The 72,089-nt window shown below is 38.2% G+C and overlaps 1 pseudogene; it reads left to right on the plus strand.

Annotated features, from left to right (window-relative positions):
- Positions 1–32,845: 32,845 nt before the first annotated feature.
- On the plus strand, positions 32,846–34,019 carry LOC138079000 (26S proteasome regulatory subunit 10B pseudogene; annotated as a pseudogene).
- The last annotated feature ends 38,070 nt before the right edge of the window (positions 34,020–72,089 follow it).

The following is a 72,089-nucleotide window of genomic DNA, read 5'->3' on the forward strand; positions in this document are numbered from 1 at the left end:
TCTCTATAGGGGCTACACATGTATTGAATTATTTTCTGTTTGAAAAGTTTTATAATTAGACATTCAAAAGGGAGGGAGTGGAGGAGGAGAAATTGCACTTAGATAGGATAATCCTGGAATGTTCTGTCTACCTCAAATTAAGCACATATTAAATCCAAGATCTCTAGGTGATTAAACAAAAATTTTTTTTTGGGGGGGTTTATAGATAAACTGATGGAACTTTGTACCCTCTTTAAGCTTGCTTGTCAGTGGGTAGGCTATATGCTTATTGCCTTAGGACCATGCTCCTGCATTTTGCCAGCACCTGGATCCATATACCTATAGCTCCCAACCTTATTCTTGGCCAAGCCCCTGCTTCAGTTCCTGCATCGGTCCAGGCCCACAGTCAGCTTTACAACCATTTGCTGATGACCCCAGATTGCTTGACATTAACATTGTCTCCAACTTTTAGGGTTTCTGAGCTGGATCAGTCTACTTAGTTACTAGCTTTATGTTACCTGGGTTGATGGTCAGCTAGTTCTCAGCATGGCTCTTATATCCACAGTCTTAGGCAGTTTGGTCAACACTTTCCCAGACTTTTTGTGAGCAGTTCCACTCACAGCCTTTTCTGCAGCTTTCTCGAATTTGCTTAATCCTTAAAGGCAGCTCTTTGGTGAGCACTGGATATTAGTGACCACAGTTTTAGAAAGACTGGGAATGGAAACAAAGACTTGAAAATTATCAATATATAGCCAATGGAAAATGTAATGGGAATGAATGAAGTTATCCAAGAAGAGAGCCTAGAAATGCAAAAGGAGAAAACAAAGACTGAACTCTGGAATTACTCAAAATGTATGACCCAAGGCAGTAGGAGAGGATTTAGTGAAGAAAACAAACCAAGTCAAGTGAAAAGAAAGAACCTGGAGGGAATGCTACCTTAGAAGCCAAGAAATAGAAAGTTCTAAGAAAGACAGAGTGGTAAAAATGGTCATTGGTTTAGGGAAGTAAATTAGAATAATGGCATTGGAGCTGAAAATTAAGATGTTATTGGCTATTTCAGCAAGAGAAGAATAGATAGGACAGTAGAAGCCAGATTGACACGAATCAAGGATGACGTGAGGAAGTGGAAGTGAGAATAGACCATACCACTGATGCTCTAATGTGCATCGGGATCATTTGGATGGTGTGCTGAAACTGCTAAAAAAAGGAGATGTCAGGCTCTCACTCAGAAGTTTAATTTAGTCTTAGCAAGGGCTAAGAAATTTGCCATTTTAAAAACTTCCCAGTTTTAATAAAGACTGGACTGTAGTTTTAGAAACTGGCAATGAAACAGAAGGATTATATGGGGAAGAAGTCTAAATGCTAGTGAGGGTGACGAATACCTTATAATTTTAAACTTGCTTCCCCCACCCCGAAAACTTTCCTCCAGGGAAATTATGTGTTGTCCAGCCAAGATAAAGAACAGCCAGCTTAACAGTTATGCTTTTCATGGTAAATTATTTAATTGATTTTTGGTTTGAATCAATTTGGGCACCATGACCTAATATATCCTAGGGCCTGATGGCCCTTGGATAAACTGAATGTTGGGTTTTTAAGCCTTCAAAAAACATTTATTGTTTGATTTTTAGCTCTGCAGTCCCTAGAAACCAAGTACTTGAGGATTAAAAAAATTCTGAATTTTTTCCCGACCATCATTTTTTCAGCCTCTATTCTTGTTTGCCAAGAACAAAGATTACTAGTGATAACCTTCCAGGCAATCTTTGCAAGAAAAGCCTTTTACTGTTTTCAATCTTTCCAAAAAACCTTTTATTATTTTCAGAGTTCTTGAGAGCTTGCTGTTTTCAAACCCTTGCCATCTGAACTCTACCCTTCCTATTCTGCTTCAATTTTACCATTTAAGGTTACTCAGTGATGTCAAAATCTACATTAATATTTTTTGTTTTTAATTTTTCACTATTCTAAAGCATTAGAGATTGTTAATGTCACATTTTTATTTATTTATTTTTTCTTTTTTTAATATTTGGAGCCTTTTATTTAAAAAAATAATGATTTTTAAAAATCGAACAATTATTGTTTTACAATGCTATGTTGGTTTCTGCCATACAAAAAAAAAAATCAGTCATAAATAACTATATGTGTCCCCTCCTTCTGAAACCTCCCTCCCCAGCCCCCAACCTTTTTTTTTTTTTAATTTTTATTTTTACTTTATTTTACTTTACAGTACTGTATTGGTTTTGCCATACATTGACATGAATCCACCACGGGTGTACATGCATTCCCAAACATGAACCTCCCTCCCACCTCCCTCCCCACAACATCTCTCTGGGTCATCCCCGTGCACCAGCCCCAAGCATCCTGTATCCTGCATCGGACATAGACTGGCGATTCGTTTCTTACATGATAGTATACATGTTTCAAAATTAACCTATTCTTTGGATATTTCTTATTCTCCATATTGCAGCCTAATTGTGGATGGCCACAAAATATCTGATTTCCAACTTTCATGTAGTAGTCTCATCTACTCCTAAAAATACAAATGTAAATTATGTGCCATTTATTTATAAAATTCTAATTTTCAGTCCTGCCTTTCTATTTTAGTTACTGTCTTTCTCACTGCTTTTCAGGCTTTTTAACTTGATTGGCCTGACCACGGCCATGTGTCTTAAATGTAGTGGTCAATGCTGAAATAAACATTTACATCCTTTTAATTCTTTTCCAGATGTTTTGCTGTCAGTGCAACTGATTTCTATACATTCATTTTGTGTCTTGCAACTTTACTAAATTTGTTTTAATTCTGACTATTTTTTGGGTGGAGTTATTAGGATTTTTTTTTGTATGTAAGATCACATCATTTGCAAACAGAGACAATTTTACTTCTTCGCTTCCATGTTGAATGCATTTTCCTTGCCTAATTGCTCTGACTAGGACTACTATGTTGAATATGAGTCGTGAGAGCGGGCATCTTGTCCTGCTCCTGATCTTAGAGGAAAAGCTTTCAGTCTTTCACCGCTGAGTATGATGTTAACTGTAGGCTTGCCATGTGTGCCTGTGTGCTGTTATGTCCGACTCTTTGCGTCCCCATGGACTGCAGCCTGCCAGGCTCCTCTATCCGTGGGACTTCTCAGGCAAGAATACTGGAGTGGGCTGCCATTTCCTTCTCCAGAGGATCTTCCTGTCCCAGGGATTGAACCCTTGTCTCCTGCATTGGCAGACGATGCTTTACCACTGCACCACTTGGGAAGCCCAGGCTTGTCATATATGACCTTTATTATGTTGAAGTACATTCTTTTTATATCTACTTTGTGGAGAGTTTTTATCAGGAAAGAATGTTAAACTTTGTCAAATGCTTTTTCTGCATATATTGAGATGAGTATATGATTTTACTTTTTCATTCTATTAATGTGGTATATCACATTTATTGATTTATGTTAAACTGTCCTTGCATTGTAGAGATAAATCCTACTTGATCATGGTATATGACTTAACGTGTTGCTAAATTTTGTTTGCTATACTTTGTTGAGAGATTTTGTATCTATTCTCGTCAAGTATGTTGGCTTTTAGTTTTCTTTTCTTGTAGTACCTTTATCTGCTTTTGTTATCAGGGTAATGCTGGCCTTAAATGAAGTTCCTGCTCTTCAGTTTTTTGAAGGAGTTTGAGAAGGATTGGTATAAGTTCTTTACTTGTTTGGTAGAATTTACCAGTGAAACTATGCAGTTCTGGGCTCTTCTTTGTTAGGAGGTTTTCGGTTACTGATTTGATCTCCTCACTTGTTATTGGTTTGTTCAGATTTTCTGTTTCTTCATAATTCACTTTAAGTAAGTTGCATGTTTCTAGGAGTTCATCCATTTCTTCTGGGTTGTCCAATTTATTGGAGTAACAACTATTTGTAGTAGTCATGATCTTTTGTATTTCTGTGGTTTCTTTTGTAACGTGACTTTCATTGCTGATTTTATTTCAATCTTGTCTCTTTTCTTAGTCTAGCTAAAGTTTTGGCAATTTTGTTTATCTTTTTAGAAAATAAGCTCTGAATTTTGTTGATCATGTCTATTTTTTCTGGTCTTTATTTCATTAATTTTGTTCTCATCTTTCTTATCTCCTTCCTTCTGATAACCCCAAGCTCAGTGTGTTTTTCTTATTCTAGTTCCTGAAAAAGAAGTAAGGAAAATAATTTATAATATCATTAAAAATGATACAATATTTGGAAATAAATATAATCAAGGAGATGAAAGGTTTGTACACTAAAAGGGATAATATTTTGATGAAAGAAATTGAAGAAGACACAAATAAATGGAAAGATACCCATGTTCATGAATCAGAAGAATTGATATTGCTAGAGTGCTCATACTATCCAAAGCCATCTATAGATTCAATGCAATCTTCATTGAATTTCCAATGACAGTTTTCATAATAATTAAAAAAAACAGAGACCCTGAATAGCCAAGGCAATTTTGAAAAAGCTGAAGGCATCACAGTTCTTGATTTCAAACTATATTACAAAGCTATGGTAATCAAAATATTATGGCACTTAGATGAATACTCAGTGGGAATAAAGGATAGACTCTTCAATAAATGGTGTTGGCAAAACTGGATGATCATATATAAAAGAATGAAAGAGAAAATAATTTATTACATCATTCACAGAAATTAGCTCAAATGAATTAAAAACTAAAATGTAAGACCTGAGAAGTGGGAATGTAAAACTGGTGTATCCACTATGGAAACTAGTATGGAAGTTTCTTAAAAAATGAAAAATAGAACTACTATGTGCTGTTCTTAGTCGCTCAGTCATGTCCAACTCTTTGCAACCCCATGGACTGCAGTCCACCAGTCTCCTATGTCCATGGGATTCTCTAGGGAAGAATACTAGAGTGGGTTGCCCTGCCCTCCTCCAGGGGATTTTCCCAACCCAGGGATCAAACCAGGGTCTCCTGCATTGCAGGCCGATTCTTTACCAGCTGAGCTAATAGGGAAGCCTAAAAAACTACTAGGTGATCTAGCAGTTCCACTCCTGCATATTTATTCAAAGTAAAATCCCTATCCCAAAGAGACATCTGCACTCTCATATTCATTGCAGCATTATTTATAATAATAAGGCATTAGGACAATCTTAAGTTCATTCACTGTTGGATGAATGGATAAAGAAAGTGTGATCAGTATATATAATGGAATATTATTCAACCACAAAAAGAAGGAAATTCTGTTATTTGTGACAACATGGGTGGACCTTGAAGATACAGAAAATTACTGTAAAGTCTCACTTATATGTGGAATCTAAATAAATGAGACTCACAGATACAGAGTAGAATGGTGGTTACCAGAGGCTGAGGGTGTGGGAGAAATGAGATACTTGTCAAAGAAAATAAACTTTCAGGTATAAGTTGGATAAATTTTGGGAGTCTAATGAACAGCACTGTAGCTATAGTCAGTAATACCATATTATATATTTGAAAGTTACTTAGAGAGTATATCTTAAATGTTTTCACAATAAAAGCAAAATGATAATTATATGAGATAATGAAAATGGTCACTAACCCTATGTGACATTTATTTTATAATATATACATATTCAGATCTTTACCCTGCACCTTCAACTTTATGTAAATTACATCTTATTAATTCTGAAGAAAAAATTCCACCTCCCAAACCACTTCCTTTTATTGGATTCCTTATTTATTTATTTATTTTTAGTGATTCCACCATGCTTTCAGAAGAAAGTTACTCCTTTGATTTTATATGCAGTTAGTTGCTGACATCTATCATTTATTCCTTTTTGATGTATTTAGAATCAGTCTCACTGTCTAGTCACACTACCATCAGATTTAATTTGGATATGTTTTATAGGTTTCAGTTCAGTTCAGTTCAGTTGCTCAGTAGTGTCTGACTCTTTGTGACCCCATGAACTGCAGTATGCCAGGCCTCCCTGTCCATGTAGGTTTATCGGGGTGTAATTACATATTATAAAATTCACTCTTTTTGAGTGTATATTTTAATAAATTTTGGCAAATGTATATAGTTGTGTAATCACTGCTACAATCAAGACATAGAACATTTGCCTCATCCAAAAATGTGGCAATCAGCATGTACAGTCAATTCCTTTGCCACCCTCCTGATCTCTAGCCCTTGGCAACTGCTGATCTGTTTTTCTGTCCTTCTGATTTTACCTTTTTTATAAAGTCACATGAATTAGTTCATTCAGTATGTAAAATTTTTAGTGAGGTTACACTTAGAATGCTTTTGAGATTAATTTATGTTGCATGTATTAGTATAATTCTTTCCTTTTTTATTGCTGAATAATATTCCACATATGGTTGCCCTGCAGTTTGTTTATTGACTAGTTGATGGATACTTGGAAATTTCAGTTTTTTAGCTATAATGAAAACACCTCTTGCAAATATTTGCATGAAAATCTTTGTTTGGATATATGTTGTCATTGTGATGATACTTCGGTCATTTCCAGCATATAGTTTCTTAAGTTCATGGTGCATGCATGTATGTGTGCTAAGTTGCTTCAGTCATGTCCAACTCTTTGTGACCATTTGGACTCAGTTCAGTTCAGTTGCTCAGTCGTGTCTGACACTCTGCAACCCCATGGACCCTTTCAGGCTCCCCAGTCCATCGCCAACTCCTGGAGTCTACTCAAACTCATGTACATTGAGTCAGTGATGCCATCTACCATCTCATCCTCTGTCGTCCCTTCTCCTGCCTTCAATCTTTCCCAGCATCAGGGTCTTTTCCAATGAGTCAGCTCTTTGCAGCATGTGGCCAAAGTATTGGAGTTTCAGCTTCAGCATCAGTCCTTCCAATGAATATTCAGGACTGATTTCCTTTAGGTGGGACTGGTTGGATCTCCTTGCAGTCCAAGGGACTCTCAAGAGTCTTCTTCAACACCACAGTTCAAAAGCATCAATTCTTTGGCTTTCACTTTCATCAGTTCTTTATAGTTCAACTTTCACATCCATACATGACTACTGGAAAAACCATAGCTCTGACTAGACGGAGCTTTGTTGGCAAAGTAACGTCTCTGCCTTTTAATATGCTGTCTAGGTTGGTCATAACTTTTCGTTCAAGGAGCAAGCATCTTTTAATTTCATGGCTGCAGTCACCATCTACAGTGATTTTTGAGCTCCCCCAAATAAAGTTAGCCACTGTTTCCACTGTGTCCCCATCTATTTTCTATGAAGTGATGGGATTGGATGCCATGATCTTAGTTTTCTGAATGTTGAGCTTTAAGCTAACTTTTTCACTCTCCTCTTTCACTTTCATCAAGAGGCTCTTTAGTTCTTCTTCGCTTTCTGCCATAAGGGTGGTGTCATCCATATATCTGAGATTACTGATATTTCTCCCGGCAATCTTGATTCCACCTTGTGCTTCTTCCAGCCCAGTGTTTCTCATGATGTACTCTGCATAGAAGTTTAAATAAGCACGGTGACAATATACAGCCTTGATATACTCCTTTTCCTATTTGGAACCAGTCTGTTGATCCATGTTCTGTTCTAATTGTTGCCTCCTGACTTGCATACAGATTTGTCAGGAGGCAGGTCAGGTGGTCTGGTATTCCCATCTGTTTCAGAATTTTCCAGTTTGTTGTGATCCACACAGTCAAAGGCTTTGGCATAGTCAATAAAGCAGAAATAGATATTTTTCTGGAACTCTCTTGCTTTTTCAGTGATCCAGTGGATGTTGGCAATTTGATCTCTGACTCCGCTGCCTTTTCTAAATCCAGCTTGAACATCTGGAGGTTCACGATTCATGTATTGTTGAAGCCTGCTTGTAGAATTTTGAGCATTACTTTGATAGCGTGTGAGATGAGTGCAACTGTGCCATAATTTGGGCATTCTTTGGCATTACCTTTCTTAGGGATTGGAATGAAAACTGACCTTTTCCAGTCCTGTGGCCACTGCTGAGTTTTCCAAATTTGCTTGCATATTGAATGCAGCACTTTCACAGCATCATCTTTTAGGATTTGAAATAGCTCAACTGGAATTCCATCACCTCTACTAGCTTTGTTTATAGTGATGCTTCCTAAGGCCCACTTGACTTCACATTCCATGATGTCTGGCTGTAGGTGAGTGATTGCACCATCATGATTATATGGGACGTGATGATCTTTTTTGTATAGTTCTTCTATATATTCTTGCCGCCTCTTAATATCTTCTGCTTCTGTTAGGTCCATACCGTTTCTTTATTGAGCCCATCTTTGCATGAAGTTTTCCCTTGGTATCTCTGATTTTCTTGAAGAGATATCTAGTCTTTCTCATTCTATTATTTTCCTTAATTTCTTTGTATTGATTACTGAGGAAGACTTTCTTATCTCTCCTTGCTATTCTTTGGAATTCTGCATTCAAATGGGTATATCTTTCTTTTTCTCCTTTGCCTTTCATTTCTCTTCTTTTCACAGCTGTTGGTAAGGCCTCCTCAGACAGCCATTTTGCCTTTTTGCATTTCTTTTTCTTGGGGGTGGTCTTGATCCCTGTCTCCTATACATTGTCACGAACCTCCATCCATAGTTCTTTAGGCACTCTATCGGATCTAACACCTTGAATCTATTTGTCACTTCCACTGTATAATCATAAGGGATTTGATTTGGGTCATACATGAATAGTCTAGTGGTTTTCCCTACTTTCTTCAATTTAAGTCTGAATTTGGCAGTACGGATTTCATGATCTGAGCAACAGTCAGGTCCTGGTCTTGTTTTTGCTGACTGTATAGAGCTTCTCCATCTTTGGCTGCAAAGAGTATAATCAATCTGATTTTGGTATTGACCATCCAGTGATGTCCATGTGTAATGTCTTCTTTTGTGTTGTTGGAAGAGGGTGTTTGCTATGACCAGTATGTTCTCTTGGCAAAACTCTATTAGCCTTTGCCCTGCTTCATTCTGTACTCCAAGGCCAAATTTGCCTGTTATTCCAGGTATGTTTTGACTTCCTACTTTTGCATTCCAGTCCCCTATAATGAAAAGACATTTTGTGTGTGTGTGTGTGTGTGTAGTTCTAGAAGGTCTTATAGGTCTTCATAGAACCGTTCAACTTCTTCAGCATTACTTGTCAGGGCATAGACTTGGATTACTGTGATATTGAATGGTTTGCCTTGGAAACAAACATAGATCATGCTGTTGTTTTTGAGAGTGCATCCAAGTACTGCATTTCAGACTCTTTTGTTTACTATGGACTATAGCGTACCAACAGAAAAAGAGTAATAGCTATGACAGTGCTTTGTACTTACACCAAAACTTTTAGTGGTTTTCCATTACATTAGATTAGACAAAACTTATTCATTAGATAACATTATTAGAAAAACATCAAACCACCTGTTTTAGCATTAAAGACTTCCATAGCTGATCTCAATCCACGTTTTCAGGTATATTACTTACTTTATGGTCATCTGTGCTTCTGGATTATTTATCATTCCCAGCATGAGCTAAAATTTAATACTTTCTCTGCTTCCACCATTAATTTAAATAGAATTTAGCTAAGTAAACATTCATTGATTACCTACTATGTATAAGTTGAAATGTTTTGTAGATACTAGTATTCCTTGCTGGTCACATCTTTTTGGTTCTTGAGTTTCTGAGAGCAAATGGTGAGAATTCAGGTATTGAATGATACTGGTTCCATATTAAATGTTTATTTGTGTATTTTAAGGAAAGCTTTTTATTTTGTATTGGGGTATAGCAGATTAACAATATTGTGATAGTTTCAGGCGAACAGCAAAGGGATTCAGCCATACATATACATGTATCCATTCTTTACTAAGTTCCCCTCCCATCTAGGCTGCCGCATTACGTTTAGCAGAGTTTCATATGTTTTACAGTAGGACTTGTTGGTTATAAGAGACCAAGATTGGAATGTAGAGGATTAGCATATGTGGATTTGGTCAGTAATTCCTGTCTCCATGATGGCAACAAAAAGCCTACATGTGATATGGATGAGTGCAAAGTCATATGTTATATGACTTCAATCATATTTTATACATCATATGTTATACAGTAGGACTTGTTGGTTATCCAGTTAAAATATAACAGTGTGTACATGTCAATCCCAAACTTCCTAACTGTCCCTTTCCCCCATTCTTCCCCCCTTGCTGCCGGCAACCGTACGTTTGTTCTCTAAGTCTGTGAGTTTCTTTCTGTTTTGTAAGTAAGTTCATTTTTATCATTTCTTTTTAGATTCTGCATAAAAGGAATGTCATTTCCTTCTCTGTCTAACTTCACTCAGTTTGACAATCTCTAGGTCCATCTATTTGAGTATTTTTGAGTTCAGATAGTGGCAGGAGAATCTCTAGCCCACGACCAGTCTCTTGTATACAATGGATGTTTAGTAACTGCTTGTTGAATTAAATATTATTTATGTTAGCACTATGAGCTTTGAAGTAAATTTCAGGTGAGTAGCGTGAGTTTATTTTTAGACACACTGAGATAGGGGCCTCATGAAAACGCGGGATAGTAACTAAAGAGAGCTCTCATTTAAAGACATCGCTTGAAGCAGCAGTTACAAAGATGTGGTAGTTGATGCCAAGGGAGTAAGGTCCGTGAGGGAAAAAGTGAAGGAAGAGGAAAGACAGAGCTGAGAAAGCTTTAGGGAATGCAGGCATTTCATGCCTGTTTGCTGGAGGGGGGCAGAGATAATTAAAGAATGAGTGAAACAGAAGCAGTGGAGTAGATAAGTATACGCAGGAAATGGGCAAGGTGGTGGAGAAGGGAGGGCCTGTGAAAGGCTTGAACATTTATTGAATGACTATTAAATGTCCGATAAGGATTAATTGGCAATTTACATAACTTGCCTCATTTAGCCATAATAGTATTTCTCATGAAATAGGACTATTCTCCTTTTATAGGTGAGCAAGATTACACCCAGACAATTTAGTAGGTTTTCTCATGCTGATATGGCTGGGAAATGCTATAGCTGGGTTAAATATTAAGCACAGTGAGGGCCTGGTGTTTCATGTCTATTTTTATCATTGATCCCCCAGAACCTAGTTTAGTCCCTGGCACAGACTGTGCATTCTGTAAACACTTATTGATTGCATTAAATCAAATTTAGGTTCATTTGACTTCAAGGCCCATGGTCTTTGCACAGTACCTTGTTGAATGATCACAGAAACCGAGGAAGGTGAAAGTTTGACTATAAAAGCAAACATTAAGTCATGTAGAAATGTTGAGTCATCACAAGGACTTAGAAAAGTGCATTGAATTTTTCAGCATGGAAAATAGTCGTCGGCAGCTTTTAAAAGAGCATTATTCTATAGGGGAGACCTAGAAACCAGAAGGTAATAGGCTGGAAAATGCCTTGCCCCAGTAAACAGTGGGATTTCACACTGATCCCTACACATAGCAGCAGCACGTCAGTGCTCTTAAGATAACTGCAGCTTACCAGCCTATTTCTATCTCCTCATCTTGGTGGGAGTTAGATTCCAGCCAACTGTGCTCCTCCCAGCTTCAGGGCTCACATGCTGAGTTTCAGGAGCAGACTCACTTATGCTCCCTCATGAGGCCTGAGAGCTTCCTCACTCCCATGAAAGTTGTGACTCCAGGCACAGTCTTGGAAATGCTCAGAAAGTCCATCTCCTATCTCCATTTTTCATTTTTTAAAATACTTTTGATGTGGTGGAGGGATTCAGGCATTGTTTCTCATGAACTATTTTTAAGTTTTTAAAAGTTAATTAATTTCCTTTTTTGTATTATAAATGATGTACTTTATTTATTTTTATTTATTTATTTTTAAAATATAAATTTATTTTAATTGGAGGTTAATAACTTTACAATATTGTATTGGTTTTATTTTATTTTTAATTTTAAAATCTTTAATTCTTACATGTGTTCCCAAACATGAACCCCCCTCCCACCTCCCTCCCCATTACATCTCAGTGGGTCATCCCCATGCACCAACCCCAAGCATGCTGTATCCTGCGTCAGACATAGACTGGCGATTCAATTCTTACATGATAGTATACATTATAGAATGCAATTCTCCCAAATCATCCCACCCTCTCCCTCTCCCTCTGAGTCCAAAAGTCCGTTAGACACAGCTGTGTCTTTTTTCCTATTTTGCATACAGGGTCGTCATTGCCATCTTTCTAAATTCCATATATATGTGTTAGTATACTGTATTGGTGTTTTTCTTTCTGGCTTACTTCACTCTGTATAATCGGCTCCAGTGTATTGGTTTTAAAACGTTTTATTTTATACTGGAGTGTGCTATGATAGTTAACCGTGCTGTGATAGTAGCTAAAGAGAGGTCTCATTTAAAGACATCCGATTAACCGTGCTGTGATAGTTTCAGGTGGACAGCACAGTGACTCAGCCCTGCATATGCATGTATCCATTCTCCCTCAATCTCCCCTTCCATTCAGGCTGCTACATCACCCTGAGCAGAGTTCCCTGTGCTGTATATATAGTAGGACGTTGTTGATTATCCATTTAAAATAAACCAGTGTGTACATGACGATCTCCAGTGAACTATTTTTAAAAATCTCTAAGTGGTCTGGGCTTCCCTGGTGGCTCTGTGGTAAAAAATTCACCTGCCTATAGGACAGGTTGAATTCACCACCTAGAGGACATCAATCCCTAGGTCAGGAAGATCCCCTGGAGGAAGAAATGGCAACCTACTGCAGTATGCTTGCCTGAGAAGTCCCATGGACAGGGGAGCCTGGCAGACCACCGTCCATGGGGTTGCAAAAGAGTTGGACACAATTTAACGACTAAACAACAATAACAACAAATAAATGGTCTAGCACCTCCTTTGGAATGTAACATCTATTGTGTTGGTGTCTCCATTCAAACTTACAATTTAACATCCTGTTATATCAGCAAATATTTGCAATACAGTGTGATGTGTATTATATAAGAGGTATGAAAAGCCATCGGGCAAAGGAAAGAGTGATCAAATCTCCCCTGGCGTGGGGATATGATCAGGCAGGACTTCACAGGAAATGTGACATTTGACTTGGGTTTTGAAGGATGGCAGCATGTGGGTGGCATAGGGCTTTGACAGTGGATGGCAAATAGTGTTCTTCTTGTATCTTTCCCTCACTGGCCTCTCTCCAGACTATTTTGGTTCAGGTGATAAACTACATGTGCATAGCATTGCATTTTTGAAATAATTTTGTCCTTTTTTTCCCCTTTAAGTTTATATAAGAAATGGTTCTGCTGCTGCTGGCATGCTCACATGCAATAGATGGAAAATAAAAAGGAAAATGACTTAGAACACAGAGGAAGCAAAATTAGATTTTAAAAAAAGCCTGGAGAAGCCAGAGAAGAAAGCTTTTTATGAGCCAGTTATGGGAAGGGTGACTATTAAAGAAATGGGGTGACTATCTAGAATGTCATTTTGCCTACTGAATTGCTTTATATAGGCAAGTTGAATCATAGACATAATTTAATGTGTTGAAATAAATTCTCACAGACTGAACCAAATAGATAGCATTAATATTAATGTCGTAATAGAATAATATTTTAAGTCAAATTTCAGACCATGCAAGATAGAAGGAAAGACCTCCCTGGTGACTCAGTGGTGAAGAATCTACCCGCAATGCAGGAGACTGTCTGCAATGCCAGAGATGTAGGTTCGATCCCTGGACCAGGAAAATCCCCTGGAGAAGGAAATGGCAAGCTACTCCAGTATTCTTGCCTGGGAAATCTTATGGACAAAGGAGCCTGGTGGGCTGCAGTCCACGGGGTCACAAGAGTCAGACATGACTTAGCGACCGAACCACCAGATAGAAGAAAAAGAGTATTAAGGATACTTGTCATTCGGTGATCAGAAAGTTCTTTCTGAGGTGATTGAGGGTGGGGAGAGAATCAGGGTCATGGAATGTAGACCTGCATGCAAAGTCCAGTTGTGCTAATTTCTGTGTCTTGACTTCAGGAAAACTTCTCCTTTAAAACTTCAGTTTTCTCATGTCTAAAATGCAAATGATGACGTCTTTGATGTTATGTGAATTACATGAGTTCAGGTACCTGCAGTACCTTACATAGTGTCTGGACCAAAGTAGTTGCTCAATTACTACTGGTTAATTTCTCCCTTCTCTTGTTTTCTTTTCTATCCTTCCCCTGTTTATCTCTGCCTGTTTTCCTTTCCTCTTCTCTTACTATTATAAAATGGGAATGAGAAGTTATGGTATATTTAAGGAAAGTCTGGGTAATCATTAAAGAGCCAAGGATTGAGAGTTAAGACTTATATAAAAGAATGAAGACATGGTAGATGTCACGCTGAAGATTATCACTCTCATCTTACATATAAGGGAACTAAGCTTTGGAGAGATTAAGTAATTTGCCAAGCTTAGTCCGCAATACAAGTCAGATCTGGATTTTATCCTTCCATCTTTTTGACTCTAAAGAGCAAGTCCCTAATCACAGTTCACACTATTGACTGATGGTAAACTCGCCATGAACTTGACTAAATTCCTCAGTTCTCATTTCACCTGCTGCCTTAAGCCACAACTCCCCCAGCCTGTGCTTGAATAGCAAGGCTCTTTTCTTTTCTTTCTTTCTTTTTTTTTTTTTGTTGTTGTATTGACCTTACATTTATCCTTATTAAATTCCATCTTGTCAGGTTTGGCCCATCTCTCTAGCCTGTCAAGATCTCTTTGGCTCACAATACTGGCATACTGTCATCCAACCTGTTCCTTATCCTTCCAAGTTTTGTATCCTCTGCAAATATAATACACATGTATTTTCTGTCTTCATTCAAGTCATTGATAAAATCATTGAACAAGACAGGGCTGAAGGTAGAGGCCACAGACTGTGACATCATTTCATTAATCAGTATCCTCAAGAAATGACTTTCAATTCATTTCAAGTCCGTCCAGTTCTATTAGCTTTCAATCACATTGTCTCTTTCACAAGGGTATTAAAAAAAGCTTTCTCAAGCCTTTTGGCCTTGATAGTCTAGATACATGATGTCTTCTGCATTTTCCTGATGTATAAGTGAAGTAACCCTGTCCGAAGGGGAGCTCTTCAGTTTTCAACATAGTATGCATTACATATTGTTCGCTAAAATATCTCCTTTCAAAAGAGGATCAAATTCTATGTAATATTTTTTTTACAGCTACCTAGTTAAAATAGAACTTAAATCTGCAGCTCCTGATTGTAACCGTCTTTGTACAAAGTTTCTCACTTATGCCTTTTCTAGATACCATAGGCTCATAGATCATTCTCTTTGGCATGAAGTTAAATATAAATATATACACCTTCTATTAATTTTTATAATTCACACATTCTCAATAGGGTGTGCTTAAAGCTTCTTAGTTTCCCTAGATAAAGAATTTGAAGGTCATTCTCAGGAAGCTGACAAAAATCACAGAATTCTATATTAAAAGTAACTGACACAAAGAATGTTGCAAGGCAAAAATCAAAAATGTTTAAAATCTAAAGTCTATGTGATTGTATCTTCATCATAACAGGAATATTCAGAAGTGATGCCGTGATCATGGAGTAGGAGGCTCTCCCACAAAGATCAACATCCCCCTGCAAAGACCAATCATTAGACAGTGATGGGCCAATAAAAACAGCTCTGGGTGATCACAGGAGTTCACTTACAAAACCTCAGGAGCACAGTAGAACGAAACCCTTGGGAATAAGATCAAACAAAGGGAAGGAAGAGCAGCTTCAGTTTTGCCTTGCACCATCCCATTCCCCAGATGCCAGTGCTCCATGCAAAGAGGGAACTTCCAGTTAGAGAGAGTTTCCTTGGCCAGGAAAGAGAGTAGGGTGAGCCACTGGCTTCCCCAGCCTTTCAGAGACCACATGAAGGACCTGCTTCAGTTTTATCTCAGCAGAGACCAGCGGAGCTGAGATGTAGAGACAACTAGAAGCAAGGCAGAAAGACTATCAGGCATGCAGCAGGAGTTCCTGGGGTTCCCAGTGACCTTCTCTGCAGAGGGAACCCCAGCAGCTTTAACCATTAAAGAAACCAGCAACCAGCACAGCCTCTGCAGACCCTTAGCAGATTTTACTGGGCTTTGTCCTGCAGGTTTTTTTTTTGGTGTGTTCACAGGTGCTAGCACAAGGTGTCAGCCTAGACCCCTGCAACTGATCGCCACCCCCACCACGAGATATGACTGACATATAACATTATGCCATTTTAACATCTACAATGTGATGATTTGATAAACATATATATTACAGAAAATTACCACAATTATGTTAGTTAACACTTCAGCTCAAATGATTGCCTTTTTTTTGGTTGTTGTCATGGGGAGAACATTTAAGCTGCATTCTCTTAGCAACTTTTTAAGTTTTTTTTTTTTTGTTTTGTCTTGTAATGTGGACCATTTTTTAAGAAGTCTTAATTGAATTTATTACAATATTGCTTTTGTTTTAAGTTTTGGTTTTTTGGCTGCAAGGCATCTGGAATCTTAGCTCCCTGAACAGGGATTGATCTTGCATGCCCCTGCATTGGAAGGCAAAGTCTTTTTTTTGTTTTTGACTCCTACAATCTTTATTATTATTAATATTTTTAGCTCTTAACTTTTAAATAGTAGATTCAAAGGAAGGTCAAAGATAGTACAGAGAGGTCCTGAGTACCCTTCTAGGACATTAGTGGATTCTTATAACCATCACTGCAATCAAGATTCATAACTATTCCAGAAGCCCCTCCCCTCCATGTACCCCTTTGTAGTCACACCCACTCCTCCCTGTCTCAACATTCTTTTTTTTTTTAAAAAAAATTTTAATTGGAGGCTAATTACTTTACAATATTATAGTGGTTTTTGCCATACATTGACATGAATCAGCCATGGGTGTACCTGTATTCCCCATCCTGAAACCCCCTCCCAGCTCCCTCCCCATCCAGGGAAGTCCGTCTTCAGTTCAGTCACTCAGTCATGTCCGACTCTTTGCGACCCCATGAATTGCATCTTAGCAACATTTAAATGTACAATGCAGTATTGTTAACTGTAGTCGCCATAGTGTACATTAGATCTCCAGACTTTATCCTAGAGATGAAAGGTTGTATCATTTGACCTGTATCTCAACATTTCCCCAGCCTCTGTCTCGCCCCTGGTAATCACTACTTTCTGTTTCTATAAATTCAGATTTTCTGGATTCCACAAATAAGTGAGATTATACGACGTTTGCCTTTCTTTGCTGGTTTATTTCACATACCATGATGTCCTCAAGGTCCGTCTATGTTGTCACAAATAGCAGGACTTCTTTCTTTTTTGTGGGTGAATAATGCTTTTAGAGTAATGGGGGCTTCCCTTGTGGCTCAGGTGGTAGGTGTCTGCCTGCAGTATGGGAGATCCAGGTTCAATTCCTATTTTGGGAAGATCCCTTAGAAAAGGAAAGGGCAGTCCATTCCAGTATCTTGCCTAGAGAATTACATGGACAGAGGAGCCTGGCGGGCTGCAGTCCATGGGATCACAAAGAGTCAGACACGACTGAGTGACAACACTTTCACTTTCAATGCTTAGAGGGATACCACCAAACTCAAGTTGTTTTAGGAGGCAAAGGAGATGAGAGAGATGCTTCTGCTGGTTAATCCAGGAAGATAAGCATGGCTTTTTAAAGAATTCTCTTAAAAGAATTTTTATGTGCAATACCTTGCTTGACTTTATCTGTTTCATAAAATATTTTTTATAGCATTTTAAAGCAATATTAGCACCCAGGAAGATATGGAATAAGCACTTATAAAATTCTGAAATTTGCGGTAACCTATTGGGACTCCCAGTGGCTTAGTGGTAAAGAATCTGCCTGCCAGTGCCAGAGATGTGGGCTTGGTCCCTGGGTCAGGAAGATCCCTTGGAGAAGGAAATGGCACTCCAGTATTCTTGCCTGGGAAATCTCATTGACAGAAGAGCCTGGTGGACTACAATCCATGGAGCCATAAAAAATTATGGACCTGATTTAGCAACTCAAAAGCAACAATGTATACATGCACATATGTGTATATGTATACACCACATTCATTTTATTCATTTATCTATCGATGGACATTTAGATTGTTTCCATTTCTTGGCTGTTATAAATAATACTGCTGTGAATATGGGGTTCAGATATCTGGCCAACTTTTACTTAGGGAGTAATGTATGAGGAATCTCTGGCTCATTACATTAGGTAGAATCTTATGAATCTGCCATTTTTAAAGTCAAATAGTTGAATATTGGCAACCTCATATAGTTTTCACTAATAATTGAAATTTGAGAGAGAAAATTTATTGAAGCAATTTCTTTGCAACTGGTTAATAGCAGGAAGCAACTAGTTTGTGGATGGGTTTCTGAGGTAACAGAACTGTTACCGTCTTGCAGCTTATTCCTCTAATTGACACTGAATAAATCTCCCATATTATGAAGAGGAATGAATGCTCATATGATGCCAGAGAAGAAAATATACAGCATTCGAATGCCAAAATAGAATCTTTATAGTGATGAAACAAACAATAAATGAGGTGCTCGCCAAAGTGAATAATCACTCTTGAAAAAAAGTGAAGCCACAGCAGTGTTTCGCTTTTGAAGACAATGAACAGATGGCCTGTTCTCATAATTAGAATGATGCTGGATCACTTATCTGAGTTAGTGACTGTGATTCATTGGTCTTACATCACATGTTGGGAAACAAGATTAGTTATAGGAATGTTTGGTGGCTCTCCTTGTCAGCTTCTTTTGACTACACTTAAAATATTTAAAAACCTGACATAAAACAAGTGAGATGGAAATATTGGATGAATTATGTTGCATTCATTTGTAGAACCTGATATTGATCCCAATCATGGTTTTGTAGGCAACACAGAGTGAGACAGGCCACATGGTTGTAAACCTTAGCATAAATTTATATTATAAAAAGTTGGTGCCTTTTCCAAAGTAGCACTTTGTCCTTGAAATATCTTTTTGTACTTTCTTTTTCTTAACCTGTTAAGTGGGCCCTTTCTTTCAGTTAAATGCATCCTGAAATCTCATCTCTTTCTGTTTGGATCATAATGCTTTGCTCCATCTTTCTTCAGTTTTGAAATTCACTGGGTGTATGCCTTGCTTTTCATGTGTGTCTTACTTAGAACTTTTGATTCTGTTGCTATTCATGGATCTTTGTCACTTTATCATCCTATCTCTCTATGCATAACTATAGCAGCATCCATAAACCAAATGAAATATGGTGTGTGAATCACTTATTGAATCGTGAAATAACATGTAAATGATTATTGTTAGCCTATGTCTATTGAATGATAAAATCCCACAGGGTGGTGGTAAGCTGTGTTTATGAAATTTTTTGTTTTATCACTATACAAGTGATGGTGTTGACATGTGTTAGGATGTATTGATGGTGTTTTGAAAGGAGAAAGAATCAGAACCAGCAAAGCTTTTATGTGTTCTTGGTTCAGTCTGAGCTCAAAAGATAAAAAGTATCAGTTATTGTACAGTTCTAAAAATTGTTCACTATCATTGTCTTAAGAGCTTTGTGTTCTTTGTCAGGGATCTCCCAGTGCTTAGTGCCATAGAAGTTAATGACTTTGTTAATGAATGAATGAAATGTAACTGTTTAGTAGATGAAGGTTATTTTTGAGCATTATCTATTTGTTCCTTACTGATAGCTTTTTCCCGTTTCTTTTCTTCCCTGCTCTCCTTCCAAATACATATCTTGTCTATTTAGAGTTTTAGTAGCTATTTAGAACCTTAATTTTTAGTACATTTTATCTTCTGGTTTCATCTACTTGGGTTAGTGGTCAATTAACATAGACACATGAGAAGGTAACCATTTACTAATTGAAGAAACATAATGAGTCAACTTACCCCAAATTATAATTACCATCTGTGGCACTGTAAACCTCTCTCTTCTCTCTCTCTCTATATATATGTATATATGTATGTACATGTATATATATACATACACACACAATGTGTGTGTGCATGTGCATATACATATACATATATATACATATATACATATATATATATATATATATATATATATATATATATATATATATATATGTACATGGTGAAGGAAACGGCAACCCACTCCAGTATTCTTACCTGGGAAATCCCATGGACAGAAGAGCCTGGTGGGCTACAGTCCATGGGTTGCAAAGAGTCAGACACAACTTAGTGACTAAACTACCATATATAAGAATGCTAGAAAATTTTGTTTCTTTATAGTGTTCAGATTATTACCTACTGAACCAAACTTTTTCTACATTTGCACTTCTCCAGTATTTAGCCTTTAAAGGCAGACTGTGTTGATGTATTTTTCAAGAATTTAGCTGCAAATATTTGAGAAGATAGATTATAGATGTAGGTGGTCTTCAGTTATAATATTACACATATTTAAGGTAGTAACTAATAATAACAGAACCAAAATGGTTTTTTAGCTGTCATACCACTGTAAAATGAGAGGCGGTAATTTCTGAAGCAGTTTGAGATGGCTCAAATTGGTAATTTTTCACAATAGTGCTATCATTTGTATTCTAGGAAGAAATTTAATTTATTTTTATACTAAACTGTAACAGTCACTTTCCCCTACATTTTATTTTAAAATGCTTTTCTACTATAAATTCTCACAAATTATAGAAATAAAATGCAAACTGAAGTATAATCACACATCAAACTAAAATAGCACATCATGTTTTATTTATAACTAGGTACTAAGTATAATGCAGAGAATAAAAATAAAAGTAAAACTCATGTGCACCAAGCTCTGTAGCTAATGTGTGCAAAAGCCCTGTGTCTGTGTCCTGGGAGATGAAAGAGACTTTGAATTTAACTACAATAGATTTAGAGCTTAATTCTTCCTTTCTTCTGCCAAGAACAATTTAGAGATCAAAGAATGTAATGACAAAACAAATGATTTCTCCTGTATCCAATCCTGAAAACATTTGACCCTGGCCAGTTAGGATCATATTTGCTTTAGCCTTAGGAATAAGACCAATTTATCTACATTTTTGCAACTCTAGTCCCTGTCATTAAGAACTTATGTAGGACATTTGCACATGTTCTGTCTTTCCTTCTTTTTGTACTTGGTTAACTGCTAGTCATCTTTCTCTTTTCAATACAAGAATGAGTTTTTTGGGAAAGCTGTTTCTGAGTATGTCACATTTCCTTATTATAAGCTCTTACATTACCATATCCTCATCTTATAGCAGTTATCACAAGTGATAACTTCTATAACTTCTTTGTGGTTATTTGATTGTCTTTCCTGCCCCCATTCCAACTGTAATCTTTGAGATTAAGGAGTGCTTTTGTTTTTGCTGATGATTTTTTTTTCTGTCCCTGAGTATAGAGGCCAATTCACTTTAGGGCATTAAATATATAGCAGTTGAATGAATGAATGAGTATGATAAATTGTACTCGATAAACTTATAGGAGATAACATAAAAGAAGAGAAAATAAGTGAAATAATGTTCACTTAATAGTAGGGAATGATGGGATGAGTGGTAACATATTATCCTCAAGTTGAGGGTTAGTGCAAATAAATCTTTATGTCCCAATGCAGTTCACTACATTGCTTAATTTGAAGTAACCTGAATGATAACTGTAATGAGTGTAACCGCATTCTAGCCAAGGTTTTTTTTTTTTTTTTTTTTTAATAGACTTTGCAGGCCTAATTACAGCATAACGTTCTTTGTCATGGTTTTATGGAACCCAATTATAAAAGAAAAAAGAATTATATTATAAAAGAAAGCTATTGGAACGACAATCATTACTAAGTTTTGTCTACTCTTAATTTCTTTAATCTGTTGTTTCTTAGCCAAAGAACATATAGGACACGAAGAAAAGAAACTATAGAAGAAGCTAGTTATTATACACTTCCACATCACATTCTTAGATAACTTAGGAAGCAATGGTCTATCATTCTAATGACTTACCCAGAGAATTACTTACTTTATTTTTAAAAATTTTGTTTATTTATTTGGCTAAATCGGGTCCTAGTTGCAGCACATGGAATCTTCTTTGTGGCATGCAGGATCTTCCATGCTGGTGCAAGGGTTTCTCTTGTTGTGGCTCGAGTGTTTAGCTGCCCCACAGCCTGTGGGATTAGTTCCTAGACCAGGGATCGAACCTGTGTCCCCTATATTGAGGTGATTCTTAACCTCTGGGCCACTAGGTAACTCCCCAAATAATTATTTGAAATACTCCAGCTAATATGGCAAGAGACTAGAAATAAGAAAGTTCGAATTTGATGTCTTAATTCTTCTGCATATAAACAGTGTTTGTTTTGGGTATTTTATTAGAGGTCTTTGAAATGGTCAAGCGTGACATAAGGCTAATCCCTGTAACAAGCAAGACATGTTCCTGATTCACCCTTGCTGTTTACTTTCATGAATGTTTTGTGTACAGGCAATTCCAATCCTATTTCCCTCCCTGGAAGTTATTAGGAAAATCATTTGTATTGATAAATGACACCAGTAATTCTGATGTAAAAATCTATGCTATGAAACACAAAAGTAGCCCCCAAACAAATCCTGCTGGTGGTTTGTGCTGTTTGTTTTACTGCCTCCTGTGTTTCCATCTTTAAACACTTTTTTTTTTTCTTTCTTCATGAAGCAGGCTCAGAAACCAACTCCCTGGTGTTTTTACAACTATGGATAATGCAGACAGAATATCTCTCTCTAGAGAACCATCAAAATCTGCTAAGGTGCTGTTGACAGTCTCCTTTATCTGCTGCAACATAATAAGCTTTGTCCTTAAAAAAGGTTCTGCTCAGACCTAGTTAGCTCAGTTGTCTAGGTTACTAATGAGGCCAGGATCAAGGAACAGAACCTTAGCAAAGTTAATCAGCTTTGTATCATTCTGTAGTCATCCACTGTTCCTAAACCTTATACAGTTGTTTTATAAATTTGTGCTGTCATTCACAACAGGAACCTGGCAAGAGAGGAAATGGATCAGGAATAATTTACCATTACTGGCAAATAAACAGCCAAACACACACACACACACACACACACACACACACACACACACACACACACACCCAGAAAACAACCAAACAAAAGTTAACTAATAATGATTTTGTATAGTTCAACATATCATTACTATGGTAAATTATTTTTCCAAAAACTTGTAATTTTTCTCATGGATCATTTGTTTATTGATTTTTCCCACTCTCTGATTCTCTTTCACACACCGATGCTCAAACTTTACTCGGGAATGATTGCCACATTAATAAATGTAGAAGAGTGCGCCACAGAAAATAGGCTGTTTGTGTTTCTTCAAGTTTTTTTTCTTTTTTTAAAAAATTTTTATTTTTACTTTATTTTACTTTACAATACTGTATTGGTTTCGCCATACATTGACATGAATCCACCACGGGTGTACATGAGTTCCCAAACATGAACCCCCCTCCCACCTCCCACCCCATATCATCTCTCTGGATCATCCCCGTGCACCAGCCCCAAGCATGCTGTATCCTGCATCGAACATAGACTGGCGATTCGTTTCTTACATGATGTTTTTCTTCAAGTTTTGAGTGCCAGAAAAATCCAAAAGAAATTTGCTTGTTTTTAAACCTGCATTGTCTTCTGGTTTTAGAAGCAAATAGTTTTTGGTCTTGCATTTAGGTCTTTAATCCAATTTGAGTAGATCTTTGTGTATGGTGTTAGGAGATATTCTAATTTCATTCTTTAACATGTAGCTGTCCAGTTTTCCCAGCACCATTTATTGAAGGGGCTGTCTTTGCCCCATTTTATATTCTTGCCTCCTCTGTCAAAAATAAGGTACCCATAAGTGCATGGGTTTATTTCTGGGCTTTCTATCTTGTTCCATTTGTCTATACTTCTGTTTTTGTTTCAGTACCATACTGTCTTGATGACTGTAGCTTTGTAGTACAATCTGAAGTCAGGAAGGTTGATTCCTCCAGCTCCATTCTTCTTTCTCAAGACTACTTTGGCTATTCTGGTTCTTCTGTGTTCCATATGAACTGTGAAATTTTTGTTCTAAGTTCTGTGAAAAATGCCATTGGTAATTTGATCAGGATCGCATTGAATCTGTAGACTGTGTTGGTAGTATAGTCATTTTCATAATATTGATTCTTCCTACCCTGGATCATGGAATATTTCTCCATTTGTTTATGTTGTCTTTGAGTTTTTCCTCAGTGTCTTATAATTTTCTGTGTACAGTTCTTTTGTCTCCTTAGGTAAATTTATTCCTAGATATTTAATTCTTTTTGTTGCAGTGGTGAATGGGGTTGATTCCTTAATTTCTCTTTCTGATTTTTCATTGTTAGTATATAGAAATGCAAGTGATTTCTGTGTATTGATTTTGTCTCCTTGAACTTTGCTAAATTCACTGATTAGCTCTAGTAATTTTCTGTTACTATCTTTAGGGTTTTCTATGTACAGTATCATGTCATCTGCAAACAGTGAGAGCTTTACTTCTTCTTTTACAATATGGATTCCTTTTATTTCTTTTTCTTCTCTGATTGCCGAGCTAAGACTCCCAGAACTATGTTGAATAATAGTGGTGAAAGTGGACACTCTTGTCTTGTTCCTGATCTCAGTGGGTAAAATGGTACTGAAGAATTTATTTACAGGGCAGCAATGGAGAAACAGACATAGAGAATAGACTTATGGACATGGGGAGAGGGGAGGAGAGGATGAGATGTGCGCAAAGAGTAACATGGAAACTTACATTACCATATGTAAAATAGATAGCCAATGGGAATTTGCTGTATGAGTCAGGAAACTCAAACAGGAGCTCTGTATCAACCTAGAGGGGTGAGATGGGGAGGGAGATGGGAGGGAGGTTCCAAAAGGGAGGGGATATATGTATACCTATGGCTGATTCATGTTGAGGTTTGACAGAAAACAGCAAAATTCTGTAAAGCAATTATCTTTCAATAAAAAATAAATAAAATTTAAAAAGCAGATAGTAATTCTATTATTGAATTGCAACAGAATACATAGTTCCAGATATTTTATTAATTGTAGGTGACACGTAAACATTTTTCTTTGACTTTTGACTTGTCTTCTGAGCACTTGTGCTTTATTGTCAACTACCTTCTGGCTATTTCCAACTAGATGTCCTAATCATCAGTGAGAAGAGTGTTTGAGAAAGATGATGGACACAGGATCACAATGTATAAAAATCCTATCTGGTCATTGCAGCATCTTGTAAAGTCTCCAAGAGAAATATGCACACAAAGAAAATGTCATACTCCTATCAGTAACTGGGGATCTGTATGAAACCTCAGTATACATAGTTCCCTGCTGGAAGTGGAGGATGCCTTTTACTTTTAAAATAGCGGAATTGGCCAAATCCCTTCATCCTGGCCCAAGGTGTGCATTGGTAGGTAGCCAAAAGTCATTTCCCAGATTGTATAGAAATATGGAGCTAAGTGAGTATCATAGAAACTATTCTGAAACCAGTGAAATTCAAAGACTTCAGCAGCAGAAATTATAAAGTTGGTCCACATGGGTAAAACTCTGTAACCTAGGACACATGTGACTGTCTATGAAAATCATCATAAATAATGCAATGAGATAAAGTCAGCAGATAAAACAAATGTGAATATTTATACATGGGGGGAATAAGACCTATCCAAGAAAAGCTTTGGAAGAAGAATGTCTAAAATGTTCAGTTATCTTTTGAGAAATAAGGTAATTGACAAAATAAGAATACTGCATTGAATAACAACAGGCAGATTGAACATAACCCTCCAAACATTATAGAAATAGAAAATGAAGGTACTGAAATAAAATATTTATAGATGGATTAACAGTAGACTCAACAAGATTAAAGAGAGAATTATTTAATTGGACAACAGCTCTGAGGAAATCATCCAGAATATGGTATAGTGAGATAAAAATAGGAAATATTTTAGAGAAGTTTAAAGATGTGAAAGATCTAAAAGCTCCAACATGTGTTTGATGGGGAGGGAGGTGGGAGGGGGATTCAGGATGGGGAACATATGTACACCCATGGCTGATTCATGTCAATGTATTTTTAAAATATAATTAAAAAATATGCAATGCATAAGAGAAAATAAAGAAGTGAATTAAAAGACATAATAGCCAAAAATTCTTAAAATTTAAGAAAGATTTGAGCAGTCAGATAGAAAAAGTGCAGAGTTGTGGGAAAAATAAAATAAATTTATAGTTAGTTTATTCTTTTTTAAAATTTATTATTATTATTTTTACTTTACAATATTGTATTGGTTTTTCATTCATTTAGCAAAAAAAAAAAATTTTTTTTTGAATACCTGTTATGTACAAGATACTGTTTGGGGCCCAGTGAATTGACCACAGCAGGCATACTTTATACCCTCATGGAGCTGACATTATAGTGTGTGGCACTTGTATGCAAATCGCAAGTGAAGAAGAGAGGAGGTATCCAGCATAACTGGGGAACAGCAAGGGTTCATTGTGGCTGGAATGGAGAAATAACCTGAAGTCAGGGATTGATAAATAAAACTATGCTAATATTAAGTTCCCTTCCTCAGATGTCATTTGGTGAATGAAACGGCAAGGTGCAGAGTGAAGAACATATTTGCAATATGTTTTTCCAATGAAAAGACTGTTGTCCTATGTGTGTGTGTAAGCTGGAGAAGGAAACGGTAACCTACTTAGTGTTTTTCGCCTGGGAAATCCCATGGGCAAAGAGCCTGGTGGGTTTGCAAAGAGGCTGACATGACTGAGCGACCAAACAACAATGTATATATAAGCACAGAAGTAAAGAAAAGGCAGAAAACAATTGAAAAGGACAAAAATATTTGAACCAGCTTTCAGAAAGTAAACATTCAAAAGGCTTGTGAATGTATGAAAAGATGCTCAACTCTATTAATCATTAAGAATTATATTAATCCTTAATTGCATATGCAATTTGAAACCACATTGTGATGCCATATTACATCTAGAAGATGGCAAAAAAAAAAAAAAAGAGATAATACCATTTAGTGGTGAGGATATGGAGCAACAAAATTCTCATACATTGCTGGTGGGAATGTTCATTGGTAAAAAAACACTTTGCAAAGCTGGGAGTACCTAATAAAGTAGTAATCATATTCCATGGCCCTGTAAGTATAGCTATATAATCAGCTGAAGTCCTTTTTGGCTGCTCTAACACAATATTACAGACTAGGTAGTTTGCAAAACAGAGAAATTTGTTTCTTATAGTTCTGGGCTTTGAAAGTATGAGAAAAGGGTGATAGCACGCCAGCATGAGGGCCCTTTTTGGGTCTCAGACTTGTCATTGCATCCCCACGTGGTGAAAGGGGCAAGGGACCGCTCTGGGGTCTTTTATAAAAGCATTAATCCCATTCACGAGAGTTTCACTTTCATGACATAACTGCTGCTGCTGTCACTTCAGTCGTGTCCGACTCTGTGCGACCCCATAGACAGCAGCCTACCAGGCTCCCCCATCCCTGGGATTCTCCAGGCAAGAACACTGGAGTGGGTTGCCATTTCCTTCCCTAATGCATGAAAGTGAAGTCGCTCAGTCGTGTCCCACTCTCAGTGACCCCATGGACTGTAGCCTCCTGGGCTCCTCTGCCCATGGGATTTTCCAGGCAAGAGTACTGGAGTGGGTTGCCATTGCCTTCTCCAGGCAGCACACAAAGGCCCCTCTTCTAATATTATCACACTGAGGATTTCAACATACAAACTGGGGGTAGGGCACAAAAGTTCAGACCAGAGTGAATGTGTACATTTGATTACCATGTTATATGTGTAGGAATGTTCATGGTATCACTATTTGTAGCAGCCAAAACCAAAAACTAACCAAGATGTGGTAGAATTGATAGAAATGTATGCTTTGTTTATACAGTGGAATACTATACAGCAGTGGAAATGACTGAACTACTGCTGCATGAAATAACACATGTGTATCTCACAACCATAATATTGAGCACACTAAGCCAGATACAAAAGGGTACAATAGACACTACATAGAACATGTTCCTAACCATGTGTAGTTCAGCAAAATATTTCTGTTGCTTAAATCACTCTATTAAGATCCATGAAAACTGAAGTATAATACAAGTTCTGGATCTCCTCTATTTATAACCCAATAAGAAAGGGAAAGCTTTTTGTTTTCCATGCTTAGTCTGCTCTAGAGAATTCTCACTTAGCCAAAATGAATTTGAAATTTTAGTTTCTATCAGTACCAAAGCTTGCTTTTTAATCAATTCTTAAATTTTTCTTGGTTTTACTGGTCATCTTCAGAACTTTCAGGGGAAGTCATAATGCTTGATGTATCAATGTGATGGACTTATTTTGAGAGGAGAGGTTTTTTTTTTTTTTTTTTTTTTTTCTTTTTTTTAAAGACCATAGAGATGCTTTAAATGGCAGGGAAGCTAGTTTTCTTTCCATTTCCTTTCCTATATGAGGTATATGCTTCCCTGGTGGCTCAGCTGGTAAAGAATCTGTCTGCAATGTGGGAGACCTGGGTTCAGTCCCTGGGTTGGAAAGATCCTCTGGAGAAGGGAATAGCTACCAGTATTCTGGCCTGGAGAATTCCATGGATTATTCCATGGGGTTATGAAGAGTCAGACCAAAGAATAGTTTTCTTTCCAATTCCTTTCCTATGGTATATGTCAGAGTAGCTTGTTGGCAAAACATGCTGTTCAGTGTGGAGGTAGGGGATGGAGAGTGAGATTTTCAATTTGGTTATGAAAACACTCCCTTCTGAACAAGTTAGGATGTCTTCCTTTAGAAGGGGAGGTAAAAACATTTTTAATGAACTGGTAAATTGCTTCATACAGAACTGAAAACCAAGAAAATCCTTAGGCCAATCCCCGAATGCTCATGGTGGAGCAGATATGGAAAATCTCTGGTACTAATTATTTTTGAAATTGTCAGAGACTTGGGGACTCTTTTGATTGGGGAGGACTTCTTGTCTAAATTTTAAAGTGTAATAATTTTATTTTATAAAAAAATTAATACCAACTCCCATAAATATAGTTGTGTACTTAAAAGTGCTAAAAAAACCAATTGAATGGTAATAGTGTTTATTCCTTTTTTAAAAAAACTGTTTCCCCACATATTTCTGCTTATTTGTGGGAAAGGTCAGGTAGGAGTGAGATTGAAGGGGAATATGTGTTTAACCTTGTTTGGTGTCTTGTTTTATTCTTTGCTTTTTTACAAGCTGTGATCTGCAAGCTGGAGTTTTGAGCCTCCGTAAAAGAAGTGGTAGGCTTGGTAGTAATATGACTGGAATATGAAATAAATCAGTGTACTGGAAGCCACCTTAATTTGGTTTATGGTAACAGTGCATTCACTGGCAAGATAGTTGGTTTTATTTGCAAGCCTTTAATGAGGGAACTTCCCCAGGTGAGTAGGTGCCCAATATGCTACTGGAGATCAGTGGAGAAATAACTCCAGAAAGAATGAAGGGATGGAGCCAAAGCAAAAACAATACCCAATCGTGGAAGTGACTGGTGATAGAAGCAAGGTCTGATGCTGTAAAGAGCAATATTGCATAGGAACATGGAATGTCAGGTCCATGAATCAAGGCAAATTGGAAGTCGTCAAACAGGAGATGGCAAGAGTGAATGTCGACATTCTAGGAATCAGCGAACTAAAATGGACTGGAATGGGTGAATTTAACTCAGATGACCATTATGTCTACTACTGTGGGCAGGAATCCCTTAGAAGAAATGGAGTAGCCATCATGGTCAACAAGAGTCCAAAATGCAGTACTCGGATGCAATCTCAAAAATGACAGAATGATCTCTGTTTGTTTCCAAGGCAAACCATTCAATATCACAGTAATCCAAGTCTGTGCCCCAACCAGTAACACTGAAGAAGCTGAAGTTGAACGGTTCTATGAAGACCTACAAGACCTTGTAGAACTAACACCCAAAAAAGATGTCCTTTTCATTATAGGAGACTGGAATGCAAAAGTAGGAAGTCAAGAAACACCTGGAGTAACAGGCCAATTTGGCCTTGGAATGCACAATGAAGCAGGGCAAAGACTAATAGAGTTTTGTCAAGAAAATGCACTGGTCATAGCAAACACCCTTTTCCGACAACACAAGAGAAGACTACACATGGACATCACCAGATGGTCAACACCGAAATCAGATTGATTATATTCTTTTCAGCCAAAGATGGAGAAGCTCTATACAGTCAGCAAAAACAAGACCAGGAGCTGACTGTGGCTCAGATCATGAATTCCTTATTGCCAAATACAGACAGAAATTGAAGAAAGTAGGGAAAACCACTAGACCATTCAGGTATGACCTAAATCAAATCCCTTATGATTATACAGTGCAAGTGAGAAATAGATTTAAGGGCTTAGATCTGATAGATAGAGTGCCTGATGAATTATGGACGGAAGTTTGTGACATTGTACAGGAGACAGGGATCAAGACCATCCCCATGTAAAAGAAATGGAAAAAAGCAAAATTTCTGTCTGAGGAGGCATTACAAAGAGCTGTGAAAAGAAGAGAAGCAAAAAGCAAAGGAGAAAAGGAAAGATATAAGCATCTGAATGCAGAGTTCCAAAGAATAGCAAGAAGAGATAAGAAAGCCTCCTCAGTGATCAATGCAAAGAAATAGAGGGGAAAAAAACAGAATAGGAAAGACTAGAGATCTCTTCAAAAAAATTAGAGATATCAAGGGAACATTTCATGCAAAAATGGGCTTAATATAGGACAGAAATGCTATGGGCATAACAGAAGCAGTAGATATTAAGAAGAGGTGGCAAAAATACACAGAAGAACTGTACAAAAAAGATCTTCATGACCAACCAAGATAATCATGATGGTGTGATCACTCACCTAGAGGGAGACATCGTGGAATGTGAAGTCAAGTGGGCTTTAGAAAGCATCAGTATGAACAAAGCTAGTGGAGGTGATGGAATTCCAGTGGAGCTATTTCAAATCCTGAAAGATGATGCTGTGAAAGTGCTGCACTCAATATGCCAGCAAGTTTGGAAAACTCAGCAGTGGCCACAGGACTGGAAAAGGTCAGTTTTCATTCCAATCCCAAAGAAAGGCAATGCCAAAGAATGCTCAAACTACCGCACAATTGCACTCATCTCACATGCTAGTAAAGTAATGCTCAAAATTCTCCAAGCCAGGCTTCAGCAATATGTGAACCATGAACTTCCAGATGTTCAGGCTGGTTTTAAAAAAGGCAGAGGAGTCAGAGATCAAATTGCCAACATCTTCTGGATCATGGAAACAAGAGAGTTCCAGAAAAACATCTACTTCTGCTTTATTGACTATGCCAAAGCCTTTGACTGTGTGGATCTCAATATTCTGTGGAAAATTTTGAAAGTGATGGGAATACCAGACCACCTGACCTGCCTTGAGAAACCTATATGTAGGTCAGGAAGCAACAGTTAGATCTGGACATGGAACAACATACTGTTTTCCAAATAGGAAAAGGAGTATGTCAAGGCTGTATATTGTCACCCTGCTTATTTAACTTATATGCAGAGCACATCATGAGAAACACTGGGCTGGAAGAAGCACAAGCTGGAATCAAGATTGCCAGGAGAAATATCAATAACCTCAGATAGGCAGATGACACCACCCTTCTGGCAGAAAGTGAAGAGGAGCTAAAAAGCCTCTTGACGAAAGTGAAAGAGGAGAGTGAAAAAGTTAGCTTAAAGCTCAACATTCAGAAAACAAAGATCATGGCATCTGGTTCCATCACTTCATGGGAAATAGATGAGGAAACAGTGGAAACAGTGTCAGACTTTATTTTTGGGGGCTCCAAAATCACTTCAGATGGTGATTGCAGGCATGAAATTAAAAGATGCTTACTTTTTGGAAGAAAAGTTATGACCAACCTAGATAGCATATTGAAAAGCAGAGACATTACTTTGCCAACAAAGGTCCATCTAGTCAAGGCTATGGATTTTCCAGTAGTCATGTATGGATGTGAGAGTTGGACTGTGAAGAAAGCTGAGCTCTGAAGAATTGATGCTTTTGAACTGTCATGCTGGAGAAGAGTCTTGAGAGTCCCTTGGACTGCAAGGAGATCCACCCTGGGATTTCTTTGGAAGGAATGATGCTGAAGCTGAAACTCCAGTACTTTGGCCACCTCATGCAAAGGGTTGACTCATTGGAAAAGACTCTGATGCTGGGAGGGATTGGGGGCAGGAGGAGAAGGGGACGACAGAGGATGAGATGGCTGCATGACATCACTGACTCGATGGACATAAGTCTGAGTAAACTCCGGGAGTTGGTGATGGACAGGGAGGCCTGGCGTGCTGTGATTCATGGGGTCGAAAAAAGTTGGACGCCACTGAGTGACTTAACTGAACTGAACAGAACTGAGTGAGGGAACTTACGAGAGGGGCAAAGAGACATTGCTTTTCCCTGAGTCTTATAATTTTTGGTCTGTGTCTTCATGACAATCAATATTAAATTATTTCAGCTTATCTGAGTATAGTGCTTATCAGTTCCAGATCATTAACTCAGTTCCCATATGGGCCAGTTTGGCTTTGTTCAGTTCCTTGGCCACACGTTAGTTCTGAACTGTCATCTCATAAGTGGGTTCTATTGATCACTGAAGACAGAACCAGAGATTATGAATGAGTAAGCTCAAATCCATCACTATTGCCAGAAAGGAACTCAAACCAGAGGCTCACTGTGGCAAATTTGTATACAAATCATCTTCTGTATACAAAAGGAAATAATGACTGTTGTTGATATTTAAGGTCTACACACCATCCGACCCCATGGACTGTAGCCTAGCAGGCTCCTCCGTCCATGGGACTTTTCCAGGCAAGTGTACTGGAGTGGCTTGCCATTTCCATCCTCTTCTCCCCTTCTCCTCCCGCCCTTAATCTTTCTCAGCATCTTTTCAAATGAGTCAGATCTTTGCATGCGGTGGCCAAAGTATTGTAGTTTCAGCTTCAACATCAGTCCTTCCAGTGAACACTCAGGACTGACCTCCTTTATGATGGACTGGTGGGATCTCCTTGCAGTCCAAGGGACTCTCAAGAGTCTTCTCCAACACCACAGTTCAAAAACTTCAATTCGGGCTTCTCATCATGGCGGACCCTAGAGATAAGGCGCTTCAGGACTACCGCAAGAAACTGCTGGAGCACAAACAGATTGACGGCCGCCTCAAGGAGTTAAGGGAACAATTAAAAGAACTTACCAAGCAGTATGAAAAATCTGAAAGTGATCTGAAGGCTGTACAAAGTGTTGGGCAGATTGTCGGTGAAGTACTTAAGCAGTTAACTGAAGAAAAATTCATTGTTAAATCTACAAATAGACCGAGATATGTTGTGGGTTGTCGTTGACAGCTTGACAAATGTAAGCTGAAGCCAGGAACAAGAGTTGCTTTAGACATGACTACACTAACTATCATGAGATACTTACCAAGAGAAGTGGATCCATTGGTTTACAATATGTCTCATGAGGACCCTGGGAATGTTTCTTATTCTGAGATTGGAGGGTTATCAGAACACATTTGGGAATTAAGAGAGGTAATAGAATTACCTCTTACAAACCCAGAATCATTCCAGCATGTAGGAATAATACCTCCAAAAGGCTGTTTGTTATATGGACCCCCAGGTACAAGAAAAACACTCTTGGCACGAGCTGTGGCTAGCCAGCCGGATTGCAATTTCTTAAAGGTTGTATCTAATTCTATAGTAGAACAGTACATTGGTAAAAGTGCTCGTTTGATCAAAGAAATGTTTAATTATGCCAGGGACCATCAGCCATGCATCATTTTTATGGATGAAATAGATGCTATTGTTGGTCGTCGGTTTTCTGAGGGTACTTCAGCTGATAAGAAAGATTCAGAGATCTTTAATGAAGCTACTGAATCAAATGGATGGATTTGGTACTCTCCATAGAGTTAAAATGATCATGGCTACCAACAGACCAGATACACTGGATCCTGCTTTGCTTCGTCCAGGCAGATTAGATAGAAAAATACATATTGATTTACCAAACGAACAAGCAAGGTTAGATATATTGAAAATCCATGTAGGCCCCATTACAGAGCATGGCGAGATAGACTATGAAGCAACTGTGAAGCTTTCACATGGCGTTAATGGAGCAGACCTAAGAAATGTTTGTACTGAAGCAGGTATGTTTGCAACTCGTGCCGATCATGATTTTGTAGTACAGGAAGACTTCATGAAAGCAGTCAGAAAAGTGGCTGATTCTAAGAAGGTAGAGTCTAAATTGGACTACAAACCTGTGTAATTTACAGTAAGGTTTTTGATTGCTGCATGACATCTATTGGCTTAATTTTTTAAAAGTTAAGGAAAATATTGTATATTTGGCAATGATCTCATTAATAGCATATGAATAAAAACGTGTATGAATAACATTGTTTTAAAAAAAAAAGCATCAATTCTTTGGCACTCAGCTTTCTTCACAGTCCAACTCTCACATCCATACATGACTACTGGAAAAACATAGCCTTGACTAGACAGACCTTTGTTAGCAAAGTAATGTCTCTGCTTTTGAATATGCTATCTAGGTTGGTCATAACTTTCCTTCCAAGGAGTAAGTGTCTTTTAATTTCATGATTGAAATCACCATGTGCAGTGATTTTGGAGCCCCCCAAAATAAAGTCAGCCATTGTTTCCCCACCTATTTGCCATGAAGTGGCAATATATGAACCTCTACATAGCTGTTCCCAAACCTGACTGTGTATTTAAAAGAGGCAGTTGAGGAGTATGATTAAGTGCTTGGATTTCCACATCATCCTAGACCCATGACTGTCCAGCTACAGACCGTGTTTCCCAATCAAATGACTCAGTTCTCACTGAGCAGTTGAGAGACTTAGTGTTATGCGCAACTTCTACCCTGCTGCTGATAAAGAAATCATTTGGCTTGAATGTCTACTCTTTACCTTCCCAAAGCTGAAAAGTGAATATGACAGTGACCTCACTTTGACCTAAGAGTCAAGGCAAGATTTCCACCATTAAGTGTGCAAAAAGTATCTTGTTTAATACAGTTAATATTTTATAACTAGAAATGGAATGTATCCTTTAAAAATTGTGAATCACTGTGTTGTGCAACTGGAACTTACATAATATTGTACATCAAATCTACTTTGATTAAAAAAAAATCACTTCTTGTTTGTAAGCTGGTTATGTGGATGAGCAAGAAGGAAGAAAACTGGGGTCTTTAGTGATTAGATGGAGCCCAGCTACTCTGCCTATCTGGGCTACTCATTGTCAGGACTGTTAAGAAAGAAATACATGTCTATCTTAAATTATGTTGCTGTATTTGGGGGTGGGAGATGCTCTTAGCTTCAGAAGTTTAGTCTTTAAGCTACTTAGGGGGCTTTGAAAATGTAAACAGTCAAACTCTATGAGACTTTAAAATCACAATCTTTGTGAGTGAGCTGTACTGTTTACATTAGTAAACTGTACTGATAGCTAGACTTGAGAGCCACTGTTCTGTGTAGCAAAAGACCCTTTCCCTGAAAGTCTTCACTTTTTGTGAAAAGAAAGATTAGGAAGAGAGGGAGGGAAAACTAGAGAGAAGGATGAAGCACATGAACAGAGAGAAGCTAAGACAAAACTGGAGTTTCCTAATGTTGATCATGGTTTTCATACTTTTGGATCCAATCCCTTTTCAAGACTGATTTAGCATTCCTGCTCTTGGTGTGGTTGTATGTGTGTGTGTGTTCATTTGCTCAGTTGTGTCTGACTCCTTATGGCCCCATGGACTGTAGCCTACCAGGCTCCTCTGTCCATGAGATTCTCCAGGGAAGAATACTGGAGTGGGTTGACATGTCCTCCTCCAGGTGATCTTCCCGACCCAGGGATCGAACCTGCATCTCTTGCATCTTGTGCATTGGGCAGGTGGATTCTTTACCACTAGTGCCATCTGGTGAGAGGACAATGGCACCCCACTCCAGTACTCTTGCCTGGAGAATCCCATGAACAGAGGAGCCTGGTGGGCTGCAGTCCATGGGGTTGCTGAGATACGGACACAACTGAGCAACTTCACTTTCACTTTTCACTTTCCACTTTCATACATTGGAGAAGGAAATGGCAACCCACTCCAGTGTTTTTGCCTGGAGAATTCCAGGGAGAGAGGAGCCTGGTGGCCTGTAGTCCATGGGGTCGCTGAGAGATGGACACGATTGAGCGACTTCACTTTCACTTTTCACTTTCATGCATTGGGGAAGGAAATGGCAACCCACTCCAGTGTTCTTGCCTGGAGAATCCCAGGGACGGGGGAGCCTGGTGGGCTGCCATCTATGGGGTCGCACAGAGTCGGACACGACTGAAGTGACTTAGCAGCAGCAGCAGCGCCATCTGGGAAGCCCCCTTGAGAGAACTGTATATTCATAATGCTGTGAAAAGAGAAAATATTTATTATTTAGAGTTTTCCCTGCCTTCCAAGGAAGTGGGTACTTCACTGCATTGGTGAAATACAACAGGCTGGGGAGTTAGAGATCTCAATTGTTCTGAATAAGAAAAGGGACTTAAGTTTCAGTCCTAGAGCTGTGTTGGAAATGCTGGGACAGCAGAACTTTTAGTTCAGAAGAGAGAGACTTTGGCCCTGGGAGAGAACCTTTGGGGAGATGATGGAAGTTTGACCATGTAGTATGGAGTAGAAGCCCTCTTTTCCATCTCCCCACAGAACTTTTAACAACACATCTTTTTGTGTGTGTAGCTAGTATGTTGATGAGCTGGATATATATATATATTTTTTAAATTATTTATTTCTGATTTTTTTTTTTTTTTGGCTGTACTAGGTCTTCACTGCTGTGTGCGAGCTTTCTCTAGTAGCAGCGAGTGGGAACTACTTTCTAGTTATGGTGTGTGGGTTTCTCATTGCAGTGGCTTCTCTTGTTGAAGAGCATGGGGTCTGGGCGTATGGGCTTCAGTAGTTATATTGTGTGGACTCAGTTGTGGCTCACAGGCCCTAGAGCACAGGCTATGTAGCTGTGGTACATGGGATTCATTGCCCTGCAGCATGTGGGATCTTCCTGGACCAGGGATCAAGCCCATGTCCCCTGCACTGGCCAGTAGATTCTTAACCACAGGACCACTGGGGAAGTCTGAGCTGGATATATCTTGATGTCCAGGGTTTTTCCAAGTACTAAATTCAGCTTCTAGGTTGATATGAAATGAGATGAGCATTTTTCCCATGGGATCTAACTAGTATCACTTAAAATAGTTGTTTTTTGTAATTAGCAACCAAAAAAAAAAAAAAACTCACCAGTTAGGACTATTTGTTCTGTAGGTGACTTCCCTGGTAGCTCACATGGTAAAGTGTTTGCCTACAGTGAAGGAGACCCGGGTTTAATCCCTGGGTCAGGAAGGTCTCCTGGAGAAGGAAATGGCACCCCACTCCAGTATCCTTGCCTGGAAAATCCCATGGACAGAAGAGCCTGGTAGGCTACAGTCCATGGGGTCTCAAAGAGTCAGACACGACTGAGCGACTTCACTTCACTTCACTTCACTTCAAAGGGCTTCCCAGGTGGTGCCAGTGGTAAAAGAATCTGCTGGCCACTGTAGCTGATGCCAGAGACACAGGTTTGATCCCGGAGTCAGGAAAGTCCCCTCGAGTGGGAAATGGCAGCCCACTCCAGTGTTCTTGCCTGGAGAGTCCCATGGACTGGGGAGCCTGGCGGGCTACAGTCCGTAGGGTTGCAAAGGGTCGGATATGAGAGCACACGTGCACTGCACTACACCATTCAGTATAGATACAAACTTAGCCCTTCTGTATAATCCTCATGCTAACTTCTGTATACCTATTCAATTTTTGACACCTTGTGCTTCTCAATAGTGTCCCTTGAATGTTTTTCCCTCTATACCTGATACTTTTATGTGAGATATCAAATTGAGTTTGGGAAGAGGAAAATGATGCCAGCACTGTCAGTAGTCATCTTTATCTTCCTGTTTTAGATTGCTGCTCATATGATGAACAGCCTCGTTCCACTCTGTAACAGCTGCATTTTATTGATGTGACTTGTTATGTTTGTAAAGAGTCCATAGGTTACAAGTCGGCTCAAGTGCAAAGTGTTCTGATTAATGATCATCTTCAAAATGACAAATGATGAAGCACTTGAGGATTCTAGGAGTGAAGAGACAACCTTGCAGCATTATTGGAGGGTCCTGAATTTCTAGTGACTGTAAAAATATCTCTTTAGAGATGGGATAACACACACATCCTCTAATAAATTAAAATTTTGGATACACACCTCTGTCTTTTTGTTGCCAAGTACTACTACACTTTAGCCAGATAAAAGGCAGAGTGTGTGCCTGGTATTTGATCACTTTAGAAGATTTTATAGTGTAACACAGGCTTCTCAGGTTGTGCAGTGGTAAAGAATCTACTTGTCAGTGTAGGAGATGCTGGGGACTTGGGTTTATTCCCTGGGTGGAGAAGATTCCCCTGGAGAAGGAAATGGCAACCCACTCCAGTATTTTTGCCTGGAAAAACCCATGGACAGAGGAGCCTGGTGGCTACAGTCCATGGAGTTGCAAAAAGTCAGACATGACTGAGCACAACAATAGCAACAACAATAGTGTAACACACTACTGCTTTTATCCTTTGCATTTAGATTATAATCTAATAAAATTGAGGATTCCTTTTATAATCAAAAGACAGGATGTTCAGAATTTCAGGACTATCCCAGAAATACCATTAGAGAGACTGTGCTGGAAGGGTTGATTTATTTGTGATCTGTTTTGCTGTTCTTTTGTTTGGCTTTGTTTTTATAACTTTTCAGAATAAGAGAGTGATTGCATCTACTGCTGTAGCATTTTCTCAGAACACCCACATGAGGCATATTTTAGATGAAACAGAGTCTCTGGTTGGCAGTAGCTCCCTTTCATTTCACTCTATTATTAAGAGTCATTTCTCAAAAATTTACATCTGGAATAGAAAAATAGAGGACTCTAAAGATGTCTTTGAAAGTTAATTCTGTAGTAAGTCTTCTCACTGTCTAGGGAATTGAAACTTAGCGGCAGGTTTTCTCTAAGTGGGCTTTCTGGATGCAGAGCAGGATTCAGTTAGTGGATAAGAGGAAGGGTGTACTGAAAACAAGGGAATGTTAGTGATGGCAATCAGCACACATTAAATAGTGCATTTTTTTTTTTAATGAGTACTGAATCAGAAGTCATAATCACTCAGTCACCTGCTGGGTTCATTTGCCCTTCAGAAATGAGGACATCTCAAAGTGTAGAGCATTTTAATAGAATAGTGCCAGACAAGCTTGTTATATAGAATTTTATTTGACAGGCTGGAACTTGTTTCCAATATTCTTTTTTTCCAAATTACATGAAAAATTGTATTCCATGGTGCATTGTGAAAGGATAAATGGTAGATGACATCAAAATAAAGCAAAGTGATCTTTTTCCTCCATTTCTTTACCAATAGTATCTTCCTGTGGTTATGACTACCAGATCCCATGATAAGGCAATTAAATAGTTCATGTAACAGACTTAAATTGAAGAAAGTGGGGAAAACCACTAGATCATTTAGGTTTGACCTAAATCGAATCTTTTATGACTATACAGTGGAAGTGAGAAATAGATTAAGGTACTAGATCTGATAGGCAGAGTTCCTGATGAACTATGGACGGAGGTTTGTGACATTGTACAGGAGACAGGGAGCAAGACCATCCCCAAGAAAAAGAAATGCAAAAAAGCAAAATGGCTGTCTGAGGAGGCCTTACAAATAGCTGTGAAAAGAAGAGAAGTGAAAAGCAAAGGAGAAAAGGAAAGATATACCCATTTGAATGCAGAGTTCCAAAGAATAGCAAGGAGAGATAAGAAAGCCTTCCTCAGTGATCAATGCAAAGAAATAGAGGAAAACAACAGAATGGGAAAGACCAGAGATCTCTTCAAGAAAATTAGAGATACCAAGGGAACATATGCAAAAATGGGCTCAATAAAGGACAGCAATGGTATGGACCTAACAGAAGAAGAAGATATTAAGAGGTGGCAAGAATACACAGAAGAACTGTACAAAAAAGATCTTCACGACCCAGATAATCATGAAGGCGTGATCACTTACATTCATCTTTCTAGAGCCGGACATCCTGAAATGTGAAGTCAAGTGTACCTTAGGAAGCATCACTATGAACAAAGCTAGTGGAGGTGATGGAATTCCAGTGGAGCTATTTCAAATCTTGAAAGATGATGCTGTGAAAGTGCTGTACTCAATATGCCAGCAAATTTGGAAAACTCAGCAGTGGCCACAGGACTGGAAAAGGTCAGTTTTCATTCCAATCCCAAAGGAAGGTAATGCCAAAGAATGCTCAAACTACCGCACAATTGCAATCATCTCACATGCTAGTAAAGTAATGCTCAAAATTCTCCAAGCCAGGATTCAGCAATATGTGAACCGTGAACTTCCAGATGTTCAAGCTGGTTTTAGAAAAGGCAGAGGAACCAGAGATCAAATTGCAACATCTGCTGGATCATGGAAAAAGCAAGAGAGTTCCAGAAAAACATCTATTTCTGCATTATTGACTATGCCATATACTGTGGAAAATTCTGAAAGAGATGGGAATACCAGACCACCTGACCTGCCTCCTCAGAGATCTGTATACAGGTCAGGAAGCAACAGTTAGAACTGGACATGGAACAATAGACTGGTTCAAAATAGGGAAAGGAGTTTGTCAAGGCTGTATATTGTCACCCTGCTTATTTAACTTATATGCAGAGTACATAATGAGAAACACTGGGCTCAGGGAAACACAAGCTGGAATCAAGATTGCCAGGAGAAATATCAATAACCTCAGATATGCAGATGACACCACCCTTCTGGCAGAAAGCAAAGAAGTACTAAAGAGCTTCCTGATGAAAGTGAAAGAGGAGAGTGAAAACGTTAACTTAAAGCTCAGCATTCAAAACACTAAGATCATGGCATCTGGTCCCATCACTTCATGGAAAATAGGTGGAGAAACAGTGGAAACAATGGCTGACATTATTTTGGGGGGCTCCAAAATCATGGCAGATGGTGACTGCAGCCATGAAATTAAAAGACACTTACTCCTTGGAAGGAAAGTTAGGACCAACCTAGACAGCACATTAAAAAGCAGAGACATTACTTTGCTAACAAAGGTCTGTCTAGTCAAAGCTAAGTTGTTTCCAGTAGTCATGTATGGATGTGAGAGTTGAACTATAAAGAAAGCTGAGTATGCTGAAGAATTGATGCTTTTGAACTGTGGCGTTGGAGAAGAGTCTTGAGAGTCCCTCCTTGTTGGACTGCAAGGAGATCCAACCAGTCCATCGTAAAGGAGATCAGTCCTGAGTGTTCATTGGAAGGTCTGATGTTGAAGCTGAAACTCCAATACTTTGGCCACGTGATGTGGAGACCTGACTCATTTGAAAAGACCCTGATGCTGGGAAAGATTGAGGGCAGGAGGAGAAGGGGATGACAGGGGATGAGATGGTTGGATGGCATCACCGATTCAATGGACATGGGTTTGGTCGGACTCCGGGAGTTGGTGATGGACAGGGAAGCCTGGTGTGCTGTTGTTTATGGGGTCGCAAAGAGCTGGACATGACTGAGCGACTGAACTGAAGTGAAACTGAATACTCTTACTCCAGTGACAGCCTGGGACAGTAACATAATGCAAATAGATGTACCATTTGAGCATGTAGTTCCATAAAATAAACCTGATAGAGGCATTACAGTGAAAATAGTAAGGCACTGAAACCAATTTTTTTTTCCTTTGTAAAGTCTTTATAAAGACCTGTATACAAATTGACTTTCCAGTCTTGTCTTCTACCAGCATTAATGTGGTTATTATTCATTTTTATCTTTGTTGAAGATTTTGGACACATTTACTGTTTCTGATAAGAGAGAGGTTTCATGATCCTGCTGACTTTAAGTCCACGTTCATGAATATATAAAACTGACACTTCATACATACACAATTTGACCTACAGTTCACAAAAGCAAAGAAGACTGAATTGGATGGGAAATGATGAGGACCCCTGTTTCATAATGTATTCTTTGTCAAGTTGGCCACAGCATGTATCATGATGATATCCAAATAGTCCATTTTAGGGGACCCTGGGTCCTCCAAACATTATCCTTGTTTCTCTAGCTGTGCATTCTCAACAGTATTTCCTCCATCCCTTTCATGAGTCTCATACATCAGATCTTACACTTTCATAATTCTTACTGTCTCACTTTGTTAATTGTAGAAAATTTTGAAAAGATGAAAATAAGAATCCCATGACTCTGTGTCCAGACATAATTAATATTAACATCTCAGTTTCTTTTATTTTTTTTTTCACCCTCCACTCCTCTTCCTATTGTTTTCCCCTCCTTCCTACTTTCCCTGCCAGATTAAATCAAATTATAAAGAGGACAGTCTTCCTCATAATGCTTTAAGGCAGAACCCCCTAACCTTCTTATTACCAAGGGCCAGTTGCGTGGAAGACAATTTTTCCCTGCTCACGTGGGGGATGGTTTGAAGACAATTCAAGCACATTGCATTTATTGTGCACTTTATTTCTATTATTATTATCACATCAGCTCCCCCTCAGATCTTCAGGTATTAGGTCCTGGATGTTGGGGACCCCTAATTTAGAGAATTCATCATTTGGAAGTGGAATCTCTACCAGGCTATTTTGGTCCATTAGTTTCTCAGGTAGGTAGTGGTTGTACACATACAAAAATATTTCCCCATGTTTGGGATCCTGCTTATGAGCCCTCTCATATAGAGAGAGCATTTTCATAGAGTCTTATCTGTAACAAGTAACATCAGCATTAGAGGCTGTGTTGAAGTGGCTGCTGTTATGAGAGAGTATCTTACCTGGCTTAAGTGAAGGCTCAGCGTATGGAGAGGAGAGAGGCAGTGTTTATTTTTTCATTTCCAGCCTCGTTAAGAGCCACACAAGGGGTATGAGCTAATTATGAATAATGTAGTAATAAAATGCCAGGTTCTTAATTCAGGCAGGCTTGGCCATGATGACCTTAGGGAAATCTTTCACATTATCCAAGCTTCTATGTCCTCATCTAAACAATATAGACAATAATAGGGTGTCGCTTATAGGGTTCTTGTGAGCAGCCCCCCCTCTCTCATCTGCTCCCTTGTTATAATGTGTGTGTGTGTGTTTGTGTGTGTGTTCAGTTGTCTGACTCTTTGTGACCCCATGGACTGTAGCCCACCAGGCTTCTCTGTCCATGGGATTTCTCAGGCAGCAATACTGGAGTAGGTTGCCATTTCCTCTTCCAGGGATCTTCTCGACCTAAGGATCGAGCCCACATCTCTTGTGTCTCCTGCATTGGCAGGCAGATTCTTTACCACTGCGTCACCTGGCAGTCCTCAATAATTACAGGCCCCAATATTCATGTCCTTGCGTAATCTCTGCCTGCCCTGATCCTGGACTTGACTGTGATTTTTCTTTGACTATGAAACTTGCTTGGTTAACAGGACATTAGCAATCATGACGCAAAGCACTGTCCAGTGGGGCTTGGTTTCTTCTGCAAACCAGTCAGTATGAAGAATCCCAAGTTACCCTATTGATGACACAGGGTCCAATCAACAGCCAATACCAACTGTCAGATATATGTGTAAAGACATCTTAGATTATCTAGTTTCAGCTAAATTGTTAATTTAAGTCCAGGAAAGACCTGCAGAAGAATCACACCAAATGGTAAATTAAGTGGTAATTGTTTTATGTTACTGAGTTTTGGGGTCGTTTTTAATGGAGTGATAGACAACCGACATGACACCCTTTGTGTATGACTTTGTATTTTCTTTTACTAAAAGGCAGAGTTCATTTTACCATCTCTTGATTCTGAGTTTGGTCATAGGACTTGCTTTGGGCAATGGGATACTAAGCAGAAATGATGCAGGTAGAAGCTTGTAAAAGCACTTTCCTTTTTTTGTTTTCTCTCTTGCTTCTCTGCCTTTGCCTTGAGAAAGCCTGGCTTGGTAGAGAAGAGACTCATTTCAGAACTTCTCAGTTTTAACTGAGGCTGTTTAAGATCAGTGACTGGGTGGCAACTGTCAGATGTGTGAGTGAGCCCAGCTAAGGCCAGAATTGCTAAGCCCAAATTGTCAGCCTTCATCAATGACTCACAGGCTTGTGACCAAAGGAATGCCTATTGTTTTAAGCTGCTAGTCTTGGGGTAATTTGTTGTGCAGTGTTATTGTGAATAGATAACTAATGCATCCCCCTTGCCTAAATGTTGTGCATTCACAGCAGCTGCTAAAACATTGTCTCATCTATCCAGATCTTTCCATGTGATTCTCTCAGTGCCCTAATTTTCTCAGTGTGTATTCTATCCTCTTTCCTCAAGCCCATCTTGTTGACTCAGGTCTGGACTCTATTTTTTGGTCCTGTTCCCAAAAGACCTCTAGTATCACCTCAGACCTGATGAGCCTCATAAGTCTGAGAATATAATGCAGCCTCTACTTTTATGATAATACTCGGGATTTTTGAATAATTGATAGATCAAAATCACATTCATCAAGACTGATCCAATCAATTCTGATGCTCAAGGCTTAGCTTTACTTTTCCTGGATAGCTGGTGCACTGCAGCTGTCCCTCTAATAGAAATGACAAAAATGGAACATTTCTCCCCATTTTGATGTTTGGTTATGAATTCCACATGCAAATCCTCACTACTTTTCAATCTGCTATAGAAGCTTTCCAGGGCAGAGAAACAACCTACTAAGGATGTGGAAAACCCAGTGCTTTGGACTCCTGGAATATACTCAGATACTGAGTCCTGTGCATGCTCAGGCTTCCCAGGTGGTGTGGTGGTAAAGAATCCACCTGCCAGTGCAGGAGATGCAGGTTTGATCCCTGGGTCAAGAAGATCCACTGGAGAAGGACATGGAAACCCACTTTAGTAATTCTTGCCCAGGAAATCGCATGGACAGAGGAGCCTGATGGGCTACAGTCCATGGGGTTGCAATAGGGACATGACTGAGCACAGCTGCACTCACGTACACTCTCACTTAATCCTTTAGCCATATCATTCAGTGCCGTGCACTAATCATGACCCAGAGGACTCCTGTAGAGATGGTGCTGTCTGGAAATTTCTGTACTCATGGTATTGATGTTGCCTGTATTAGTATAGAGACCCCTTAGACCAATTGGAAGACCCACAGCTGCCTCCAAAGTCTCCAGGTGATCTAGTTATTAAAAAAGACACACAAATTTGAACTATACCAAGCATGGCTGATCAGCTCTTCTAAAAATTAATTCTTATTTCTAAAATATAATGGATATGCATTGAAATGAGGTTAAACACTAATATCCAGTGTATAATTTTGTCAATAAACTTTCTCATTTTAGTAAATTCATATAATGCTATTTGATTCTGGTCTCCACTCAGAACATTCATTCTTGAACCACATTTTCAACTTAAACTGTTGTTTCAATCTCAGCAAGATCTTTTCAGTGCACGTTCTGGTTTACCACTGTTATTCCAAGAATCACAATGAGTCAGGTCTGCTTGAGGGTGAGACCTTTCATATACTTTTTCAGCAGACTATTAGGCATATTGGAAATGAGCTCAGAAAAGTAAGATTTTGACGTGACTTCAGCAACCTAGGGAACTTTCCTAAGTCTCAATTTCTTCATCTCTGAAATGGGATTAGTAGTACATTAGGAATACTCTGATAACAGTAATGTACAATCATGATGTTGTTATGAGAATTAAATCAGATCATCTCTGTAAAGCACTTTAGCACCATGACTAGCATGTGATACCTCTATGCATGTTCATTGTAGTTATTAAAAGGAGCTGTGAGAAAGTGTCTGTTGTTTTAGCCATAGTTCATAGTATAGGAGATGATGAACATGACTGAAAGCCATATTTAACCCAAATGGCATGACAGAATCTCACTTAATTCATTTCTTCAATAGGTGTTTATTGTGCACATACCATGTATGGGGGCCACTACATGAATCCTGCCCTCATCAAGCACATATTTAAAGGGATAGACAGTTACTAAACACATAGTGTTGTTATCTATTCACTAAGTCATGGCCAACTCCTACCAGGCTCCTCTGTCCATGGAATTTCCCAAGCAAGAATGCTGGAGTGGGTGCCATTTCCACCTCCAGGGGATCTTCCTCACCAAGAGATTGAACCTACATCCTTAGTTCTTTAAGATACAAGCAACATGTTATTAAGATAGGCGTGATTATTATTTACTTTACAAAGAAATACTCTATTACAGTTCTCTTAACAAAATATAAGATTGGTTCCATCATAAACAGTATGGAAAGGAACTATAAGGTTAAAGTGTAGGGCACTGATACAGCAGTGTCCTACAGACATTTTAAAGAATCTTGTTCTGATTCTTGCTAACGAAGTATACTTTATGGATGGTGTTTAATGACCCAGAAATAGCAGGATTAAAAAATATCTATCTATCTATTATATATATATTTATTTATATATTTATCTATATATTGGGCTTCCCTATGGCTCAGCTGGTAAAGAATCTACCTGCAATGTGGGAGACCTGGGCTCGATCCCTGGGTTGGGAAGATCCTCTGGAGAAGGGAAAGGTTACCCACTCCAGTATTCTGGCCTGGAGAAGTCCATGGACTGTAGAGTTCATGGGGTTACAAAGAGTTTGACATGACTGAGTGACTGTCACTTTTGCTTTTCAGTGTGCCTTTCATTGTTTAAGGTGAGCTGAACTATGATATCTTAGAAAAGGATATTTTGTTTTGCCTAAGTGGTGGGGTTTGTACTAAGTGCAATGTAACTGTAAATTTTTACAGATTATCCCATATTGTTCTAACTTCTTCGTCTCTTATGACTGAGCTTAATTTGGCATTGGCTGCTTAAGCCACTTCCCTTACAAGAAGTCTGTGTGTGTATGTATGTGTGTGTGTGTGTGTTAGTTGCTCAGTCGTGTCTGACTCTTTGCCACCCCACTGACTGTAGCCTGCCTAGCTCCTCTGTCCATGGAGTTCTCCTGGCGAGAATACTGGAGTGGGTTGCCATTCCTTTCTCCAGGGGATCCTCCCAAGCCAGGAATCTAGCCTGGGTTTTCCTCTGAGCCACCAGAGTCTGAGGAATGAGTAGATAAACACTTAAATGGACTAAGGGAGTAGCTTTTTTAAGGAAGTCCCTTTGAAATTCAAATAATCACCCCGTAATGCGTAAGGGTTTTTCACAGGGAAGCTTGCTCTTGTGCTAGCTGTACTCTGCTGCATGTGGTAAGAAAATTTCCTCAAAAGATAATGTGAACACATGTTTTAAAGTATACTGCATGGTTTGAAGTAAATAGTATGTAGAGGGAAAAATAATAAAATCTGAAGAAGTGAACCCAGAGACTTTAATAATGCTGAAGGGTTTTTAATGAGATGTCAATTTATAGCATGTCAGTTTCACAAGAGGGAGAACAAGTCTTCAGGGGAACAGAAAAGAATCAAATTGACTTAAACAAGAAGAAAGAGTGCAGGGTTCCCCAACAGGGTGAGTTGAATATTTTTTAAAAATCAAGTAAAAGCAAGAAGGTAGGATTTCCTAAGGTATTCTTGAGTCTCTTTTCTTAATAACTTTGCCTCTCCTCTCCCCAGGGGGCTGCACCTTATACACTCATGTTAAATGTCAAGTGTTGCAACAAACGGTGATGCTCTTTCAGTACTCTCGTCACAGATTTCTGCTGAGCATATAGAAGGCTTCTCTGATTAGAAATCATTGACAGAGAAGCTCAGCGGGGTTTCTTTTGGACAGACTAGTTGAAGTAGTTGAAGACTTGTATGCATCACATTATAACTCCTAATAGTTGCCAAGCAGAAAAAACATCCTCTTCTGTAACTTAAAAATATATTTGGTCATGTATTCAAATATAACATGTATTCAGATTCTGAGTGATCAGACTACAATCTCTTTCAATTAATATTGCATTTAATATTTAAACCCATTGGAACTTGAGCAGAATTTGTATCCTACTGTTGTATGAAAATTGTGTAAATCTTAATTATGTTGACTTGGCTCATAGTGCTTTTCAGGCCTACTATATTCTACTTTTCTGTATGTTTATTCTATTAATTTTTGAGAGTTTGATGTTGAAACTCTAACTAAAGATCTCAATTGATCTATTTAAAAAATAATTGTAATATATAATGGGACTATATGTAACTTTGTTCTGTATTTTCCAAGTCTCCTGTAAATGTGTTATCATATTTACATAATTAAAAAAAATGTTGAAACCTATTAACTCATATGCTTACAGGATCAAATGTCCTTTCTGGTCATCTCTGGAGGTGCTATGTCTTTCATGTTACTTTAGAAGAATCACAGCATCATAATATCTCACAACTGGGAGGACCTCCAACTCTGTTTTGCTTTGCCCAAGTTAGTGGCAGAGCTCCTGCTAGAACTAAGTCTACCACATCCATCTCCCATGATCTTTCTGCAGTAATGCTGCTCCATGTCCAAGGATACTTAATTTTAACACAGATCTCCTCCAATGGAGATATAGACTATCATTTATTTTATTATTTTCTTAATGGATACAGGGATTGAAGTCTTTTTGGCTCTGCCTTTTACCAGCTGTGAAACTTAAGTTTTTAAGCTTCAGTTGGCCTTAGTTTTTCTCACTAAAATGATCAAGAAATTAGATTAATTTTTAAGGTCTCTTCAAATATCCAGCTTCTGATTTTTTAAAAATTGAGGATAATTGCTTTGCAATGTCGTGTTGATTTCTGCCATACAACAATGTGAATCTGCCGTAATTATATATCCTTCTTGAGTCTCCTCCCCACTCCCTTCCCACCCCTCTAGGTTGTCAGAGTGCCAGGCTGGGATCTTTGTGTTATATAGCAGCTTGCTACTAGCTACCTATTTTACACATGATAATGTATGTAAATCAATGCTGCTTTCTCAATTTGTGCTATCTTCTCCTTCCTCCTCTATGTCCATAAGTCTATTCTCTATGTCTGTATTTCAATTCCTTTCCTGCAGATAGGTTCATCAGTATTATTTTTCTAGATTCCATATATATATATATATATATGCAAGTAAGTGAAAGTCACTCAGTTGTGTCCAACTCTTTGCGAACCCATGGACTATACAGTCCAAGGGATTCTCTAGGCTGGAATTCTCTAGGCCAGAATTCTGGAGTGGGTTGCCTTTCCCTTCTCCAGGGGGATCTTCCCAGCCCAGGGATTGAACACAGGTCTCCTGCATTGCAGGCATATTCTTTACCAGCTGAGCCACAAGGGAAACTGTAGATCAGATGAGACCAGATGCTGATTTTATGCTGTGCTTTTGACTACCAAATGTTTCACAACGAATATGCTGCAGTCCATAGGGTTGTGAAGAAGTGACTGAACAACATGGATTTATCGGATTTATCAGACAGGAAGATCCCCTGGAGAAGGAAATGGCAACCCACTCCAGTATTCTTGCCTGGAGAATCCCATGGACTGAGGAGCCTGGTGGGCTGCAGTCCACGGGGTCACAAAGAGTTGGACACGACTGAGTGACTTTACTTACTTACTTAGTATGTTATACGGAGAAGGCAATGGCAGCCCACTCCAGTACTCTTGCCTGGAAAATCCCATGAATGGAGGAGCCTGGTGGGCTGCAGTCCATGGGGTCACTAGGAGTTGGACACAACTGAGTGTCTTCATTTTCACTTTTTCCTTTCATGCATTGGAGAAGGAAATGGCAACCCACTCCAGTGTTCTTGCCTGGAGAATCCCAGGGACGGGGGAGCCTGGTGGGCTGCCGTCTATGGGGTTGCACAGAGTCGGATATGACTGAAGCGACTTAGCAGCAGTGTGTGATGAAGAAGTCAGTCTTCATAACTCACAGAGTGGGTAAAATCTCTAATGCCAAAACGATCCATAGTGATTCCTTTGGTCATAAACCCTGGGCGTTTATAGATGTTCGGTGTCTTTGGGAGGGTTAGGATAACCTCTTCTACCTATTTGCCAACATGTGACCAGTCTTTTCTCTCCTGTTCAGTTCCTGTTCCTGTTCAGAAATTAGGATTTCTCCTGCGACCTGAGTGTCACTAACACCCTATTGCCCAGTTGACATCATGACAGTGGGAGGGGGAAAGTTTGTAACTCAAATGCATTAAGGAACTGGATTGAGTTGGTCCCCAGGCTCTAGTGTGCGCATACTTCGCTTCTCATTCTCTGACATTTATTTTTAATATGTGAGTTTTGATTGCAGTTCTGAGTCTGTGTTCTTCCTCCTCGCCCCCAGCCAACATGTGTAAGTGCTTTTAGAAAAGTTAAGGCATGATTTTTGTCTTTGAGAACCCCAAGCCTAAATTATTATAGTTTGTAGAGAAGTATGATGTTGCGGTTTAACTCTTTTCATCAAAAGGAGAAGGACATTGACAACATTCAATCCCATAAAGGAGGGAAAGCCATCAAGTTCTGATATTTGGTGAGGGCAGGGAACAGACAAAAAGGAGTGAAATTTTAGGGAAAAATAATATGGTTTTTTTTAACATTAATAAATTTATTTTATTAAAGTACAGTTGATTTAGGGGAAAACAATGTTGAAAAAGTGATTGCCTGAGTAGGCAAATACCATCCAAACATTTGCAGTGCTAGTTGATTTCTCCATCTTATAAATGAAGAACCAGGTTCAAGGAAGTTAAGTAATTTATCCCAAGTCACATAATTAGTGATTAGCAGCAGATCCAGGTTTTAAATTCATGTCCATGTAATTTCACAAGATGTTATTTTCTGATTCTTTATCCACTTCCCTTGATGCCAGATTTATTTTGAATATAAGAATTTAGAAGGTAATACAGTGCAAATATCATGTGTTATATAAACAGTCCCAGCAAGGTCTAAGGCTCCCTGTAATCAAAACAGATTCATATGCTGGCAGAAAAGCATGAATATTCACCTACGGTGGGATAAATGAAGTCTATAAATAGCCTCATACCAGTTCAGGTCAGATTTTGCAGCCAAATAATTCAGGTCAGTTCAGTTTTGTGGCCAAAAAAACTGGGCTTTAGAACTTTCTGAATATCACAGCTGGGGACTTAAGGACTGTGGACTTGATTACCAGCCTGCCTGAGTCTATTGAGGGAGTCCTGAGTGGGCCCTGGGTTTTCTGGTTGAGGAAATAGTCTCTATGTCTGGCTTCTGAGCAGTCCCCTCAGAACTGGTGGTCAGTGATCAGCAGAGTCAGGTGCTGTGACTGTCTCTGTAGGGGGAGGCAGACCCAGGCAGCCAAATCCAAGGGTAGTTAGAGCCAGGCAGTGCGCAATACCAGGGGGAACCTCTGTTGGCCATATTTTTGCTGCCTCTTGAGCCTTTTTCCATGTGGCTCAGTGGTACAGAATTCGCCTCCCAACACAGGAGACTTTGGTTTGACCCCAAGTTTGATCCCTTTGGGGATCCTTGGAAGATCCCCTCGAGAAAGAAATTGCAACTTCCTCCAGTATTCTTGCCTGGGGAATCCCGTGGACAGAGGAGCCTAGTGGGCTATAGCCATGGGGTCTCAAAGAGTCAGACATGACTGAGCACGCATGCATGAAACTTTTTCATGCCAGAAGTTTCTAGAGTGAAATTTTTCAGTGATATCACATATTCTATATTTGGGAAGTCATTGAAAAATAGAGGACTTGTTCTGGATAGATTCACATTGTAGTCAAATTCAATGAAGCATAGATTATTTGAAAAGTGATGGATATCCATCATTAATGAGCTAAAGCTGTGTTATGGTAAGGTTATTTGAAAATAAAGGCAGATGAGAACTGGAAGTGACAGGGCTTTTTTTCTCCACCCGTCAGGCTACTGAGATAGAGAAAAGCTAACATGTACCTGAAATCTTTCAAAAACTTATTTATAATCATTTTTTTCCACATAGTATTTAAAATAGAACTGGCTTTGTTGTTGTTATGTAGCCCCTCTTGGTTCCACATCTTAACATGAGCTAATCATTAATAATTTCAAAATTGTGATTGAATATGAAGTTACTGTTACGAGAACATTAAGAATTCATGCCATGCCAGTAGTCAGCATTGCGGAGGTACATTATGTTGTATCCAAAATAAATTTGACCTTGGTGCTCCACATGCATTTATCACTTTCTTCTGGGCACAGTAGCAGAACACTAACTGGATATGAATAATGGATACCAAAATTTGAGATTAATTTTTAGCAGACTAGTCTTTGTATGAACACAAAATGAAGTTAAATTAGGATTCTGGTGGTCTCTCAACTTTTCAAATTATCAGATATTTTAAATTTATTAGGCTTGGAGGTTTTTCCCCTGCCATTAACTGAGTAACTGCTACAATAAAGACAGACAGTGTCCTGTAGATGTAATGTCCTTCCCTTATCTCTATAATCAAATTCATATTGACCAGCTGAGATGATAAAAACTGCACTGGATTCCGACAAAGCACCAAGGATAAAACAGTACATCCGTAGAACGATAGGTGAGAGTAAATTTCTATAGATAAGAATCGTCAAAGACATATCTAACCTGATTATAAAGTTTTAAAATCAAATTAAGCTTTTCCCATAAATTGACTAAGAAGTATTAATGTGGGTACTGTTAGTACTATCTTCTGGCTGAAAAAAGGCCTCTAACTTAAAAACTAGAATCCAAGACACTGGTCTTTACCTATTATGTTCTAAGATTTAGAACATACTTTGATTTAATTTAAACTTAGATGTACTCAAGATTAGTAAATTAATTTTGTTTAATAAACCTGGAGAGTCCCAAATATAGAATCTAAACTACCTCAAAGTGAAAGTTGCTCAGTCATGTCTGACTCTTTGCAACCCTGTGGACTATACAGTCCATGGAATTCTCTAGGCCAGAATACTGGAGTAAGTAGCCTTTACCTTCTCCAGGGGATCTCCCCAACCCAGGGATCAAACCCAGGTCTCCTACATTGCAGGCAGATTCTTTACCAGCTGAGCCACCAGGGAAGTCCAAGAATACCAACTGAGCTATGAGAGAAGCCCAAATGTTCTATAAATTATATCCAGCAGTTTTTTCATCTGCCTGAAAATTGTAGAATGAAGTAATGTTCGTTACTCAATTGTGTCCGACTCTTTGCCACCTCCTGGACTGTAGCCTGTCAGGCTCTTCTGTCCACAGAATTCTCACTGGAGTGAGTAGCCATTCCCTTCTCCAGGGGATCTTCCTGACCTAGGGGTTGAACCCGGGTCTCCTGCCTTGAAGGCAGATTCTTTACTGTCTGAGTCACCAGGGAAGTCCTGGCAGAGAGATGAGTATAAAAAAATGAGTAAAAACCAAAAAGCTAAGTCTGTTTCTGTGACTGAGAACTAATAATGCATCCATATTTCTTTTTCATTTGGAATAATATTCAGCCGTTCAGTTATTATTGGGGTACAACTTTTACTCCTGAAGAGAAGTTTGACTATGCAGACACATTCAGAGGATGTTTACACATATATTTTGCTCCTGTTACCAAGATATCTACTTTTAAAATCTTCTTAAAGTTCTTTTTGGCTGCATCTTCATTCTTTATGGGGGTTATTTCTGCTAAAGTAAAGTCATCATGAGATAAATCTTCAATAATAAATAAATAAACAACTAAATATTGTATTTTGCTTTTAAATTAGAGCCTAGAGCTAGCTGAGAATTGTTTTTTAATTAGGTGATGTTTCAGTTTTCTCAAATACATTTAATCCTGGAGGAAGAGTATTCCCTGAGGATGGCTTCAGTATGGTGCTGTTAGCTAGTGTTTATGCAAGTCTAAATAGAAATTGTTTTTTCTTAATCATTGTGGAAAGAGAGCAGTATGTGTTCCAGTGTTGCTTTAAATTTGGGACTACACATCATGATTTTTATGACATGCATTAAATTCCATGTAGTAAGCTGAATATTGATATTTCCTAATTTGATTATTAAAACATGATAAAGAATGTAGTACTTGATAACATTTCCGGTGAACACATTGTTCTTTCCTGGAAGGGAGTAGTTGTGGTAAGGGTATTTTATTTATCATTAGCAGATACACATTTATAATCCTTTCTTTGAGGTGATACGCTATACAGAATGGGAGAATTAATGTAGCAGCAGAGGCTGGGCTATCAAGAGTAACTGATACATGGCTGTTTTATTTACTGTTATCAAAATGTAGTTGATATACCATCTTATGCTAGTTACAGGTGTACTATAGAGTGTGGTGCTGGAGAAGACTCTCGAGGGTCCCTTGGACTGCAAGGAGATCCAGCCAGTCCATTCTGAAGGAGATCAGTCCTGGGTGTTCATTGGAAGGACTGATCCTAAAGCTGAAACTCCAATACTTTGGCCACCTCATGCGAAGAGTTGCCTCATTGGAAAAGACTCTGGTGCTGGGAGGGATTGAGGGTGGGCGGAGAAGGGGATGACAGAGGATGAGATTGCTGGATGGCATCACCGACTCGATGGACTTGAGTTTGAGTGAACTCTGGGTGTTGGTGATGGACAGGGAGGCCTGGTGTGCTGTGATTCATGGGGTCGCAAAGAGTCGGACACGGCTGAGCAACTGAACTGAACAGAGTAACTTGTTATTTGCATACGTTATGAAAGGAACACCATGATAAGTATAGTACCCATCTGTCCCTGGACAAAATTATTATGGTATTATTGCCCATATTCCTTACGTTGGATATTACATCTCCATGGCTTAATCTTCTTCACCTACTTCACATACTCCCAAATCCCCCATCCTGTGGTAGCTTCCTGTTTGTTCTCTGTGCCTATGTCTATTTTCATTTTGTTTTGTTCTTTAGATTCCACGTATAAGTAAAATCACATGGTATTTGTTTTTTTCTGTCTGACTTATTATAATACCCTCTAGTACTAATGCATTCTAACTACCTTGCATTTTTACCCCTCCCTCCAATATTTTTTGATGCTATCTTTTTGTTTTGTGTGAATATAGATGATTTTACTACATTTGCTTTTTAACTTTCTTTCTAGCTTTCACAGTGGTTGATCACTACATTTATTATATATTTGCCTTACATGTGACATTTTTCTTTTTAAAATTTTCATTTTCTAGTTGTGGCTTTTTGTTTTCCAGTTCAAGGAGTCCCTTTAACATTTCTTTGTAAAGCTGGTTTAGTGGTGTTGAGTGTATTTTTTAGCTTTTGTTCCTCTGTAAAACTCATGATCTCTCCTTCAAATCTGAATGATAAGCTTGCTGGATAGAGTGTTTTTGCTTCTAAATTTTTCCTTTCCATCAACTTGCATATACTGTGCTACTCTCTTCTGACCTGCAGAGTTTCAGCTGAAAAGTCATCTGATAGTCCTGTGGGAGTTCCCTTGTATGTAACTGGTTGCTTATCTCTTGCTGCTTTTGAGATCCTATCTTTAATGTTTGCTACTTCAATTTCAGTGTGTCTTGGTGTGGACCTCTTTGGATTCATCTTGTTAAGGACTCTCTGTGCTTCTTGGACTTGGATGTCTGTTTCCTTTCCCAGGTTAGGGAAATTTGCAGCTATTTATTTCTTCAAACAAGTTCTTTGACACTTTTCTCACTCTTCTTCTTCTGACATCCATATAATGCAAATGTTATTATGCTTGATGTTGCCCCAGAAATCTCATAAACTATCCTCATTTTAAAAATTATGTTTTCTTTTTTCTGTTCAGCTCTGTTCAGACAGAGATTTCCACTTACTCTGTCTTCCAGATCACTGATCAGTTCCTCTGTAAAATTAGTAATCTACTGTTGATTCCTTCTAGTGTATCATTTATTTCAGTTATTTTATTTTTCAGCTCAGTTTAATTCTTCTTTATATTTCCTATCTCTGTTGCAGTTCTCACTGTGTAGACCCATTCTTCTCCTGAGTTCCCTAATCATCTTTAGGATGATTGCCTTGAAACATTTATTAGGTAGGTTGCATATCTTTACTTCATTTAACTTTTCTCCTCAAATTTTGTTTTGTTCCACCATTTGGAACACATTCTTGTCTCTCCAAATTTTGTCTAATTCTCTGTGATTATGTCTCTGTATTAGGTAGATTGGTTACATGTCCTCAGTTTGCCATATGCTTTTATAGAAGGTAGCCTATGGGGCTGAACAGTATGCTCCCCTCTGGTCACCAGAGCTCCCTTCTAAGGATGCCCATATATGGGCTGTGTTCACCCCTCTTTTATGGTGGAACTGGCTATTGTGGACATGCTAATAGATGGGGCTGGCCCCTGGCCAGGTTGGCTGTGATGCTGTGCCTCATGTGGTGAGTGGAGGCCTATTGGAAGGCAGGGTAGGCTTCCCACATGGTTGGCTGCACGTCCTGGGCTGGTGCTGGCTCACTGGAAGGTGGGAGATCACCTGCTAAAAAATAGGATAAAGTACACTCCAGATCCATCCAGGTGAGAACAGAATACTACAGTCCATGAGGGTAAGCAAACTGGTGTTTGCCAGAGTGGATCATCTACAGTTCTATCAGGAGAACCAAAGAATCAAAAAAATATTTATTCAATGTAAGCTTCCCTGTCAGCTGAGCTTAAGTAAAAGAATTGTCTGTGTTCAAGAAGAAAGAGATCTGGGGTTGGCTAGATTCAGGGAAGTATTCCTTGGGTCATTAAATTGAAAAAATAAATGGGCTCAGTTGTGACAATCATGCCATGGGTAAATACATTCCAGAATCTAGTCTCATTCCCAGTTATAATTGTCAGACCGAGATCCTTATAAAAGGATGCTAGGAAGGTTGTAGCATGATTTAAATTACATAGAATTTAAAGTACTTTCTGTTTTTTTTTTTTTTTTCCCTTTTTTTGACTGCCCCACATGGCATGCAGGATCTCAGTTTCCTGCCCAGGGATCGAACCTGTGCCCTCTGCAGTGGAAGTGTGCAGTCTTAACCACTGGACAATTTGCTTTCCTATGTTCCTATCCAACTAACAGGGTAAGCCTGATATATACTCAAACACATTTATTTTTTCAACCAATACACACTTTTTAAACACAAACTATGTGTTCAGTTCTATTCTAGAAACAGTTCCAACCCTCATGGATCTTACATGAGCCATGGGGGAAAGGTCAGATAAATAAAAAAAAGAAGTACATATATAGTATATGAAATTCTGTGAAGGAAGTTCATAAGCAATATAAAGTAATTCTATGAAAGAATATAAAGTAAGTTCTGTGAAGGAATATAAAGCAATATGGAGGACAGGGAATATACATAGGCATGGTGGTGGTAGAATCTTATATGAAGTGGCCAAGAAGGATCTCTTTCATGGAGTAACCCCTGTGGCTATCTGGGGGAAGGGCAGTCAGTTAGCAGGGACAAGTGTAAAAGTCCCAGGATAGGGGCATACTTTTAATGTCTGAAAACAAAGACCAGTGTGACAGATTGAAAACTGGGGAAGAATAGAGGCTATGAGTTCAGAGAGATAACAGAAAGCCAGATTATGTGGATCATTGTGAGGATTTAGGAAGACATTTTGAGTGATTTGGGAAACCACTGGAGGACTTTGGGAAAATGAGTGACCTCATCTAATTTGTGTTTCAGAATGATCAATTGTATATGCATGAAAAGCCTACAGCTAATATCATATTTAATTGTGAAGACTAAATGCTGTTCCCCTAAGCTCAAGAACAAGGCAAAGATGTCTGCTGTAGTTATTTCTATTTAATATTATACTGGAAGGCCACACTAAGACAGTAAGTCAAGGAAAAGAAATAGAAGGCTCAAGACTAGAAACAGAAGATCAAAATTATTTATTTTCTGATGACTTTTTTTTTTTAAATGGAAAAAATCCTAAGGAGTCTAACAACTGCTAGAATGAATAAGTAAATTTAGTAGAGCTAAATTGACCTAGTGTACTAGGTCAATATATATAAATATATTATGTTTTTATATACTAGCAACAGAGAATTGGAAAGTGAAATAAAATATAATTTATAAAAATGTATTAAAATATAAAATACTTAGTGATAAATTTAATAAAAGTTTTAAAACCTCTATGCATAAAACTATAATGCGGAAAACAACAAAAATGTTGTTTGAGTGACATTAAAGAAGACAAATAAATTGGAGAGATGTATCACATTCAAGGATTATAAGACAATATTAACAAGGGAGGTCTCCATGAAGCAACAGCCAATTTGGTGAAATTAGGACTTACTTAAACTCAGAAAAAACAAATCCGCGTTTAGTAAGATATGGCACTTGGGAAATTTCCCTGGCATTTACAGATCCCTGGGTGATAGTCCTTAGTTAGAATTTTCTTTCCAGAAAGAAAAACAAAAGGTTTACAATTGTTTATAGGAAGTGATAAATTTTTACAAAACTCTGGTCTTTAGCCAACCTACAATATTAAACTCCATTACAAAGACCAGTACCTAGGAAGGTTTTCCTTTTGAAACTCAATCAATCAATATATTTGAAGTAAAACCAAAAATAATATTTTTTCTTTTATTGAAGCTGAACTCTAGAGTACCCCATGTTAAAAAGGCAATTTGCTAGCTTCTTCAAATTATAGTTCTGTTAATTTGTGGCATATTCCTTCTTAGTCTGCTGCTTGCTTAAAAGTCTGGGATTCTTAGGTCAATACTTAATGTAGCAGTCAGATTTTATGTGTGGCTACTGCACACCTAGTAAATCAGGGAGATAATAGACAATTTGTGGCTTTTATTGGTTCTCATTTAGAATCATTATACATCTGTGGGATTTAGAGGGATCAGTGACCACTCCCAGATAGAGAAGCTAGAAACTGTTAACATATGGTACTTTTAACCTGCTTCTCGTTACTTCTCTGCATTCTCCCTGTTTCAATTTATAGTTTCATCTTCTAGTTCCACTTTTGGATGAACCTGATGCCTATGCTTGCTAGGGGAGACAAAAAGATAATCTTTTGAAAATAATTATTAATTTATATTTTGCTATCCTGGGTCTTTGCTGCAGCACACGGGGCTCTTCGTTGCTGCGTGAGGGCTTTCTCTAGATGCAGAGAGCAAGGGCTACCCTCTTGTTTGGGTGGCAGGGTTCTCATTATGGTGGCTTCTCTTGTGACAAAGCACCAGCTCTAGAGTGCACAGGCTCAGTAGTTGCGGTGCACGGGCTTAGTTACCCACGGCATGTGGGATCTTAGTCCCTGGACCGGGAATTGAACCTGCGTCCCCTGCATTGGCAGGTGGATTTGTAACCTCTGGGCCACTAAAGAAATTCCCCCAAAAGATAATTTTTGTTTAATGTGCAGACTGCATGAGTTTGTTAGTTAATTATCGCCAAAATAAAATTTATTTTATTTTCTAAAACTAAGATTACTTATTTGTTTGTTTGGTATCTATTGCCTAACTTTTAACTGAGCAACAAATAGCAATCCCATGGCTCAGTCAGTAAAGAATCGGCCTGCAATGTGGGAGACCTGGGTTCAGTCCCTGGGTTGGGCAGATCTCCTGGAGGAGGGCATGGCAACCCACTCCAGTATTCTTGCCTGGAGAATTCCCAAGGACAGAGGAGTTCGGTGGGCTGCAGATATAGTTGTAAAGGGTCAGACACGACTGAGTGATTAAGCACACACAGCATAGAACCAACTGCTTGCTCTGTTCTATCTTGGCTAGTAGTTTATCCTGGAAGGAATCTGAGGAAATAGTGTCATTCAAATTTAAGCATTCTGAGATTGCATGGTTGTGAGTTTGTTTTGTCAAGGCAGGATTCTGGTTTGAACTGCCTTTATGATTTTTCTGGCTGAAAGTATCTTGATCATACTCTTTAGAAGAGAACTTTAAAACTTCTTCATTTATTTTTGTCCTGGAGGACATTCAGAGTAATTTTCTGAGAATTCTGGCTCTGCCCAAGGGTGTTCCCTCTGCTCAGAGCAAAGATAATATAAGTCAGGTTTTTGATTCATATCTTTTTCTTTTTTCTTTGCAAGGTACAGAAACTCATTCAAATTAGCTAGTGGCAAAGGGGTTTATTGTGAAGTTCAGTTCAGTTTAGTTGCTCAGTCGTGTTGGACTCTTTGCAACCCCATGAATCGCAGCACGCCAGGCCTTTCTGTCCATCACCAACTCCCGGAGTTCACTCAAACTCATGTCCATCGAGTCAGTGATGCCATCCAGCCATCTCATCCTCAGTCGTCCCCTTCTCCTCCCACCCTCAATCCCTCCCAGCATCAGAGTCTTTTCCAATGAGTCAACTTTTTGCATGAGGTGGCAAAAGTATTGGAGTTTCAGCTGTAGCATCAGTCCTTCCAATGAACACCCAGGACTGATCTCCTTCAGAATGGACTGGTTGGATCTCCTTGAAGTCCAAGGGTCTCTCAAGAGTCTTCTCCAGCACCACAGTTCAAAAGCATCAATTCTTTGGTGCTCAGCTTTCTTCACAATCCAACTCTCACATGCATACATGACCACAGGAAAAACCATAGCCTTGACTAGATGGACCTTTGTTGACAAAGTAATGTCTCTGCTTTTTAATATGCTACCTAGGTTGGTCATAACTTTCCTTCCAAGGAGTAAGTATCTTTTAATTTCATGGCTGCAATCACCATCTGCAGTGATTTTGGAGGCCCCCCCCCCCAAAAAAAATAAAGTCTGACACTGTTTCCACTGTTTCCTTATCTATTTCCCATGAAGTGATGGGACCAGATGCCATCATCTTCATTTTCTGAATGTTGAGCTTTAAGCTAGCTTTTTCACTCTCCTCTTTGACTTTCATCAAGAGGCTATTTAGTTCCTCTTCACTTTCTGCCAAAAGGGTGGTGTCATCTGCATATCTGAGGTTATTGATATTTCTCCTGGCAATCTTGATTCCAGCTTGTGCTTCTTCCAGCCCACTGTTTCTCACGATGTACTCTGCATATAAGTTAAATTAGGGGTGTTATATTAGTTTGCTAGGGCTACCATAACTAAGTACCACAAACTGAGAGCTTTCCTGGTGATCCAACGCTTCCAATGCAGGGGCACAGGTTTGATCCCCGAATGGGGAACTAAGATGCCACGTGCCATGTAGCATGACCAATAATAATAATAATAATAAAAACTAATTAAAATAACTTTTAAAAAGGTACCACAAGCTGACGGCTTCCCTGGTAGCTCAGTGGTAAAGAATCCACTTGCAGTGCAGGAGCTGCAGATGACATAGGTTTGATCCCTGGGTTGGAAAGATGCCCTGGAGGTGAGCATGGGAACCCACTCCAATATTCTTGCCTGGAGAATCCCATAGACATAGGAGCCTGGTGGGCTACAATCCACGGAGTCTCAAAGAGTCAGACACGACTGAAGCAACATAGCACATAACATAAGTTGAATGGCTGAAACAGTAAGAATTTGTGGCTGCATGGTTCTGGAAGCTAGACATCTGAAGACGGGTTCTCTTCATGGTTTGCTCATTCTGAAGGCTGTGAGGAAGAATCTGTTCCCTGTCTCTTCCCTGACTTCTGGTGGTTTGCTGGCAAGCTTTGGTATTCATGGTCCGTGGTAGCATCACCCACTGCTTTTATCTTCACATGACATTCTCCCTGTGTATGTCTGTGTATGTGTGTGTGTGTCCAGATTCTCTCATTTTATAATGACATGATCATATTGAAATAGGGGCCCACTCTACCTCAGTGTGGGCTTCTCTGGTGGCTCAGAGGGTAAAGAATCCGCCTGCAATGCAGGAGACCCAGGAGATGGGGTTTCGATCCCTGAGCTGGGAAGCTCCCCTGCAGGAGGAAATGGCCACCCACTCCAGTATCCTTGCCTAGAGAATCCTGTGGACAGAAAAGCATGGAGGGCTACAGTCCATTGGGTTACAAAGTCTTGGATGTGACTGAGCGACTAAGAACACACACATACGTGTCGCAAAGAGTTGGACATGACTGAGCGACTAAGTGCACACACACACGTATGTTGACTATAGACAAATACTTCTTTTATCCTTGATTTCCTTCTCTGTAAAGAGATTAGAGTAGAATTTATCTCATAGGATTAGCAATTAAGCAGAAACATGACACAAAAGCCCTTTCCATAATAACCACCATATAGTAAGCAATAAATGTTATTTATTACTGTTATTAATTTATTAAATATAATAGCTATGGAGTATTGACATCTTTTCTGCATTAACACTCCCAAACAGAATCCTAATATACTGCTACAACTCTTCTTGTCTGTTTCTGTTATGTTATTAAAAAAAAACAAAAAACCTTATGACCTAAATTAAATGAATTGTCTAGTTTAAATATGTTGACCTCTATTATCAGTGAAACTGATTCTGTTTCTGAATTATTCTAATCAGGTATCATTTTTACAAAGAGATGCAATTAAGTTTAGTGGATTTATCACATAGTCTGGAGCCTTGCTGGGTTATTGTCTCCAGTAACAGTTTCATTCTTTTTTTTTTTCCTTTTGGCTTTCTGGATATGTATTCATGCCATCTGCAAATGTAGTTCATTTTAATGACGATTTCTTTTCCTGCTTGGATAGTAATTGCCAATATTATTAATACATGAATTGTGAGTCTTATTAATATACTCAGTAGAAGTGCTAAAAGAAAGACATTCATTGTCTTTTTTTATTTAAAGAAATAACTCCGATGAATTTGTATTAAATATATAAACACATTACTTGAAACGGACGTACTCTTTGGTGGTTAAGAAATTCCCAATGACTTTTGCTTTAGACTTAAAATTTAGAACAAATATTGGATTTTGTCAAATGTATTCTTGGCATTTACTGAGAAGCTTAGAAGATTTTAGTTTTTTCCTGCCTTGTGAATGTGAAGAGCCATGTTGATTATTTTATTTGTGGTCCATCAGTTTAAAATCCCAGGAGAAGTCACTAAGAGTTTTTATAATACTTGGATATTTATGTATCATTTAAGAGTTGAAATTGGCTTAATAAACCTTTCTTTGGTATTTCCTTTTTAGATTTTGGAATCCAACAGTTTTTGTCTGATAGAATTATTTGACCTAGTTTTAATTTTGAATATTTCTGGACAGTTATTGTTAAATACATTTATAGTTTTGAAAAATTTACATGTTTTATTAAAACAGTGAATCTGTCGCTATGGGATACTCATATTTTTGTCTCATTGATTATATTAATGTGGGTCTTTATTATGTTTCTCTAAACATGTTTTGTTTTTGTAAATAGTTATCAGTGCTCTTTTCCCTCTAGTTGAATGTTTTAGTTGAGAATATTTGTCACAGGTTAAATAATCTTTTAACATAGAATTTATTAAAATTAAAAAAATGAAGCCCAGTGGTTGATCAGTGTTGTTAGGTTTTATTCTATTGCTTAATGAACTACCAACAAACAGGGTAGAATTGAAAAGCCACACCTACATTGATCAGAAATCTTACCTAGTACCAAGCTTCACAAATTAGATCAAGGCCATAGCCAGTTAAAAGACTCAGATGCAACAGAGAGAGATCCTTCCTGTGTCCAGTGTGCCCCTCTGACCAGGAGCCGATGGGTCTCTCTGTGATGTTGACAGGAGCACAGCACATGGTGGAAGCATTTCAATTATGAAACATCTCTATTTTTATACCCTGGGTGAATAGCCTGCATTGACATTCTCTAAGGAGCCATGCCCGGTCATCTTTGATTCTATTTACTCTAGGTAATCTTTAGCCAGAGATTTCCTCTTCAAGTCATTTCAGAAATAAGTTGTCTCCTTTCTAGCAAATATCTCTAGTCCATTTACTGGGAGATCCAGGTTGACAAGGGATCACCTGCTTTTTCCCTTGGGGATTTCTTCACCCCATGAAAGAAACCAGTTGCCTTATCTACTCCTTCCCAGTTAATTATTGTTTCCAATGATCGATTTTTACTGATTTTTTTCCTTCCTTTTCCCAAGCACGCTTGTTTCTGCTATTAGTTGCATCATGTCTCTTTCCCAGCTTTATTTGGCTTAATAATCTGTTTCTTTCCCAAGTCTTAGGTGGTTGGTGTCCAATAACATTTATATTCAGAAAAGTGTATTTTCTTTAAAGTATTAATTTGGTAATGTCTTATGAATTTGGATGTTTTAAACCGTTTTTATCATTCAAGTCTTTTGATATCTTATCTTTCCCTTAAATAAGATTTTGAAATATTGGGTTGACCAGAAAGTTCATTTGGGTTTTCTGAAAAACCCAAATTAACTTTTTGTCCAACCCAGTAGTATTTTTAATATATTTATTATTGGGTAACTTATGGGGGAGCCTGGTGGGCTGCCATCTATGGGGTCACACAGAGTTGGACGCGACTGAAGTGACTTAGCAGCAGCAGCAGCAGCAGCTTATGTGTCTAATTTTGCTATGAATATTGCAAATGTAACACAAGTTTCTGCCTTTTGGTATCTTTCATGTAAATACTTGAGCTTCAGAATAACATGTATTTAGTGTGTCTGCAAACATTTACAAGCTCTTCAAATGTGCCAAGTACTGCTAAAATGGGAGCAGTATCCTTGAATGCTATTTTCTTTTATTTCTTAAAGATTTTGCTATCGTATCATTTCTCTGGCATCATCATCTTTCCTTTCTGCTACATTTACATTTCCTTTCTACTAGATTTACAGTATCTCTCATCTTAAAATGAGAGGGAATTTGAGGGACTTGGTGTGTGTATGTCTTAATTCCTAAAACCTGTGTGTCTGTTACCTTACTTGACCAAAGGGACTTTGTAGATATTCATGCGTGCTCAGTCACTCCAGTTGTATCCAACTCTTTGTGACCCCATGGACTGTAACCCATGAAGTTCCTTTGTCCATGAGATTCTCCAGGCAAGAATACTGGAGTGGGTGGCCCGGCCCTCCTCTAGGAAATCTTTCCTACCCAGGGATCAAACTCAGGTCTCCTGCATCACAGGCAGATTCTTTACCACTGAGCCACTGGGGAAGCCCCCTGCAGATGTGATTAAGTATCTCAAAGTGGAGAGATTATCCTGGGTTATCTGGTGGGCTCAGTGTAATCACAAGGGTCCTTATAAGAGGGAATTAGGAGGGATCAAAGCCAGAGGAGATATGATGATGGAGCAATGATGTGGATTCATGAGCCAAGGAAAGCAGGTGGCCTCTGGAAAAGGCTAGGAAATAGGTTCTTTCATAGAGCCTGTAGAAGAAACCTTGTGAGCCTATTTTAGACATCTGACCTCCAGAACTGTAAGATAATAAGTGTATGTTGTTTTGTGGAAATAAGGTTGTGGTAATTCATTATAGCAGCAATAAGAAACTAATACACTTGGAGTATTTTACTCCCAATTAGAGAGTGCTGTTTTATGTCCCATCCTGGTAGCCATCTCTGTGCAATCAAGTTCTAATATCCTTGCCCTTGTAGCCACCTGACATAAGGTTAACTGTCTTCTGATACCTTCTTATCAATTACCGTTCGTTGTCATGCGTATGTAGATAAAATGTTAGGAAATTGCTCTGTAGTCACAAAGAAGTGATTCAGAGACTATAACCAAACTTTCAGGTTGCTAATATTTTTGAATCTAGGTGTAACTTAGATAAGCAATGGATTGTTGTCATTTAAAAATTTAATTAAGGTCAGTTTTGCTATAACAGCTTCCATACTTATAATTTTTTGCTTCATTCAATTGTGTTATTCATCATCAGTTCATAAATATTTAATATGCCATATGTTGACTTCCTCTTTTTATTACATGATACCTCCAGCACACATTAAACTTCTCAAACACTGCATTTTGTTTTATATCATTTTTGGGAGATTTCAGGGTAAAACATTGATATTAAAATATACATCCATATCTCCAAAGTTCCCACTGCAATGATCATTTGAAAGAATTTCAGATTTCATATAAGGAGATAAAAATCAAATTGTCCTCAGAATTTTTTTCCTATGGACTATTAGGAAGTTTTTTCCTATGACTATTATAAGATAATGGAGGAAACTTACAAACTTCTGGGTGAAAACTGTTTGAAATAGATAGTATTATGACCAGGCAAATTTTTATTCATGGTGAAGACACAGAAAATCCTTCCTGCTAATGCAAGGGAAAATGAAAAAAAAAAAAAAAAAGGCCAAAGACAAGAACTTTCCTTGATGAAATAGCAATTGAAAAGAACTAGTGAACACTGAACCCAAATTATTTCTTCATCTACTCATTCACTCGACAGATATTTACTGAATGATGATTATGTCTTGATTACTGTTCTAGATGCTAGAGAGACAGTTGTCAGCCAAACATGTCCTGGAGGTAGGACAGGAGTGAAGGGAGTATTATCATTCTAAATATTATAGTTAGGGCTGAGAAGATGACATTTGAATAAAAGCATGAAGAAGGTGTAGACCAAGATAAGTTTTAATAATTATTTAAATACAATAAAAATCAGGAAATTCCCTGGTAGTCCAGTGGTTAGGACTTCACCCTCCATTTCAGGGCGTGTGGGTTCAGTCCTTGATTGGGGAATTAAGATCCCACATGCCTTATGGCCAAACATCAGAACATAAACAACATAACCAATATTGTAACAAATTCAATAAAGACTTTAAAAATGGTCCACATCAAAAAAATAATCTTAAAAAAAATCAAATCCATTGTTTCTCTTTTCAGGTTATAATTTATATAATTAGACAAAATATTAAATGTCAGAGAAATTTAGTGTAGTAGCTAGATGTTTAGGCTTTAACTCCAGAGTTTCTGAGTTCAAAGTCCAGATTCACCACACACAAATTCTGTGACCTGTGACCTTCTCAGCCACACAGTTTTCCTACCTGTAATTTTGGACAAGAGCAATATTCATAGGGTTGGGGTAAGGATGAAATGAATTAATATAAAAAGTGCTTAAAACAGTGACTGACACATGGTAAGTACTCGGTAAACATTAGCTATTATTATTGTGATCATTTTTTAAATATAAATTTATTTATTTTAATTGGAGGTTAATTACTTTACAATATTGTATTGGTTTTGCCATACATCAACATGAATCTGCCACAGGTATACACGTGTTCCCCATCCTGAACCTCCCTCCCTCCTCCCTCCTCGTACCATTTATCACAACAAAACTACATGGGTTGGAAGGAGATGTAGATCAAGATTAGGAACTCTTGCTATAATAGCTATAAATGGATTATAGCCTTTAAATATTGTCCGTCAATATGTTGTACCCCTGAAATTTATGTAATACTGTATATCAACTATTCCCCAAGTTAAAAAAGAGCAGGAACCCTTACTGTTCATAAAAGGAAGTAAAATAATATTGCTCTATTATTGAATTTGGTAGTTTATTTAATATGAAAGTAAAAGTGTTAGTCGCTCAGTTGTGTCCGACTGCAATCCCATGGACTGTAGCCTCAGACTCCTCTGTCCATGGAATTCTCCAGGCAAGAATACTGGAATGGATAGCCTTTCCCTTCTCCAGGAGATCTTCCCAACCCAGGGATCAAATCTGGGTCTCCCACATTGTGAGCAGATTCTTTACCATCTAAGCTACCAGGGAAGGTCTAATTTAATATAGATCATTGCAAAACTTTCTGAGATTCACAAGTAGAACAAATGATTCTTTCTCTTTAGAATTTTTCGAGAGAATAATAAATATTAGCAGGATAATGAAGGAAATTATGAATAGAATGGATGGAATAAGTGTACTAAAACCAAAGCAAAGTTAACAATTATAACATTTAAGGTAAATAGGTGAGATATCATATTAATCAATCAGATCAGATCAGTCACTCAGTCGTGTCCAACTCTTTGTGACCCCATGAATCGCAGCACGCCAGGCCTCCCTGTCCATCATCAACTCCTGGAGTTCACTCAAACTCATGTCCATTGAGTCGGTGATGCCATCCAGCCGTCTCATCCTCTGTCGTCCCCTTCTCCTCCTGCCCTCAAGCCCTCCCAGCATCAGAGTCTTTTCTAATAAGTCAACTGTCCACATGAGGTGGCCAAAGTATTGGAGTTTCAGCTTTAGCATCAATCCTTCCAAAGAACACCCAGGACTGATCTCCTTCAGAATGGACTGGTTGGATCTCCTTGCAGTCCAAGGGACTCTCAAGAGTCTTCTCCAACACCACAGTTCGAAAACATCAATTCTTCGGCACTCAGCTTTCTTCACAGTCCAACTCTCACATCCATACATGACCACAGGGAAAACCATAGCCTTGACTAGACAGACCTTTGTTGGCAAAGTAATGTCTCTGTTTTTTAATATGCTACCTAGGTTGGTTGTAACTTTCCTTCCAAGGAGTAAGTGTCTTTAAATTCATGGCTGCAGTCACCCTCTGCAGTGATTTTGGAACCCCCCAAAATAAAATCTGATACTGTTTCCACTGTTTCCTCATCTATTTCCCATGAAGCGATGGGACCAGATGCTGTGATCTTCGTTTTTTGAATGTTGAGCTTTAAGCCAACTTTTTTACTCTCCTCTTTCACTCTCATCAAGAAGCTTTTTATTAATCAATAAATTCCATTAAATTCCATCTGATGGCTTTTTTTTTTTTTTTTTTGCAAAGGGGAGGCTTTACATTAGAGCATACTATTATAAAATGAAACAGGATCAAAGAGATCTTTATTAGGCAAAACTGTTTAAAATCTTTTATTTTTAATTTAATTTAATTTATTTAAATTTATGTTTATTTTAAAAAGAAGGTGGCCTTATTCATATCAAACAGAAATAAAGAGAAAATAGTTTAAACAAGACAATCATTTTTAAAAAAGACAGCTACTTAATAATGTTCAAAGTTACAATACCAAATTGGGATAAAAAATATTGAAATAATAAAATTTTGCAATTTATAGACCAAGATCTATTAGAAGTATAAAATGAAATCTACAAAAATACAGTGGAAAATTTTAATACTTCTTCATATGTTTATACTAGAGCAAGACCACAGAAAACAGATTATAATACTTGAATAATATGGTTACTAATTTTGAATTAATAGTTTAGTATCCAATTTTATAAGTGACAAACAGAAAATATTTTAAAGTTTTCAAATGTCAAGGGAGCATTTATTTACACTAAATCTTAACTAACTCTATTCCCCGCCCACCCCTGGAAAAAAACTCAATAAATTTTAAAAGTAGAAAGTATACATAGATTGTTGCAATCAATTTGGAACATAATTTGGGATCTCTTTCCAGGTTGAAGGTGTACATAACCTGTCATTAGACAGTTACAGTCCTAAGTACTCTACAAAAATTTTTCCTCATGTGCGCAAAAAGACCCATACAAAAATGTTTCTGATACCAATTTTCATCCCCCCAGAAAACTGGAGTGAATTTAACTGTCCATCTGTAGAAAAAAAGATGTATGCAGTGTGCAACTGAGCACTCATGCAAAGAAAAATAAAAATTCAGCAGTTTAGCCAAAAAAAAAAAAAAAGTCATAAAAACTTACATGATTTGGCCAAAAATATATTCAGAACTAAACACTTTGACATGTTTTGAAAATTTAAAAAAGGAAAGTAATGAATCAAGCATTCAATTCAAGAAGAGGGAAATAAAAAATTAAGAAATCCAAGTGGAAAGAGATTTATATATTTATTGTTCAGGCACTCAGTCATGCCAGACTCTACAACCCCATGGACTGCAGCACACCAAGCTTCCCTGTCCTTCACTCTCACCCAGAGTTTGCTCAAACTCATGTCCATTGAGTTGGTGATGCCATCCAACCATCTCACCTTCTATTGTCCCGTTCTCCTCCTGCCTTAAATTTTTACCAGCATCAGGGTCTTTTCCAGTGAGTTGGCTCTTCACATTAGGTGACGAAAGTATTGGAGCTTCAGCTTCAGCATCAGTCCTTCCAATGAATATTTAGGGTTGATTTCCTTTAGGATTGACTGGTTTGATCTCCTTGCTGTCCAAGGGATGCTCAAGAGTCTTCTTGAGAACCACAGTTTGAAAGCATCAGTTCTTCAGCGCTCAGCCTTCTTTATGGTCCCAACTCTTACATCCATACATGACTAATGGAAAAACGGCAGCTTTGACTCTATGAACCTTTCTCGGCAAGGAGATGTCTTTGCTTTTTAATATGCTGTCTAGGTTTTTTTCTATAAAATAGATAATTAAAAATAGGACAGAAATTAAAAAGGAATGACAACAACTAGTATTTTCAAATAAGTCACGTTGGTGGAAAACCTAAAATATATATATATATACAAATTCAGTTTAAAGTGAGAGGATTTAATTATTAATGAAGAGTAGATAAAATCATAAGAGAATTTTATGCTTATTAGAGCTTTTAAAAAAACTATTTAAATTAACCCAAGATGTAGAAAACTTTTCTAACATAATCATTAGAAAAAAATGTAGAAACACTCCAATTATCTAAAATTATATACTCTAGAGTCACAGGGTCTTTATAAATCATCTATTTAAAATCTCAAGGAAGAGTTCCTTTCAGAAGTCTATTTTTAACTCCAGAGTATTGAAGACTTGTGCTGTGTGTCCTTCATGTGCCTCTCTGGGTTAACTCGTCGTCTCTACCCTACCCCCTGTATCAGACCGCTTCATCAGAAAACTCCATGTCCTCTGCTTTTACACTGGGCTTAGCCAAACGGGAAACCCAGCAGGAGACAGGAAGGAGGGACGAAAGGGAGGGTGTGGTATATATTCTCTTGGCTCCCTTCCCAAGTAGTTACCTATTTGAGAGCCCAATTGAAGATCGCAAATTTTCTCAAGGTGACCATTTTCAAGTTATTCTCTCATTTCAGGTCTGGTATCTACTCCTACCTGTGAACTAGGTGAGTTAGATCTTTTCCATCAGATCTAAGTGTTAGCAGCCCTAATGTACTGCAGTGTAGTTTGTGGTTTCTCTACTCCCTGCTCACCTCTCTGTACACTGTAACTTTATTAATCTTTGGAATGATCTTAATTTTGGCATATGGTATTTGTTTCTTCTTGGTACTCTGATTGAAACAATAAGTAAATAAGTATCACATAATTTATTAAAACCTGAAAAAGATACTGTGCAACAGAATTACAAACTTTCACCCTTCATTAAGAAAGATATTCTAATGAGATGTTAATAAATTGAAATACTCTATTATGGTGTAAAACACTTCACCATGAGAAAGTAGTTTGTATTTTATTTTATTTTTATTATTATTATTTTACTTTACAATATTGTATTGGTTTTGCCACACATCAACATGATATTTTAAAAATACAAGGATGGTTTGATATTAATCCATTGATTTCATACCAATGGGTTAAATAAGGAAAAATAACATTGAAAAATACTCAAAAGGTATTTAATAAAATCTAATGTATTCACAATAAAAATAATAAATACTTTAAAATTAATTAATAAAAATATCTCAAACTAAGAGTTATGTATAAAAAACGACCTTTTCTTATCATTAAATTATTTTTTGCACCATATTATTTGACAGTATTAGATGTCAATGTAGTTTTACAAGAAACAGTAAAGACCAGAATAGTTTAAAAGACTGAGACCAATTCTCATTGTTTGCTGATGACATAGTTTTTTAGAAGTTACCATTCCAGAATTAAGAAATCTCACTGACTTGGCTGGATTCAAGAACAGTGTACAAAACAATAATTATTAATGATATAATGACCATTTAAATGAAACAGCAAGGAATTTCATTCATAATTGCTGTGGAACAAATGATACTAGTAGGAATTAACTTAAGAAATGTAAAGAAATATAAAGAAAACCATAATATTTTACTGCTGTATATGTAAGAATTCTTGAATGGATGGAGAGACATATAATACTCAATGAGAAGAGTATCATTTCAGTTCAGTCACTGTCATGTCCGACTCTTTGCAGCCCCATGGACTGCAGCAAGCCAGGTTTCCCTGTCCATCACCAACTCCCCGAGCTTGTTCAAACTCATGTCCATCAAGTTGGTGATGCCATCCAGTCATCTCATCCTCTGTCGTTCCCTTCTCCTCTTGCCTTCAATCTTTCCCAGCATCAGGGTCTTTTCTAATGAGTCAGTTCTTTGTATCAGGTTGCCAAGGTATTGGAGCTTCTGCTTCAACATCAGTCCTTCCACTGAACACTCGGACTGATTTCCTTTAGGATGGACTGGTTTGATCTCCTTGCAGTCCAAGGGACTCTCAAGAGTCTTCTCCAACACCACATTCAAAAGCATCAATTCTTTGGTGCTCAGCTTTCTTTATGATCCAACTCTCACATGCATACATGACTACTGGAAAAACCATAGCTTTGTCTAGATGGACCTTTGTTGACAAAGTAATGTCTCTGCTTCTTAATATGTTGTCTAGGTTGGTCATAACTTTCCTTCCAAGGAGCAACTGTCTGTTAATTTCATGGCTGCAGTCCCCATCTGCAGTGTTTTTGGAGCCCAAGAAAATAAAGTTTTTCACTGTTTCCATTGTTTCCCCATCATGAAGTGATGGGACCAGATGCCATGATCTTCGTTTTCTGAATGTTGAGTTTGAAGCCAACTTTTTCACTCTCCTCTTTCATTTTCATCAACAGGCTCTTCAGTTCCTCTTCACTTTCTGCCATAAGGGTGGTGTCATCT

Source organism: Capricornis sumatraensis, chromosome 4, assembly GCF_032405125.1.
Source record: "Capricornis sumatraensis isolate serow.1 chromosome 4, serow.2, whole genome shotgun sequence".
NCBI lineage: Eukaryota > Metazoa > Chordata > Mammalia > Artiodactyla > Bovidae > Capricornis > Capricornis sumatraensis.